The sequence below is a fragment of the Pseudorasbora parva genome, chromosome 19 (assembly GCF_024679245.1).
Source record: "Pseudorasbora parva isolate DD20220531a chromosome 19, ASM2467924v1, whole genome shotgun sequence".
NCBI lineage: Eukaryota > Metazoa > Chordata > Actinopteri > Cypriniformes > Gobionidae > Pseudorasbora > Pseudorasbora parva.
The window spans coordinates 16693523-16765611 of NC_090190.1; the positions used below are offsets into that span (position 1 = coordinate 16693523).

At 39.3% G+C, this 72089-nt stretch overlaps 3 protein-coding genes across 6 annotated transcripts; all 3 read left to right on the forward strand.

Annotated features, from left to right (window-relative positions):
- The first annotated feature begins 2737 nt into the window (after nt 1-2737).
- Nucleotides 2738-4642, forward strand: LOC137048544 (zona pellucida sperm-binding protein 4-like). Its single transcript, XM_067426789.1, has 8 exons — nt 2738-3141; nt 3221-3408; nt 3480-3577; nt 3646-3803; nt 3891-4083; nt 4152-4299; nt 4379-4451; nt 4537-4642. The coding sequence occupies exons 1-8, from the start codon at nt 2766-2768 to the stop codon at nt 4611-4613; spliced, it is 1311 nt and encodes a 436-aa protein (XP_067282890.1). The 5' UTR covers nt 2738-2765; the 3' UTR covers nt 4614-4642.
- A 5523-nt stretch (nt 4643-10165) lies between these two features.
- Nucleotides 10166-25343, forward strand: LOC137048542 (zona pellucida sperm-binding protein 4-like). 4 transcript variants are annotated; one of them, XM_067426787.1, is made up of 9 exons: nt 10166-10373; nt 23685-23844; nt 23924-24111; nt 24183-24280; nt 24354-24511; nt 24599-24791; nt 24860-25007; nt 25087-25159; nt 25237-25343. In XM_067426787.1, the coding sequence occupies exons 1-9, from the start codon at nt 10194-10196 to the stop codon at nt 25311-25313; spliced, it is 1275 nt and encodes a 424-aa protein (XP_067282888.1). In that variant the 5' UTR covers nt 10166-10193; the 3' UTR covers nt 25314-25343. The 4 variants fall into 4 exon arrangements, with proteins under 4 accessions (XP_067282888.1, XP_067282889.1, XP_067282886.1 ...); XM_067426788.1 differs by lacking the exons at nt 23685-23844; nt 23924-24111; nt 24183-24280; ... (3 more) ...; nt 25087-25159; nt 25237-25343 and adding exons at nt 10410-10569; nt 10647-10834; nt 10906-11003; ... (3 more) ...; nt 11820-11892; nt 11971-12078; XM_067426786.1 differs by lacking the exon at nt 10166-10373 and adding an exon at nt 23457-23648.
- An 8038-nt stretch (nt 25344-33381) lies between these two features.
- On the forward strand, nt 33382-35279 carry LOC137048545 (zona pellucida sperm-binding protein 4-like). Its single transcript, XM_067426791.1, has 8 exons — nt 33382-33756; nt 33836-34023; nt 34095-34192; nt 34277-34434; nt 34522-34714; nt 34783-34930; nt 35018-35090; nt 35172-35279. The coding sequence occupies exons 1-8, from the start codon at nt 33417-33419 to the stop codon at nt 35246-35248; spliced, it is 1275 nt and encodes a 424-aa protein (XP_067282892.1). The 5' UTR covers nt 33382-33416; the 3' UTR covers nt 35249-35279.
- The last annotated feature ends 36810 nt before the right edge of the window (nt 35280-72089 follow it).

A 72089-nucleotide genomic window follows, 5' to 3' on the forward strand; every position in this document is an offset into this window, starting at 1 on the left:
GGAGAGTTCAAATGACTTTATGAAATTGGATTGTCCTTAAACCAATCAGACCACAAGAGAGCTGATCAAGGGGCATAGTTCAAATGACTCTGTACACAATTAGATAGTCCTTCAACCAATCAGACCAACGATTCATCGCTTCTTTATCTGTCATTGGGTTAAACCCACCCATAGCACGGCAGGTGGATAAGCCGGTTTGTGATTGGTCCCCGCAAATTTGTAACAGAAGCAAGTTAAAAGTATGTACAGGTTTCCAGCCTGAGCTGTCCATGATTTGTCACATCATTAAAGGATTAGTTCATCCAAAAAATAAAAATTAGCCTCTGATTTACTCACCCTCAAGTTATCCTAGGTGTATATGACATTCTTCTTTCAGACGAATAAAATCACAGTTATTTAAAAAAAAATGTCCTGGCTCTTCCAAGCTTTATAATGGCATTGACTGTCCATAAAAGTGCATCTATATCCATCATAAAATGTATACACACGGCTCTGGGGGGTTAATAAAGGCCTTCTGAAGCTAATCGATGCGTTTGTGTAAGAAAAATATCCATATTTAAAATGTTATAAAGTAAATTATCTAGCTTTCGGCCAATCGCCTTTCATATTCATTTTCATTACAACAAAATGATTTATAACATTTCTTTAAAATAATAAAAAATGACCAAAGCCCTTGTAACCTTTCTTTAATGCACCTTTAATGTCTTTAATACACCTTCAGTTTTGTAACTACAAACACAAAGTAGATACAGTGGAGTGTTCTTGCTACTTCCCAGTTTTTCAGCTGGTAATGCTTAACCTAATCCCGTCCGAATAGGGCTTTACTCTGTGAACCTAACCTGGGGCCTGTACCATGAAGCTGGTTAAGCTAGCTAGCCAGATATGTTTAGGCTTAGTTTGTGCCAATCCTGGGTTTTAGGTACCATTAAAGTGGTTTGGCTTTTAGCTGTGTTCATTGCCACGGTAACTTAAGCTCCACGGCTAACCTGCTCCAGGGCAGGTTATGTTCTGGATTAGAGATCTCAAACTGAAATTGGGCCAATCAGCTGTGAGTAAAGTTACACACCTCTGATGCAATAAAGTCACTCCCCCTGTTTCTGCTCCAAATTAAAGGTCACTACATAGCAAATGGTTTTTAAAGACTAAAGCGTCTGACTTTTAACAATGCTTATTTATAAAAAATAATAATTTTGAATGATTTAGATATAATTAATGTAATTATTATACCCTTCATCAATTACGTATTTATCATTTTAGTTAATCAATCATTAATAGGCACTTTGTTAAAATTAATATAAATAGCCTACATAAAGTCATATAAATAAGCTTTAAAATCAATAAATAAAACTATTTAAAAAAGAAGCTTACTGAGCTTAAATGAAATATAATCAAATCAAATAAACTAACTTCATAACTTTTACTTGCATTGACGTATACTATTTTTTTCTTTAAGTTGTCCTCTTTCATAGACAGCTTTTCTTCTTGCTGTGATTTAAAAAAAAAAATATATATATTTTAACTCTTAATATTTTTCAATCACGTAATATTCTGCAGAAGAGAGAAATTAATAGGCTTGTTTGAGATGAGCAAAATCTGCGCAGAACCGATCACCGGTGATCAGCGCAAGATGCATGCCGGTTAGAAATGTGTCCGAGGGCGGTCCGCCTTGCTCTGATGTCATGCTGACGTATGTCAAAAATCTCTTGCGATGGCCAGGCGGATGTGTCGGATTCTGCAGTCGAGCGCAGTTGCTCTCCATCGACTGCGCTGAGCAAAAGCATGATGGGAAACGACTTGCTGACGACACAGCTTAATGCTTATTGGTTTAAACAACCATGATGTATGGTTCTTTTTTTAAAATATTTGATTTTAAAACTCTGATATCATGTTTTTATGTGTATAAATTATGTGTGAATATTCTCAAACTCTCAGACAGTGCGATCTCTCTGTTGGTTGTGATTGTTGTCATATTAATTAAAATATATAAAAACATTTATGTAATTAAAGTAAAAATGCTTGATAAACAGGTCTTTCAAATGGAAATAAATAACAAAAACTTTGGGTGTCTTGTTCATAATATTTATTTTCATATAAAAGCAACAGAACTTAAATGACATCCAGTTTATCAGCAACAGAGCGCACGAGTGTGAATCCCGCGATATCCGCAACTGATCTCACAGGTGTCTGATCCACTACGAGAGGAGAGAACTGTCCGGCTTGCCTGCACTTTTTTCACTCCTCCCCTCACTGCAGCCGCCTAGTCTCACCTTTATTTCAGGCGAGGCAAGGCGCATCTCAAACAAGCCTAATCTCACTGCTTGTCTCACGAGAAGTGAATCTCTGTTCCACAACGTGTGGTTGGCTGTTCACTGCTGATGTCACAGCTAAACTCCTGAACTCAGGATCAAAGCCTGAGTTGACAGAGAAAGCTGATGATCAGCATCATGGGACCAACAAAGCCTTAATACAATGGTTTGGTTTTGTCAACTCAAAACTAATCCTGTAACCCTGAGTTTGTTAAACTACCTTCATGGTACAGGCCCCAGGCCCCTGGACTAAAGGACATAATTGGAATTAAAAAAACATCACATGTTTAATTTAGAGAACCAATAAGAATCTTCTGGTAGCATGAGCTCCCGTTTGGGCAAGTCTGGAGAATCATGATTGTTAATGAAGAGGGAGGGATCATCGTAAATTAGCCAAAATCTGTAGAATACAAAAAGACCAAAGCGCAGCATCTAAACAGTGTGACTAGCTGTTGAACAATGGCAGGAAGTTGGTGTGCTGGTCAATTGCTGACACTTTGTGTGTGGGTTTTTACGTTCTGTCATGCAGTTCCACAGTGGAGTAATCTGCCACAGAATCCTCAAACTCTGATGTTACAGAAAACTGACCGGGGGCTTCAACAGCCAGTTCAACAAGCTAGTCAACAGTTTCCTCAGCAGGTTCAACAGCAAGCTAGTCAAAAGTTTCCTCAGCAGTTTCAGCCTAAGCAGCCAGTGGTGCAGGCAGAGCCCCTCGACAAATGTGCTGTAGCTGATTATGAGCAGATCCAGTGTGGCCCACCTGGTATCAGTGGTGCTGAGTGTCAAGCTATCAACTGCTGTTTTAACGGACAACAGTGTTTCTATGGGAAGGCAGGTAAGAGTGTTCAGTCAATGTAAAGGTGTTCATGTTAAACTGCTGCTCTGCAATAGCCTGCTCTTGTACCTTGTTCCAGTGACTGTTCAGTGTATAAGAGATGGTCAGTTTGTGGTAGTGGTGGCTAGAGATGTTACCCTACCTCGCTTGAGCCTGGATTCAGTCCATCTCCTGGGTGGAAGTGACCCAGCTTGCAGTCCTGTGGGATCCACACCTTCCTTTGCTATATACCAGTTCCCTGTCACTGCATGTGGTACGAGCATGATTGTAAGTAGCTGCTTGTGGTTCTGTTCTGCATGGCTTCGAATGGACTGGATGCCAACATTTACTATTTGCAGGAGGACAGTGGATATGTGGTGTATGAGAACAGAATGACGTCCTCGTATGAAGTGGGTGTTGGACCAACTGGTTCCATCACAAGGGACAGCCATTTTGAGTAGGTTTTTTCTTTTGCATAAATTGTTAATCCTCAATTAATGCTAAGCTCGCTGTTTTTTTGTCCAGGCTTCTCTTCCAGTGTAGGTACTCCGCTACTTCTGTGGAAGCTCTGGTTGTGGAGGTCAACACTGTTCCTGCACCGCCACCAGTAGCTGCTCCTGGACCCCTCAGGGTGGAGCTTAGACTGGCAAATGGCCAATGTGTCACCAAAGGCTGTGCAGAAGGTAAGTGTCTGTCCCAAGTATGCAGAAATATTTTCTAAAACTCCTGGTTGCAGCAGTTTCTGCTTAACAGCTGGTTTTCTTCCTCAGGGGATGAGGCATACACATCCTACTACGGTGACGCTGATTATCCGGTCACAAAAGTCCTACGGGAGCCTGTGTTTGTTGAGGTGCACATTTTGGAGAGGACCGACCCCAACATTGTCCTAATGCTGGGACGCTGCTGGGCGACATCAACCCCCAGTCCACTCAGTCTACCCCAGTGGGACCTTCTGGTTGATGGGTGAGTAAGGCCATCTTTATCAATCTAGTGTGCCACAAAGCACTTCTGACTGCCTCTTTGCCGTTCAGATGCCCTTACCAGGATGACCGTTACCTGACCACACTGGTTCCTGTGCCTGGATCTTCTGGTCTTCAGTTCCCAACTCACTACAAGCGCTTTGCTGTAAAGATGTTCACATTTGTGGATCCAGCATCACTGGCTCCTCTGCAAGAAACCGTATGATCCTCAGCCTTGCCTTAACCCCTTAACTTTAGTTTTTTTATTTCTGTGGCTTAACCCTTTCTCACCCTGTTAGATCTTTATCCACTGTAGTACAGCAGTGTGCCATCCCTCTTCTGGCTCCTGTGATCAAAGCTGCACTAGGAAAAGTGAGTGCTTTCGATAAACCTTCAGGAACCATGATAATTTTAATTTTTTAAAATGCCCCTCATGATTCTACCACTGCTTTTCCAGGGAGAGATGCTAACATCAAGACCGTCTCTAGTGGGCAAACTGTGGTGTCTAGTGGAGAAGTTAACCTGGTCGTGTGACTCTAGTGGTTTAATAAACTTCTTAACTCCGTGTCTTTTTTCAGAGTCTGCTCTTTTGTGACTGTTTCAGGTTTAATTTTAGGCCAGACTACTAAACCATATATCTTTCTCCCAAAGCGGAGCTTGTCTTGAATTAAACTAGTTTCTGCCCAAGCCTGAACTTTGCCAAGCTCCGGTTGCTAACCTGGGGCCTGTACCATGATTGTAGCTTTTCCAACTCGGGCTTACGGGATTGGTTTCAAGTTGAGACGAGCCAAACAATTCAGGTGTTGTTGGTCTCGTGATGCTGCTCATCTGCTTTCTGTTAACTCAGGTTTGGCTTTGACATCAGTAGTGAACAGCCAATCACATGTTGGGGGACCAGTGACCCTAACATTCACTTGAGAAAATAAGCTCACTGCTTTCACTTCTGCAGAACATGACTAGGCAAGTTTATTTATATAGCACATTTCGTACACAATGGCAATTCAAAGTGCTTTACATAGAAAGGAATTAAAATAGGGATAAATGCAGAAGATAAAACATACAATGTAAAGAGAATTAAAAATAGTGATGCTAATCAAAGAAAGGAACAAAGGTAAACTAAGTTATATAAAGAATTTTAAAAATGCATAGATAAGGTGCACTCAGTTGGCCGTACAGTGCTCATTCAGTAAATGCACAGCTAAACAGATGTGTTGTGTCTGGATTTGAATGTGGCTACTGTTGGAGCACATCTGATCTGTTCAGGAAGCTGGTTCCAACTAATATTAGGAATTTAAACAAATTTACACAGCGAGAAAAGAGCTGTCTAAGGACAACTTGGAAACATTTTACTATGTTAGTGCAAGGCAAATTTGTTTTTTTTAGATGCTCCTTTGTATGTTTTTTTTTATTTATTTTTTATATAGTCTATCTTAAGTGCCTTTTAACTATATGTAATTGCTTAAGGGTATAATTAGTGATATCCAATTTATTCTAAATACAATTTATTTAAAGCCAGACACTTAAAGGGATACTTCACTGCCTTTTCATATTAAACTGTTATTCCCTTAACTTAAACGAGTTGATACATACCTCTCTTGTCTCAGTGCGTGCACTTAATCTCTGACACGCAGTGACGATCTGATAGCATTTAGCTTAGCTCCTTAAGCCCAGTTCATTCACTATGGATCCAAACAGAGATCAAGTTAGAAGTACCAAACACCTCCACATTTCCCCTATTTAAATAGTTACACGAGTAGTTGAACGATCAAGTATGGTGACAAAATAAAACGTGGCGCGTTTCTAATCAGATTAAAAAGGAGAACTATAATGTATGGCGGAATAGCACTTCTGAGAGTACTTCGGCTCGGCGCAGTAAAAAGTCCCGGCCGAAACATCTTCCCTCACATCTCCCTATTGACAGAAATGAGAGAGTGAGGGGGAGGTGTGAGGAAAGATGTTTCGGCTGGGACTTTTTACTGCGGCGAGCTGAAGTACTCTCAGAAGTGTTAATCCGTCATACATTATAGTTCTCCTTTTTAATCCGATTAGAGAAGTACATCGTTTTATTTTGTCACCATACTTGATCGTTCAACTACTCGTGTAACTATTTAAATAGGGGAAACGTGGAGGTGTTTGGTACTTCTAACTTGATCTCTGTTTGGTACCTTAGTGAATGAACTGGGTTTAGTGGGCTAAGCTAAATGCTATCAGATCCTCACCGCGCGTCAGAGAGATTAAGTGCACGCACTGAGATGAGAGAGGTATGTATCAACTCGTTTTAGTTAAGGGAATAACATAGTTTAATATGAATAAGTGGTGAAGTAACCCTTTAACATCTTTAAAAACCATTTGCCACGTGCTGACCTTTTAATTTGTACTAGAAACCTGGGGCTTAAATTTATTCCAACAGAGGTGTGACTTTCTCATGGCTGATTGGTCCAATTTCAATTTGAGGTCTCTTCTCCAGAATAACCTGCTCCAGAGTGCATTAGCTGTGGAGCATAAGTTGGTATGAAGATGAACACTGCTAAAAGCCAAACCACTTTAATGGCACTTAACCCAGGCTTAAACAACTGGCTAGCGAAACTGGCTTTGTGGTATAGGCTCCTGGTCCACTGATCTTAATATCAAATTAGATGTTAAACATGTCCGTTTTGGTCTTTGTGCCTTTATGGCTGGGCTAACAAAACTGTCTGTACTGATACTTAAGCATACCAAATACCTCTGGTCACTTTTGGCCATTTTTACTATGCTATTTGAAAGCTAAATGTTAAATATTGGTATATTAGGTTTGTGAAATAAACACTTCAAATGGGGTCTTCTATTTGTCAGGCTATCACCAGACCAAGCTCAATCTTTTAAGCCTGAACATTGGTCTGGGGAGTCTGATCTGTATTTTTACTGTCCAAAGGTGTGATCAACAGGAGAGTTCAAATGACTGTATGAAATTGCATTGTCCTTCAAACAATCAGACCAACGATTCATTGCTTCTTTATCTGTCATTGGGTTAAACCCACCTATAGCACGGCAGGTGGATTAGCCGGTTTCTGATTGGTCCCTGCAAATTTGTGACAGAAGCAAGTTAAAAGTATGTACAGGTTTCAGATCAGGCTGGGTTTATCCATTCTAGTCTTCTATGATATTTGTCGATAGCCTGGATGCCAGCCGAACTTAGCCCCGCCCACACATTTTTTAGGTCGGGCAATTCGGTCTGGCCTTGCTCCATAGAGGAGTAATTATCCCCGAACAGAAACTGTTCGGACCAATGAAATCATCAAGGGCGGGCTTTAGACGATGACGGACAGATGATAAACAGTAACGTAATCATGCACGTCATCAAAGGGGCTTGGATTATATTTGTTTGAATCCTAAACGGAGAGCTTGTTTGTATATGCATTCACCTTCACAATTTCTCTCAGAAATGATGATCATGTTGGGTAAGTACTCTGTGTATCATTAAATTATTTTACAACACTGGCAAAGATCGTGTTTTCCAGCCTGATTTCAGGCAACTACTAGGGGGGTTCTCCGGGGAAAAAAATGGCATTTGGGGGTTAAAAGGTGTCTTATTTTGGCAAGGTTGCCTGCTAAAATTCGCACTCATGGGTCTATATATCACATAATAGTCGCTTCAACCCGCGGACATAGAAAAGAACCCGTGGAAAAAGCGCGGACTTGGCAACACAGTGCAGTTGAACTCTGTTGACATTTGACAATGCGTCGCTTCGTTGCTCTGATTGGTTGTTGGTCTATCCAATTGATGTCTTTCCTGGTTCGGTTGAAACACGCCTCATAATCACACCCCAATGGAGCAGTTTCAGACTCATATTCTGACTAGAATTGAGTATGACAGTAGGCGTTTCTCAATGTCAAGGAAGGATCCTCGGAAGCCAGAATTCTAAGGATGCTACGTCATCGACATCCGACGAAGGACTGTTCCAATGCCGAGGATCCTCGGAATTCAACCAAGGACTGAGTCCTTCGTTCGAAAAATATGTCATATACAGGAAAGGATGCATATGAGTAGCCTTCGCGCACTTCGCGTTCTCAAATCACCCACAATCTTATGCACGCAGCTTTGCTATCAGACGTTCCCGGAGTCGGACTCGGAGCGTGAACGGGGCAAATATGCTTGTATCGGGGTTTGTAGATGGGAAGGAAGGAGGCGGGAACCGGCAAACATTCAACAACATTATAATAGCCCCCTCACGGGCGACTGCCCGCACACACATAATAAAACATAAACAAACCATAACATAAAGTCCAGGCCTAGTCCTCTCTCATCTTCCATGCTCCTCCAATTATACTCCCGTCACTGCCGTGAGCCGAGACCGGTGTGTGATCAGCTGCTGCTCATTATCACTTCACCGGCCCGCTCTCACGGACCCTCTCGCTGATTGCCACAATGCTTTTATTTACGTTTAAGTAAAGTTTAACGTTTAAATACCGGTACAAATTACTACTGTATTGATATTAAAAAAATACAAATAACGTTACACTTAACGTTATTGATGGCCAACGGACCTTTTCACTGACGAAATGACGCAATGACGTGCACTTGCTAGCCTGGTCCATTTACGTGTTCTCCGAATGCTAAAGAGGAGCCTCGCCTAGCCTCTGAAGGAAGTGACTTTGAAGGATCCGTCCTTCCAAGGAAGCATCCTTGACATTGAGAAACGCCTCATGTCAGGCTAATTTGTCCATGATTTGTCCCATCATTAAAGGATTAGTTCACTCCAAAAAATGAAAATTAGCCCGTGATTTACTCACCCTCAAGTTATCCTAGGTGTATATGACATTCTTCTTTCAGACTAATAATCAGAGTTATTTAAAAAATGTCCTGGCTCTTCCAAGCTTTATAATGGCATTGACTGTCCATAAAAGTGCATCTATAGCCATCATAAAACGTATACACACGGCTCTGGGGGGTTAATAAAAACCCAGTAAACCCAGAGTTTCTTTCGCTCTCCTCCCCCTCTTTAAAGCACCAGTGGTGTTTAAATATTTTGTTCATTAATGCTGCACAAATGCGTTTCTTACTGAGTATTTTTTCTTACGCTATTGCCAAATAATTTGCAAAATAAGAAAAATGCACTTAAATTATTATTATTATTATTATTATTATTATTATTATTATTATTATTATTATTATTATTATTATTATTATTATTATTATTATTATTATTATTTTCTTTCAGGAAACAAGTTTAAATACTTGTTGTTTTTCTTATGTAGTCCTAGAACATGCCCACTGATTTAAGAATCTTTAGACATTTTGACTGGAAATTACAAGACAAAAGAAAAGCATTTATTTTTTAATTTATTTTGCAATACAGGTTAAAAACAGGATTTTTTGCTTGCTATTTCCACATTATTTTTTTAATGATAGTCTTCTATATAATATCAGGGATGCAGAGCATATTAGCAAGGCCGCTGTATGCAGACAGGTAAGGAAAGTTTGTCATACACCACTGGTGTTAAATAAACACAAATTATTCACAATTTATTTGGTCATCTTGATTTGCTAAATACAAAAGCAACAGTTCTTTTTTCCTGTCTGTTTTAATATTCATTGTTAATATTCTCCCTCCATCTCCTCTTCTTCTGTCAGTGGTGATGAAGGCCCTCCCATCAATTTGTGGCCTCTTCCTCCTTGCTGTTGGCCTGAAGTTAAATGTTCATTTCATTATCCAAACTCGCAAATGTAACTGGTTGGATTAGAGAACATTATGTGAAAAGAGCATTAGACTGAGGAAAAAGCTACTGCACATTGAAATAGACACTGAATGGTATTTATTTGATATGTCAAAGTGATGAGTCCTACACCTATGAACCTGCTTAAAGCTTTACCTGATTAAATAATATTTTTATACTTGAACCTCCTTATTGAAACAGGCCCCTGGACTAAAGGACATAATTGGAATTAAAAAAACATCACATGTTTAATTTAGAGAACCAATGAGAATCTTCTGGTAGCATGAGCTGCCATTTGGGCAAGTCTGGAGAATCATGACTGTTAATGAAGAGGGAGGGATCATCGTAAATTAGCCAAAATCTGTAGAATACAAAAAGACCAAAGTGCAGCATCTAAACAGTGTGACTAGCTGTTGAACAATGGCAGGAAGTTGGTGTGCTGGTCAATTGCTGACACTTTGTGTGTGGGTTTTCACTTTCTGTCATGCAGTTCCACAGTGGAGTAATCTGCCCCAGAATCCTCAAACTCTGATGTTACAGAAAACTGACCGGTGGGTTCAACAGCCAGTTCAACAAGCTAGTCAACAGTTTCCTCAGCAGGTTCAACAGCAAGCTAGTCAAAAGTTTCCTCAGCAGTTTCAGCCTAAGCAGCCAGTGGCGCAGGCAGAGCCCCTTGACAAATGTACTGTAGCTGATTTTGAGCAGATCCAGTGTGGCCCACCTGGTATCAGTGGTGCTGAGTGTCAAGCTATCAACTGCTGTTTTAACGGACAGCAGTGTTTCTATGGGAATGCAGGTAAGTGTTCAGTCACTGTAAAGGTGTTCATGTTAAACTGCTGCTCTGCAATAGCCTGCTCTTGTACCTTGTTCCAGTGACTGTTCAGTGTATAAGAGATGGTCAGTTTGTGGTAGTGGTGGCTAGAGATGTTACCCTACCTCGCTTGAGCCTGAATTCAGTCCATCTCCTGGGTGGAAGTGACCCAGCTTGCAGTCCTGTGGGATCCACACCTTCCTTTGCTATATACCAGTTCCCTGTCACTGCATGTGGTACGAGCATGATTGTGAGTAGCTGCATGTGGTTCTGTTCTGCATGGCTTCAACTGGACTGGATGCCAACATTTACTATTTGCAGGAGGACAGTGGATATGTGGTGTATGAGAACAGAATGACGTCCTCGTATGAAGTGGGTGTTGGACCACTTGGTTCCGTCACAAGGGACAGCCATTTTGAGTAGGTTTCCTCTCTTTTTTTTTTTTTTTTTTGCATATTGTTAATCCTCATTAAATGCTTAGCTCACTCTCTCTTGTCCAGGCTTCTCTTCCAGTGTAGGTACTCCGCTACTTCCGTGGAAGCTCTGGTTGTGGAGGTCAACACTGTTCCTGCACCGCCACCAGTAGCTGCTCCTGGACCCCTCAGGGTGGAGCTTAGACTGGCAAATGGTCAATGTGTCACCAAAGGCTGTGCAGAAGGTAAGTGTCTGTCCCAAGTATGCAGAAGTGTTTTTTTAAAACTCCTGGTTGCTGCAGTTTCTGGTTAACTGCTGGTTTTTTTTCCTCAGGGGATGAGGCATACACATCCTACTACGGTGACGCTGATTATCCGGTCACAAAAGTCCTACGGGAGCCTGTGTTTGTTGAGGTGCACATTTTGGAGAGGACCGACCCCAACATTGTCCTAATGCTGGGCCGCTGCTGGGCGACATCAACCCCCAGTCCACTCAGTCTACCCCAGTGGGACCTTCTGGTCGACGGGTGAGTGAGGCTATATTTATCAATCGCGTGTGCTGCAAGGCACTTCTGACTGCCTCTTTGCCATTCAGATGCCCTTACCAGGATGACCGTTACCTGACCACACTGGTTCCTGTGCCTGGATCTTCTGATCTTCAGTTCCCAACCCACTACAAGCGCTTTGCTGTAAAGATGTTCACATTTGTGGATCCAGCATCAATGGCTCCTCTGCAAGAAACCGTATGATCCTCAGCCTTGCCTTAACCCCTTAACTGTTGTTTTTATTTCTGTGGCTTAACCCTTTCTCTCCCTATGTTAGATCTTCATCCACTGTAGTACAGCAGTGTGCCATCCCTCTTCTGGCTCCTGTGATCAAACCTGCACTAGGAAAAGTGAGTGCTTTCTATAAATGTTCAGGAACCATGAGACTTTATTTTAAGTGCCTCATGATTCTACCACTGCTTTTTCAGGGAGAGATGCTAACATCAAGACCGTCTCTAGTGGGCAAACTGTGGTGTCTAGTGGAGAAGTTAACCTGGTCATGTGACTCTAGTGGTTTAATAAACTTCTTGAAACTGCCTGTTTTCAGAGTCTGCTCTTTTGTGACTGTTCTAAGTTTGAAATTGGGCCAGACTACGAAACCATTTATCCTTCTCCCAAAGTTGTGCTTGTCTTGAACTAAACCAGTTTCTGCCCAAGCCTGAACTTTGCCAAGCTCCCGTTGCTAACCCTGGGGCCTGTACCATGATGGTAGCTTTGCAAACTTGGGGTTACGGGATTCGTTTCAAGTTGAGACGAGCCAATCAATTCAGGTGTTGTTGGGCCCCTGCTGCTGCTCATCTGCTTTCTGTCAACTTGGGCTTTGAACCTGAGTTTGGCTGTGACATCAGTAGTAAACAGCCAATCACATGTTGTGGAACAGTGACCCTAACATTCACTTGGGAAAGCAGTGAGTCTCTTCTGCAGGACACATGACTTATATAAAGAATTTAAACAAATTTACACCGCAAGAAAAGAGCTGTCTAAGGACAACTTGGATACATTTTACTATGTTAGTGCAAGTAAAATTTATGACTTTAGGTAATACTTAGTCTTGACCACTTAAGCTCACCTAAGGTCATTTTTAGTTTTTTTTTTTTTTTTGAAAGCTCATTTGTATGACTTAGTCTATTTTAACAGTTTGTTTCATTACAGATTTGCAACAAACTTTTGCGTTTTTTTTTTTTTTTTTAAATGTCAATTTTTAAAAACTATTGCGACAACAGTGTTTCCATAGCTGCAGTTATGCGACAAACCTATTTTCCTCTTGCAATGTCACTCCAAACTGATGGCACCTATGTTGGTAGGTTTGTATAAGGAGATGTTATCCATGCATTAATGGCAAGGAAAGACCCTTGTTACTTAAGCAGCATGGTGGTGTGTTTGTCAGATCTGCTTTAAGGGGTGGGTTAAAGAAACCAGCCTAACTAAACTAAATAGGCTACATTCAGGCCTAAACATTGGCTGGTAATATTTTAATTTATATGTTGATTATGAAAAGTGAGCAGCATGAGTAAGATACATAAGATTTGCAATATGTTTGAGATGGGAAGTCACATGATTTTGACCACTTTGAGTTTTATTTTCTACAAAAGTCTTAAATGATTTAGTTTTGTAAAAATTGTATTTTTATTTTAATCTAATCTATTTCATCAATTAATTGCCTTTATATGAAATAAGAAACAAATCAAGATCGTCTGGAATGTGTGTAGCTGGCCTGTTTACTCTGCCTTTCAGTAAGGTTGACGCTATAGCTCTTTCTGTTTAAGTACATTTCTTGAATATATGTCTTAATATATGGACAATGGACGACACAACCATTGTAGGCCTGATCTCAGACATTGATGAAACACAATACCGCATGGTGGTGGACCAAGCTGTAAATTGGTGTTCGAACAATGACCTCCAGCTCAACACAGCCAAAACCCAGGAATTCATTGTTGACTTTAGACGTAGGCCATTTCCTAAAACACCAATACAGATAAATGGCAATTCAATCACCATCACTGACTCCTTTAAATTCCTAGGAACACACATTAGCAATAACCTGAAGTGGAAAACTAATACTAATCAAATCATTGCAAAGGCTCAACAAAGACTTTACTTCCTCAGACAGCTTAAAAAATACCGGATCAGACATCAGCTCCTTGTTCTGTTCTATTCCGCTATCATCGAGTCCATCATTACATCATCAATAACAGTATGGTATGGTAGCACAGATAGCCAAACAAAGAAAAAACTACAGCAGACTGTCAACAAAGCATCCAAGATCATAGGGAAACTACTGCCTTCAGTCGATTCACTCTACACATTTCGGACTGTAAAGCGGGCAAAGGAAATCATCTCTGACACCTCACATCCAGCGAACCACCTTTTTCAGCTCCTTCCTTCAGGGAGGCGCTACAGGTCACTATCTACCAAGACCAAACGCTTCACAAACAGCTTTTTCCCCATAGCCATCAGGACTCTGAACTCCTCTCTTTAGTTTAGTTTTTTTCCACTCATACACTACGCATGGTCATGTACCCACTGTATTATTACATGTTGTGAAGTGTATTGTCTATTTTTGTCTGTAATGTATGATGATGTAGAGCTTAAACATACTGTACCGAAAAAAAAATTCCACCGGCATTGTCGTGTGGCTAAAATAAACAATCTAATAATCTAATCTAATTACAGTAGGCCTATATATTATTTGTGGTTGCACCGGGTTCCATCATTACTAGGTTAATGTTACGCCACTGACCTTATTAAGAGAAAATGTATGTCCTTTTAACTACATTATGGCTGTGTCTCAATTCAGGGGCTGCATCCTCCTAAGGCCGCATTTGAAGGGCGATTGCGTCACCGCAGAGCGACAAGGCTGTCTCAATTCGAAGGAGCCTTTAAATGTGGCCTGCCGTCAGTGTTGCCAAGTCCGCGGTTTTCAAGCCGAATTGGGTTACTTTTAAGTTGTTGCCGTGGGTAAAAAATATTTCCACGGGTTGATTTTTCACCCCTGTAAGTACGATTTCGGCGCTCCACCATCCCCAAACGCACAAATCCAGGGGAGAATTTGGCCGCTCGATGGAGAAAATTGCATTGGGAGTTTTGGGTTAGTTTTGTTGCAGAGACCTGGCAACCCGGAACGCGAAGGATAGAACGGATTCTTCGCAGCCTAGCCCATCACACGGCAGAGGAATACAATAAATGTAAGTATTGTGTTTTAATTTACTCAAATAACCAACGAAACGTGTTAACCTGGGGTCTTTATTTCTTAACGTGAATTTGACACCTGCGTTACCACTGCGGCTTTATCCTTAGGTGATCTGATGTAATATTTTGTTTTGTTTTATGGAGCAGTTAGCAGACAGCTTTATTAAAATAAGGGCAGCAAATTAGTGTTTATTTACCCGGTCGAAAAACTGGGCCAGTGTGGATTGACACTGATCACTCTGTCGGGGTTTATTCTGCGATAACAACAGGCTGGGTGTACATTATCCCTTACTTAGTTATAGCCCCCCTTATCCAGTTGATAATGCAATAGTCTAAAATCAAAGCTGTGTCTACAAATGTTTTAACCAAATTTGAGTATCTAGAAATATGATTTCTGGAGTAATTTGTATACATGTATAATACATGTACATACAAAATGTATAGCTGCATCATATATTTAAATTCCACCCCTGCCTTGCAGGTATACAAAAAAAATTGGGGAAAAAAAAAAAAAAAATACATGTATGCAAGTTACTAGACACATCTTTGCTGACATGTATTGCTGTTGTGTTTCTTGTTTTTAACAGGAATGTTTATTTTCTCTGCATTAGGATTGCAAGTGTCCTGGGGCAGGTGAGGGAGTGGAAAACTTGGCCATGGTTTGTCAATCAATCAATCAATCAACTTTATTTATATAGCGCTTTTACAATCACGATTGTGTCAAAGCAGCTTCACAGTGTCAAACAGGATAATATTGCGACAAAATTAGATTTGGCTGTACAGTCGTACTGGAGAAAACAGTGATGTTATCAGCTTATTTTAATTTATCATATAGCGACAATGTTGGCAGATCAGTATTATAGTTTATAGAATTAAATAAGACCTAATTCATATATTTTATTTGTATAATAAGTTGAATAACTTTAATCATATTTTAGTGTCCCCAACTGAGCAAGCCAAGCCAAAGGCGACAGTGGCAAGGAACCAAAACTCCATCGGGGCATGATGGAGAAAAATAAACCTTGGGAGAAACCAGACTCAGTCGGGGTGCCAGTTCTCCTCTGGCCTATTAACACACCGTGTAAGATTATTATTCTGGCAACCTTACAGGTCGGAAATCATATTAGATCGGATTATTCAAAATTTTCAGGGTATCACGGAAGAGACAGATTTATTTAGGATGGGGCGTCAATTACACAAGAGTATGAATACATGAAAGATCGGAATTATTGCGCCGAAGACGGGTTTTGAGCATGTCGTGCCAGTGAGGCAAATTCGGAGGAGACACCATTTGACACGGCTCAACAGACACTCCAGGATGCGTTGGTCATGTCCAGGCAGGTCCACCATCCGATCCGGACAGGGCCCAGATCCGGGATAAACCTCGGGATAAACAGAGAGACTAACATTAGCGTAGATGTCACTCTTTTTATGATGTAACGAGTACATCAGGTGTTATGGGAAGTGTTCCCGGTTCCGGCTGACCTAGTTAATGCAGCCTAACAATCAGTCAATTGAATTGAATAATGAAAGTTAAAAATGTTCTATGTGTATGCCATAGTAAAGAGATGTGTTTTTAGTCTAGATTTAAACTGACAGAGTGTGTCTGCTTCCCGAACAATGCTAGGAAGACTATTCCACAATTTAGGAGCTAAATAGGAAAATGATCGACCGCCTGCAGTTGATTTAGATATTCTAGGTATTATCAACTGGCCAGAGTTTTGAGACCGCAATCGACGTGATGGGGTATAATGCGTTAAGAGCTCGCTTAAGTACCGGGGAGCTAAACTATTTAGTGCTTTGTAAGTAATAAGCAAGATTTTAAAATGTATGCGATGTTTAATAGGGAGCCAGTGCAGTGTTGACAGAACTGGACTAATATGATCATACTTCCTGGTTCTAGTAAGAACTCTAGCTGCTGCATTTTGGACTAGCTGGAGTTTGTTTATTAAGCGAGCAGGGCAACCACCCAGTAGAGCATTACAATAATCTAGCCTTGAGCTCATGAACGCATGTACTAACTGTTCAGCATTTTGCATTGAAAGCATGTGCCGTAATTTAGATATATTTTTAAGATGATAGAATGCAGTTTTACAGATGCTAGAGACGTGGCTTTCAAATGAAAGATTGGTATCAAAGAGCACACCCAGGTTCCTAAGTGACGACGAGGGCTTGACAGAGCAGTCATCAAGTGTTAGACAGTATTCTCGGTTACTACTTGTGGAGCTTTTCTGTCCAATAATTAAAAATTCAGTTTTATCTGAATTAAGTTGCAGAAAATTACTATTCATCCAATTTTTTATATCAGCTATGCATTCTGTTAATCTTGTGAATTGGTAGGTTTCATCAGGGCGTGAGGAAATATAGAGCTGAGTATCGTCAGCATAACAATGAAAACTAACGCCATGCTTCTTAATGATATCTCCCAGTGGTAGCATATACAGGGTGAAAAGCAACGGTCCTAACACTGAGCCTTGCGGTACCCCATACCGAACTTGTGATCGTGACACGGGTTTGTCCTCATGAATGAGGTGTTGGGACAGGCATTCTAACCCCCCTGTCCTCATGGCATCCACTCCTGAGGACCATGGGTGTCGTTCGGCCCATTTCAGGGGAATTCAGCTTTTATTTTTAAATAAAGTTATTTCTCTGCATTGTTTATTTTTGTAATGCAAATTAAACTTTTAAAATGAAACCAAGAGATTTTTTACATATTTGTCAGGCAAGTTTTGTAAATGAAATCAATTATTCTGTCGGCTACATTTATTTTTGTCATGTCAATTAATTTGTAAATGAAACAATAAATTGTTCTAAACATTTTTATTTACAGTACGTGTTTACAAGATAAGTTACGTTTAAGATGGGAAAAACTAAATAAAATGTTAAAGGTCCCATTCTCTGCGTGTTTTTTAAGCTTTGATTATGTTTACAGTGTGCAATATAACATGAATTCATTTTTCGCGTGTAAAAAAACAGTATTTTTCACACAATTTACTTATCTGTATACCTCTGTTTTCTCTGTCCTAAAAACGGCCTGATGATTTCCTTGTTCTATGAAGTCCCTCCTTCAGAAACATGTAACGAGTTCTAATTAGGCCAGCACTTCCCGCGCTGTGATTGGACAGCAGCTTAGTGCACTTTGCCCGGAAAGGTCCCGCCTCTTACCATAACGGGGAGATACGCGCGCTCAATGTTATTGCAAAAATGTCTATATTGCCTTCTCAATTTGAGTCGGAATCAGACCCGGAGAATATAGAAGAGGATCGATTACAACCTGCTCAGGAAAGACTTTTGCTGGATGTTTCAGAATGGTAAGCTGTCTATTCAGTAGTTTAAACTGATCATAACAAACACCAACAATCGATGGTGTCTGAATGAATTACTACACTTTTATATGCTAAGTTTTTCGGATTAGTTTCAATTACCATCTAACGTTAGTTAACAAAGCTAAACAGCGTTGCACTTTGTGTCATGAGTTACATAAACTGTTAAACGGACCAACTTAAATAATAAAATACACTTACCGGTTGTGGTCCATAAACAACGCCTTCTCCAGACAAAGAGGGAACTGCGTCATCTTTTAAGAATAATCTTTCTGCGAATCCGGCATTAAACTGATTGAGATTGAGGAAGCAGTCCTCAGCAAAATGTGCTGCACATAGTTTTAAATTGTGATTATAATTTTCCGGAACCGAGTTAACAATAAACTGTAGCCATTGATCTCTACGTACATCGTCCGTGGGAAGGCCAAACAAAGGTGATTTGACTCCGGGATGAAAATAACAGCGTTTCAATGGCAGGACGACAAACACAATCTACAAAAACAACGCTTCCTATTCTCGACCTGCGAAAGCAAAAGGACAACGCCCCCGAATTTGCATGTTCTTGCGGGCGGAGGGTTCGTCAACAGACGGTTTTAGTTGTGTCATTAAAGCAGGAAGTGCAGAGGTGTAGTCCAAACCGGCCGTTCACTGTAGGCTTTGAAAGAGAACCTCTGTTAAATAAAATGTCTCGCTTGGCATTGAACTTTGAGCTTTATAATTTTACAGGTATTATTTATGCTCTAACAGCAACATTACACACTAACTAAAGTTTGAAAGATGGAATCGCAAAGAATGGGACCTTTAAATGAACTGTACATAAAAAAATAATGGAAGGAAGGGTTTTATGTAGACTTTTATTGAGCTGGGCAGGGAGACCCTGGATGGGCTGCACAATAGAGACCCTGGTAAAGCCTCTGTCAGCGGGACATCATCTGGGATCAGTGCATATTTCCACCTGTCCAACAGGTTTGCAGTGCTGACTCAGTCGACGGCTGCCATGTCGCTAAGATGTTTTCAGAAAGAGTGATGAATAAATTAAATTAACTTACATCCTCAAAATCAAACCATAACATATTTTAACATGCATAACTGTTCTATGAGCTGAACTCTGCAGGACAGTGGCCCTCCAGGACCAATGGTGCCTATCCCGGATCTTGAGACATATTTTAGTGCATTTTATTTTTGGATTCTACAATGGTCATATTTTTTAAACAATATCAAAATATCCATGTATAAAAAGTCAGTTTTTCATTAAACTACAATATTTGCCTCTGAGATGAAGTTTAAACTCAAATACAGAGTAAATCTATTTTGTTGCAGCATTTGTAATGTTTAGCAACTGTGACAGCTGCCGTTGAAGAGTAGCAGTAACAAACTGAACTGCCTAACACCAAACAAAACAACTAAAGATGTTCACTTCCGTCCATTTATGTACATAAAGAGTATAAACTATATAAACTCGCATATTTGGTTACATATTAGTCAACATTTGAACATTTATTGCATTTTTTAGAATGTATTTATCATTAGATACATTAGATTAGGCTACTGGAGTAAATTGAATCCCAATGCTTACGTTACATTTATGTGTAATCTAGCTTTCTTTAAAAAAAGTCTGACGTCGCGGCACGCAATGAATTTTGGGGTTGGCAAGGCTGCGAAGCATCCATCCCAGTATCCTTCGTTTCACGGGAAAAGAAGGACGCATTTGCAGGCGTTATTTTGAAGGAGCCTTCGAAGGACCTTTGAATTGGGACAGCCTTCGTCACGCCGCGGTGACGCAATCCACTATACCTTCCACTGTAAAGTCTCGTTGCATCCTTTTAAGACCATGTAGGCCACGCACTTCGAAGCCCTTGAACTGGGACACAGCTTATATCTTGTTAAGTTGTTATTACGACACAATTGAGTGGCAAATATAATAGGCTATATAGGCTCTATGTTGCAGCAATGCGTCACCGCACCTGTAAATTTGCAAAAACGCAGTTTTGCGAAAATGTCCTTTTTCGAATTGCCTGAAAAACCACCTCATGAGAGCGTAAAAACGTTTTTGCGATATATGGGAGTTTTTGCGAAATTGCCGGGTTTCCATTTGGGTGTATTTTCAATTCGCAATTTCAATTTGCGCATTTTGCAGGGTAATGGAAACGCGGTTACTGACTATTAACTAAAATTATATGTAATTGATTAAGGGTATAATTATTGATATCTAAATATTTTTAAAAGCCAGACTCTTTAGTCTTTAAAAACCATTTGCCATGTAGTGACCATTAATTTGTAGAAAGCTGGGGCTTAAATTTATTGCAACAGAGGTGTGACTCTCACGGCTGATTGGTTCAATTTGAGGTCTTATCCAGAATAACCTGCTCTGGAGCACTTAAGCACGCAAAGTACCTCTGGTCACTTTTGGCCATTTTTACAATGCTATTTGAAAGCAAAATATGTTCAATGTTGGTATATTATGTTTGTGAAATAAGCACTACAAATGGGGTCTTCTATTTGTCTTGTCAGGCTATCACCAGACCGACCTCAATCTTTTAAGACTGAACATTGGTCTGGGTAGTCTGCTCTGTATTTTTACTGCCCAAAGGTGTGATCAACAGGAGAGTTCAAATGACTTTATGAAATTGGATTGCCCTTAAACCAATCAGACCACAAGAGATCTGATCAAGGGGCATAGATTAAATGACTCTGTACACAATTAGATAGTCCTTCAACCAATCAGACCAACGATTCATCGCTTCTTTATCTGTCATTGGGTTAAACCCACCTATAGCACGGCAGGTGGATAAGCCGGTTTGTGATTGGTCCTCAAAAATCTGTAACAGAAGCAAGTTAAAAGTATGTACAGGTTTCCAGCCTGAGCTGCTGGGTGAAATCAAATTGCGGGCAGATCAGGCTGGGTTTATCCATTCTAGTCTTCTATGATATTTGTCCATGATTTGTCACATCATTAAAGGGTTAGTTCACCCAAAAAATGAAAATTAGCCTGTGATTTACTCACCCTCAAGTTTGCCTAGGTGTATATGACATTCTTCTTTCAGACTAATAAAATCAGAGTTATTTAAAAAATGTCCTGGCTCTTCCAAGCTTTATAATGGCATTGACTGTCCATAAAAGTGCATCTATAGCCATCATAAAATGTATACACACGGCTCTGGGGGGTTAATAAAGGCCTTCTGAAGCTAATCGATGCGTTTGTGTAAGAAAAATATCCATATTTAAAATGTTATAAAGTAAATTATCTAGCTTTCGGCCAATCGCCTTTCATATTCAATTTTGGGAAAAGTGTAGCACCCGCGCTTCTCACAGTTCAAAAAGCTTAAGCTATGCCTGACAATCGTAACTGGTGTGCAGTGCCGTCAGTCCCTCACGATGGCCGACAGCATAGACATTTGCACAATTTCAAAAGTTGGAACACGAAAAATCACATTCAACACAACCACGTAACCCTAAATAGTGTGAATTATTGGGTTTACATTACACGTTTTACATGTTTCAGTAAATTTGCTCGTTTAAAAATCAGCGCTAATGACCTCGGCCTATAGCTAATGAGAGAAAGGCCATAACACAAAAATAGCTCACCCAACACACAGAGATTAAATCTAAAATACATTGTAGAATTATAGTTTATCAATAAATTGTATAGTTGTATAGTTGTACTTAAACATAGTTAGAGACCACATATGTTTGACACATTTGTCTGCAATTCAGAGTTGGACAGTAACTAACTTTGTGAGTATCTGTACTTTACTTAAGTATAATTTTTTCTGGTAACTTATGACTTTAACTTCACTACATTTGAAAGACAAATGTTGTACTTTTTACTCCACTACATTTCTATCAAGGTCGGAAGTCATTTCTGTCACAGCTTTGAAAGTCAGTGGATGATTTTTTTCACATGACGACAACAAGGTTACAGTGGTGCATAAAGGAAAGTTTGCTTCTCTCTCACATGAGCTCTTTCTGAATATGTTTGTGTTGTTTACTGGGCACAAACCCATGCGAGCCTTGAAGAGGAGTTTCACCAACACGATAGGCTTGTTTGAGATGCGTCTTGCTTCGCCTGAAATAAAGGCGAGACTAGGCGGCTGCAGTGAGGGGAGGAGTGAAAAAAGTGCAGGCAAGCCGGACAGTTCTCTCCTCTCGTAGTGGATCAGACACCTGTGAGATCAGTTGCGGATATCGCGGGATTCACACTCGTGCGCTCTGTTGCTGATAAACTGGATGTCATTTAAGTTCTGTTGCTTTTATAGCTATGAAAATTAATATTATGAACAAGACACCTAAAGTTTTTGTTATTTATTTCCATTTGAAAGACCTGTTTATCAAGCATTTTTACTTTAATTACATACATGTTTTTATATATTTTTATAAATATGACAACAATTACATAACCCACAGAGAGATCGCACTGTCCGAGAGTTTGAGAATATTCACACATAATTTATACACATTAAAACATGATATCAGAGTTTTAAAATCAAACATTTTAAAAAAGAAAAATACATCACGGTTGTTTAAACCAATAAGGATTAAGCTGTGTCGTCAGCAAGTCGTTTCTCATCGTGCTTTTGCTCCCCGCAGTCGGTGGAGAGCAACTGCACTCGACTGCAGAATCCGACACATCCGCCTCGCCATTGCGAGATTTTTGACATACGTCAGCATGACATCAGAGCAAGGCGATGCGCAGACCGATCGGCGGCTGACTTGAAGCAGTGCATGCCGGTTAGAAATGTTGTCCGACTTGAGACAGCGCCGACAGCACGTGACTGTGACGTATGTCAACAAAGTACCGCGAGAGCGATTCGAGAGCAGCCGGCTGATGCAGCCGCTGCAGATTCTCAAGGGGGACTGCAGGTGAATGCAAGAGCTCTGATGACGACACAGCTGATCCACGATTGGCCGATTCGCCGTATGACAGTGATCACGTGCGTTTTGTGTTTATTCTAAAACCTTACGTTATGCTAATGCTCACAAATCATTTATTTATAACAGTAAAACCTCTTTTCCTGTAGTCGCGATGTTATATCATCATGTTTATCAAACTAAAACTGATAAAAACCGCTGACAACACTTCATTGATAGTGTTTGTTTATATGTTGAACATTAATCTTGTCCAAATAGACGCTTTATTGTACATAAAGTATTGAATGAAAATGTCATTTGAAACATCTGTGTATTTGAGAAATATTGCATTTATTTAACTTCAGCTGTGATAAAGTTTGCAAACGCAGTGCAAGCATCACCATGGGAAGCAGAAAGTGTCCGACTTCACGTCTCTGTTTGGGCAAGTCTGGAGAATCATGACTGTTAATGAAGAGGGAGGGATTAACGTAAATTAGCCTAAATCTGTAGAATACAAAAAGACCAAAGCACAGCATCTAAACAGTGTGACTAGCTGTTGAACAATGGCAGGAAGTTGGTGTGCTGGTCAATTGCTGACACTTTGTGTGTGGGTTTTTACTTTCTGTCAAGCAGTTCCACAGTGGAGTAATCTGCCCCAGAATCCTCAAACTCTGATGTTACAGAAAACTGACCGGTGGCTTCAACAGCCAGTTCAACAAGCTAGTCAACAGTTTCCTCAGCAGGTTCAACAGCAAGCTAGTAAAAAGTTTCCTCAGCAGGTTCAGCCTAAGCAGCCAGTGGCGCAGGCAGAGCCCCTTGACAAATGTGCTGTAGCTGATTATGAGCAGATCCAGTGTGGCCCACCTGGTATCAGTGGTGCTGAGTGTCAAGCTATCAACTGCTGTTTTAACGGACAGCAGTGTTTCTATGGGAAGGCAGGTAAGAGTGTTCAGTCAATGTAAAGGTGTTCATGTTAAACTGCTGCTCTGCAATAGCCTGCTCTTGTACCTTGTTCCAGTGACTGTTCAGTGTATAAGAGATGGTCAGTTTGTGGTAGTGGTGGCTAGAGATGTTACCCTACCTCGCTTGAGCCTGGATTCAGTCCATCTCCTGGGTGGAAGTGACCCAGCTTGCAGTCCTGTGGGATCCACACCTTCCTTTGCTATATACCAGTTCCCCATCACTGCATGTGGTACGAGCATGATTGTGAGTAGCTGCTTGTGGTTCTGTTCTGCATGGCTTCGACTGGACTGGATGCCAACATTTACTATTTGCAGGAGGACAGTGGATATGTGGTGTATGAGAACAGAATGACTTCCTCGTATGAAGTGGGTGTTGGACCACTTGGTTCCATCACAAGGGACAGCCATTTTGAGTAGGTTTTTATTTTATTTTTTTTGCATAAATTGTTAATCCTCGATTAATGCTAAGCGCACTTTGTTGTCCAGGCTTCTCTTCCAGTGTAGGTACTCCGCTACTTCTGTGGAAGCTCTGGTTGTGGAGGTCAACACTGTTCCTGCACCGCCACCAGTAGCTGCTCCTGGACCCCTCAGGGTGGAGCTTAGACTGGCAAATGGTCAATGTGTCACCAAAGGCTGTGCAGAAGGTGAGTGTCTGTCCCAAGTATGCAGAAGTATTTTCTAAAACTCCTGGTTGCAGCAGTTTCTGGTTAACTACTGGTTTTCTTCCTCAGGGGATGAGGCATACACATCCTACTACGGTGATGCTGATTATCCGGTCACAAAAGTCCTACGGGAGCCTGTGTTTGTTGAAGTGCACATTTTGGAGAGGACCGACCCCAACATTGTCCTAATGCTGGGACTCTGCTGGGCGACATCAACCCCCAGTCCACTCAGTCTACCCCAGTGGGACCTTCTGGTTGATGGGTGAGTAAGGCCGTCTTTCTCCATCTAGTGTGCTGCAAGGCACTTCTGACTGCCTCTTTGCCGTTCAGATGCCCTTACCAGGATGACCGTTACCTGACCACACTGGTTCCTGTGCCTGAATCTTCTGGTCTTCAGTTCCCAACCCACTACAAGCGCTTTGCTGTAAAGATGTTCACATTTGTGGATCCAGCATCAATGGCTCCTCTGCAAGAAACCGTATGATCCTCAGCCTTGCCTTAACCCCTTAACTTGAGTTTTTATTTCTGTGGCTTAACCCTTTCTCACCCTATGTTAGATCTTCATCCACTGTAGTACAGCAGTGTGCCATCCCTCTTCTGGCTCCTGTGAGCAAAGCTGCACTAGGAAAAGTGAGTGCTTTCTATAAACTTTCATGAGAATTTCATTATTTTAAGTGTCCCTCATGATTCTACCACTGCTTTTCCAGGGAGAGATGCTAACATCAAGATCGTCTCTAGTGGGCAGACTGTGGTGTCTAGTGGAGAAGTTAACCTGGTCATGTGACTCTAGTGGTTTAATAAACTTCTTGAAACTGTCTGTTTTCAGAGTCTTTTTTTTTTTTTTTTGTGTGTGACTGTTCTAAGTTTGATTTTTGGGCCAGACTACAAAAGCATTTATCCTTCTCCCAAAGTTGTGCTTGTCTTGAACTAAACCAGTTTCTGCCCAAGCTTGAACTTTGCCAAGCTCCAGTTGCTAACCTGGGGCCTGTACCATGATGGTAGCTTTGCAAACTCTGGGTTACGGGCTTCGTTTCAAGTTGAGATGAGCCAAACAATTCAGGTGTTGTTGGTCCTGCTTTCTGTTAACTCAGGCTTTGAACCTGAGTTTGGCTGTGACATCAGTAGTGAACAGCCAATCACATGTTGTGGAACAGTGACCCTAAAATTCACTTGGAAAAGCAGTGAGCTTATTTTCTCTTCTGCAGAACACATGACTAGTATAAAGAATTTAAACAAATTTACACAGCAAGAAAAGAGCTGGCTAAGGACAACTTGGATACATTTTACTATGTAAGTGCAAGTAAAATTTCTGACTTTAGTTAATACTTAGTCTTGACCACTTATGGGTCCTTTATTTTTTTTCCTTAAATCCTTTGTGACTGTCCCTGTCAGACTGTACGAACATGATCCCTGATGTAAGTCATGTCACACTGTAAGATCTCAGTTGGCATTAATGTCAGACTGCGCGATAGTTAAGGCGTGCTAAAAACGGACGCGCGCAAGAGAACTCACCCGGAGCTTTATATCATCAATGACTGAGTTGGGTGACAGTGAGCTGCATTACACGCGGGACTGAAATGCTGGTTACAAAGAATTTCTAGCTCTCGTTTTGGTCATAGTTTGTCTTGAAAAACTGAGATATTTGACTGTCGTCATAGAAGTCACACCGCAGGATTCTGTGCCAAATCTTCTGACACTGTCAGAATTTCATCTCAGGTAAAATTTGATTGCAGTGCTCATTAATGAACTGCCGGTGAAAATGTCAAACTAACGACCAAAGACGTCAGATTTTAGCCTAGGATCTGAGGAATATTTTAGGATTTGCTAAATTTGTCTCAGATGACCAAATTGTGGGCAAAATCGCAGTGTGCACCCGGCTTTAGGCTCACTTATGGACATTTTTATAGCTTTTTTTTTTTTTTTTTGAAAGCTCATTTGTATGAATTTCTTAGTCTATTTTAACAGTTGTTTCTATTACAGATTTGCAACAAACTTTTGCGACTCTCTTAAATGGTAATTTAAAAAAACTTGCAAAATGACCGCGTTTCCATAGCTGCAGTTATGCGACTAAAACAAATTTTCCTCTCGCGATTGTCCATCCAAAATGATGGCACCTATGTTGGTAGGTTTGTCCATCCCATCCACCCCACTAGCCATTATTTTTTTATTGGAAGGAGATGTTATCCAAGCATTAATGGCAAGGAAAGTCCCTTGTTACTTAAGCGGCATGGTGTGTCAGATCTGCTTCAAGGTCTTCATCATAATGTGGCATTTCTGTGTTTAGAATCCAGTATTCCTGTAATTCTCTTGTCTTTTATGAGTTTAATAAAGAACTCTCTCGTCTTCTCTCCAAACAAACTGTCATCTGTAAAGAATGATTGACTATTACGTGCGCCAGGTTGATGCATATAGAGAAGAGCGAAATGTTTGACTTTGCATGGTAACTCAAAGGCTTTCGTTATTTTGGCTAGACTTTTTGTTTGTTGGACATATTAACTGATTTTAGAAATGCTTTGGAAAATAAATTGGCATTTAATAAACTTTTTTTTTTTTTAAATGAAGACTGTTTGGAGTGAGTGCATGCAAAATAATTAGTTCCCTGAGTCCACAAATAAAAGTAGACAGTTTATAGTTTATAATTGTCTTGAACTTATCTCTATAGCTAAAAATCACAGAGTATTGTGAGTTGTTTCTGCTGTCTTAAAGTAAGCAGGAACAAATGAGACAACGTCTGCGCTTTTATCGGCCGTGGGTTAAAGAAAACAGCCTAACTACAAAACTAAATAGGCTACATTCAGGCCTATACATTAGCTTGTAATATTTTAATTTATATGTTGATTATGAAAAGTGAGCAGCATGAGTAAGATATAAGATTCGCAATATGTTTGAGATGGGAAGTCACATGATTTTGACCACTTTGAGTTTTATTTTCTACAAAAGTCTTTCTTAAAAAAAGGATTTAGTTTTGTATAAATTGTATCGATATTTCATCAGTTAATTGCCTGTATATTAAATAAGAAACAAATCAAGATCGTCTGGAATGTGCGTAGCTGGCCTGTTTCCTCGGCCTTTCAGTAAGGCTGACGCTATAGCTCTTTCTGTTTAAATACATTTCTTGAATATATGTCTGTTACAGTAGGCCTATATATTATTTGTGGTTGCACCGGGTTAGCCTAGAAATCTAGACGCACCCTAGCGGCATCTTGATGTGGGTCTGGCTTGTCAGGCTACCGGTTTCCATCATTACTAGGTTAAAGTTACGCCACTGTCCTTATTAAGAGAAAATATTTGTCCTTTTAACTACATTATATCTTGTTAAGTTGTTATTACGACAATTGAGTGGCAAATATAATAGGCTATATTAGCTCTATGTTGCAGCAATGCGTCACCGTACCTGTAAATGCGAAAAAAACGTTCCCATTGCAGTTTTGCGAAAATGTCCTTTTTCGAATTGCCTGAAAAACCACCTCTTGAGAGCGTAAAAACGTTTTTGCGATATATGGGAGTTTTTGCGAAATTGCCGGGTTTCCATTGGGCGTATTTTCAATTCGCAATTTCAATTTGCGCATTTTGCAGGGTAATGGAAACGCGGCTACTGACTATTAACTAAAATTATATGTAATTGATTAAGAGTATAATTATTGATATCTAAATATTTTTAAAAGCCAGACTCTTTAGTCTTTAAAAACCATTTGCCATGTAGTGACCATTAATTTGTAGAAAGCTGGGGCTTAAATTTATTGCAACAGAGGTGTGACTCTCACGGCTGATTGGTTCAATTTGAGGTCTTATCCAGAATAACCTGCTCTGGAGCACTTAAGCATGCAAAGTACCTCTGGTCACTTTTGGCCATTTTTACAATGCTATTTGAAAGCAAAATATGTTCAATATTGGTATATTAGGTTTGTGAAACAAACACTACAAATGGGGTGTTCTATTTGTCAGGTTATCACCAGACCAAGCCTGAGCTGCTGGGTGAAATTAAATTGCGGGCATCAGGCTGGGTTTAACCATTCTAGTCTTCTATGATATTTGTCCATGATTTGTCCCATCATTAAAGGGTTAGTTCACCCAAAAAATGAAAATTAGCCCATGATTTACTCATCCTCAAGTTATTCTACACTGTAAAAAATTAATTAGAAAAAAAGTTACCTGGTTGCCTTAACATTTTGAGTTCATTGAAATTAAAATTTTGAGTTAATACAATTAACATTTTTTGAGATTCGACAACTTTTATTAAAATAGCATTAAAAGATTTTGTAAGCATATTGGGTAATTGTGTGAGTTTTATTTCTGATGACGCAGTGTAACATACGAAATAGTGCTATTTTCATGATTTATCACATTTTTTTATGTGGTTTAGATAAAATAATATTATGAGTTTCTATTTATTAAACAAATTTCCTTCATTGTATCAACTCAAATTTTTAATTTCAATAAACTCACAATTTTAAGGCAAACAGGTTACTTACTTTTTTACCGACATTCTTCTTTCAGACTAATAAAATCAGAGTTATTTAAAAAATGTCTTGGCTCTTCCAAGCTTTAAAAGGGCATTTATTCTCCATAAAAGTGCATCTATATCCATCATAAAACGTATCCACACGGCTCTGGGGGGTTAATAAAGACCTTCTGAAGCTAACTGATGCGTTTGTGTAAAAATAATCTCCATATTTAAAATGTTATAAAGTAAATTATCTAGCTTTCGGCCAATCGCCTTCCATATTCAATTTTTGGAAAAAGTGTAGCGCCCGCACTTCTCGCCGTTCAAAAAGCTTAAGCTATGCCTGACAAGCGTAACTGGTGTGCAGTGTCGTCAGATGTAGCGTAAGCATTTTGAACTGTGAGAGGTGCTGGTGCCACACTTTTTCCGCTGACAGGTTTTGGGATTCAAAACCTGCTGAGTGAAATGTGTTCTGACTGAAAATGACCTACAGCCAAAGAGGGAGGCAGCAGGTTCAGGAAGGAGTTATAGACCCAGATATCGGTATTTTAATAGATATATTTACAATTATATCAAACAGAAACAAAGCACACATATATATATATATATATATATATATATATATATATATATATATATATATATATATATATATATATATATATATATATATATATATATATATATATATATATATATATATACACACATATATTCATCTACATATATTTGACCCCGCCTGTGAAACCCCGGCTAAAGTCGCAAAATTTAATTATGAGATTTTGATCGTCAAAGTGTCATAGCCATAAAAATGGCGCAAATAGGTAATTTGTGTTTATTGCTGTAAATGATAAATTATACCAAGGGGTTGGAGATACAATACTCAATTTTTTATTCATAACATTATAAATACTGAAATGAGTGATTTAATTGACACTACACTTTATACTTTTGCATAAAAAAAAATATCGGATGCGGGCTCTCTAAACGTCGATTTTAATCATCTCAGGGGGTTTTCATCACAACAAGACCAGCTGATTCATACGGTAGATTGGTTCAGGAACTTATTTTTTTTTTTACTATCCCTCTCTTTATTTTTACTCCAGTACTGTACTTAATGTAGCCCAGTAAAATAATTCAAGTTAGAGATTTTCTACTGAAATGTAATAATTAATTTATATATTAATGACTTTTTCCATGGATATTTAATTTTATTAATAAAGTTACACAAATAATTTCAATTAATTGACTTGGTAATTGTTGCTACAATTAAGCTCTTGTACCCCCAATTTGTTTGAATGTTTTTGTGCTTTTTGGACATACGCATCTTAATAAATAGGCCTGTTTTACAAACCTTTAATAATTTTCCCATAAATGTGTCATATATCATAAATCATTTAAAATGGGAGAATGTCAGCTTTAATGTGGTATATGGCTCATATGCAGGATAATCATGCATCAAATGTTTTGCAGTTTTAAAAATAAACTTGTGTTAACATTGGAATTTCTCTAAAATATGATTTTCTGAGCCCGAAATTCAGCAAATCTGTAACATAGCCATACTCAGTTAATATAAGAGATATCAAGGTTATATTTTAACAGAATGTCCTTTACAGTATGTAGGATGGTTTTATGTAAAAAAAAAAAAAAAAAAAAACTGTGAATCACTAAAAAATGACTTTAGGAGTGTTTTCACAGACAGGGTCACATACATAGGAGACAGAGTTCAAACTGGCGCTCATGTTGTGTCTTTGCTCATGTGATAACAGCGACATTTCTCAAATAAAGATTCAAATGGCCATGAATCAGTGAATCGATCAATTCAAGTTATACAAATAATTTCAATTAATTGACTTGGTAATTGTTGCTACAATTAAGCTCTTGTACCCCCAATTTGTTTGAATGTTTTTGTGCTTTTTGGACATACGCATCTTAATAAATAGGCCTGTTTTACAAACCTTTAATAATTTTCCCATAAATGTGTCATATATCATAAATCATATAAAATGGGAGAATGTGAGCTTTAATGTGGTATATGGCTCATATGCAGGATAATCATGCATCAAATGTTTTGCAGTTTTAAAAATAAACTTGTGTTAACATTGGAATTTCTCTAAAATATGATTTTCTGAGCCCAAAATTCAGCAAATCTGTAACATAGCCATACTCAGTTAATATAAGAGATATCAAGGTTATATTTTAACAGAATGTCCTTTACAGTATGTAGGATGATTTTATGTAAAAAAAAAAAAAAAACTGTGAATCACAAAAAAATGACTTTAGGAGTGTTTTCACAGACAGGGTCACATACATAGGAGACAGAGTTCAAACTGGCGCTCATGTTGTGTCTTTGCTCATGTGATAACAGCGACATTTCTCAAATAAAGATTCAAATGGCCATGAATCAGTGAATCGATCAATGATTCGGATCGCCAATGTCACTGAATATCACGTGACATTGGCATTTCTATCCGAATCTTTAATCGATTCACTGATTCATGTTGTGTGTTTGCTCATGTGATAACAGCAACATCATATGCACATGACGACAAGGAGGTTACAGTGGTGCGTAAAGCGAGTTACTCCTCCCACTTCTGCTAGTCTTGCTGAGATGTCTTATCCCGTGTGAATTTCCCATTAATATTACAGATGTCCTGAGGTAAAATTACTTTACCCCCATGTCCCCATGTTAATCTAATCCCGTCCGAATAGGGCTTTACTCTTTGAACCTAACCTGTGCTGTGTTCCAATTCGTTTTTAACATGCCCTTCACTCGCAAACTTCCCTCCGTCTCGTTCACTCGGATGTGCGTCATTGCTTACGTTGCATGAGTGCCCAATACTGGTGGAAACTTTGCAATGGACTGAACTGGAACGCCCTAAGCCCTTGATCACTTGGAATCCACTTTGGAGTTGATTTATTATTTATTTTTTTCCTTTACGAAATTGTTTAATGCAGCATTCTATATGTATATGGATGTGTTTGGGTTGTTTTAAATGTTTTTAAACATATCATAGAGTTGTTTGTGGTGGGGTAAATTAAAAGCGATATGTGGTGACGTCACAATCGCGTTGCATTGTGGTATATGAAGCTACCTTAAAGGGTTACTTCAGCAATTAGCATATGGCTTTGTATCAGTAGAAACCCTGGAGAATATTCAAATGATTGTGCTTTCCCCCCTCATATCTCCCTGAGACGAGAGATTTATGCATTTTATTTCTGGAAAAATTCCTCCTATGATGCAAAATGACGATTTTTGCATCATAGGAGGAATGTTTGCCCAGAGGCTAAAGACTACAGCCAGCAGAGGGAGCCATTTCCGCATGTTTTGAATCCGGCATTGGGGGATGGGAGATTACACTCAGCTGGCAGGGAGAGCTCAGCTTGCAGACAGGATCATTTAAACGGAGCTATGGTGAGCAATGCAAGTCTTTTAACTTCTCAAATTCATTTCTATGAAAGTTAAGCTTGCAAAGGCATGAACTGAAACGCGTGCCAGACTGAACTCGCGTTGTGAATGTATGCCGCGAATGTAGTCGCGATTACCTCAGCTCTCATCACTCGTGCAGTTAGTGCTCAGTGCTGTGACACTCGCGCGGTGACTCAATCATTATATTGAACAGACACGTTCAGTTTTTAATTGTAGTGTCTTCTCTAACTCAGTCACAGTAATGAAGTTGGTGGTGTTGGGAATGGCCTCACAGGGCAGCGAAGCATTCTGGGAATTGTAGTCTTTCACCCCCATGGGACAAAAATACATTTTCTGTCTTTTCTCAGTCTAGAAGACACCAAATTCAAAAATAATTTCACATTTCTACTGCATTGATGACCCAGTTTAAATACAGATTCATCTTCCCAGCGCTGAAGTACCCCTTTAAGTGTGCATATGAAGTAGACTCGCTCACTCAGTCAAAATCGAGGGAGCAAGGGTCTGTCCATATAAACTTCCCTTGTCCACTTCACGAAGTGGAACGCACTTCAAAATGGCGGTGGGGATTCCCCCAAGGGGAAGTGCTTAGGGAAGTTTGCAAGTGCGTGTCTTAAAGTGGAGTGGACAACCATTGGTCTGAAGCAGGTTTTCTTCGTAAACCCAGAGTTTATTTTGCTCTCTTCCCCCTTTTTAAAGCACCAGTGGTGTTTAAATACTTCGTTCATTCATGCTGCACAAATGCTTTCCTTACTGAGTATTTGTTCTTCCCCTATTGGCAAATAATTTGCAAAATAATTGGATAACAGGCCATAATTAGAATTTTAAAAAAAACATCACGTGTTTAATTTAGAGACCCAATGAGAATCTTCTGGTAGCCTGAGCTCCCATTTGGTCAAGTCTGGAGAATCATGACTGTTAATGAAGAGGGAGGGATCATCGTAAATTAGCCAAAATCTGTAGAATACAAAAAGACCAAAGTGCAGCATCTAAACAGTGTGACTAGCTGTTGAACAATGGCAGGAAGTTGGTGTGCTGGTCAATTGCTGACACTTTGTGTGTGGGTTTTCGCTTTCTGTCATGCAGTTCCACAGTGGCGTAATCTGCCCCAGAATCCTCAAACTCTGATGTTACAGAAAACTGACCGGTGGGTTCAACAGCCAGTTCAACAAGCTAGTCAACAGTTTCCTCAGCAGGTTCAGCCTAAGCAGCCAGTGGCGCAGGCAGAGCCCCTTGACAAATGTGCTGTAGCTGATTTTGAGCAGATCCAGTGTGGCCCACCTGGTATCAGTGGTGCTGAGTGTCAAGCTATCAACTGCTGTTTTAATGGACAGCAGTGTTTCTATGGGAAGGCAGGTAAGAGTGTTCAGTCAATGTAAAGGTGTTCATGTTAAACTGCTGCTCTGCAATAGCCTGCTCTTGTACCTTGTTCCAGTGACTGTTCAGTGTATAAGAGATGGTCAGTTTGTGGTAGTGGTGGCTAGAGATGTTACCCTACCTCGCTTGAGCCTGGATTCAGTCCATCTCCTGGGTGGAAGTGACCCAGCTTGCAGTCCTGTGGGATCAACACCTTCCTTTGCTATATACCAGTTCCCTGTCACTGCATGTGGTACGAGCATGATTGTGAGTAGCTGCTTGTGGTTCTGTTCTGCATGGCTTCGACTGGACTGGATGCCAACACTTACTATTTGCAGGAGGACAGTGGATATGTGGTGTATGAGAACAGAATGACGTCCTCGTATGAAGTGGGTGTTGGACCACTTGGATCCATCACAAGGGACAGCCATTTTGAGTAAGGCTTTTTTTTTTTTTTTTTTTTTTTTTTTCATAAATTGTTAATCCTCAATAAATGCTAAACTCACTCTTTGTTGTCCAGGCTTCTCTTCCAGTGTAGGTACTCCGCTACTTCTGTGGAAGCTCTGGTTGTGGAGGTCAACACTGTTCCTGCACCGCCACCAGTAGCTGCTCCTGGACCCCTCAGGGTGGAGCTTAGACTGGCAAATGGTCAATGTGTCACCAAAGGCTGTGCAGAAGGTAATTGTCTGTCCCAAGTATGCAGAAGTATTTTCTAAAACTCCTAGTTGCAGTGGTTTCTGGTTAACAGCTGGTTTTCTTCCTCAGGGGATGAGGCATACACATCCTACTACGGTGATGCTGATTATCCAGTCACAAAAGTCCTACGGGAGCCTGTGTTTGTTGAGGTGCATATTTTGGAGAGGACTGACCCCAACCTTGTCCTAATGCTGGGACGCTGTTGGGCAACCTCAACCCCCAGTCCACTCAGTCTACCCCAGTGGGACCTTCTGGTTGATGGGTGAGTAAGGCTGTCTTTATCCATCTATTGTGCCGCAAGGCGTTTCTGACTCCATCTTTGCTGTTCAGATGCCCTTACCAGGATGACCGTTACCTGACCACACCGGTTCCTGTGCCTGGATCTTCTGGTCTTCAGTTCCCAACCCACTACAAGCGCTTTGCTGTAAAGATGTTCACATTTGTGGATCCAGCATCACTGGCTCCTCTGCAAGAAACCGTATGATCCTCAGCCTTGACTTAACCCCTTAACTTTAGTTTTTTAACTTGGTTTTATTTTTTATTTAACCCTTTCTCACCCTGTTAGATGTTCATCCACTGTAGTACAGCAGTGTGCCATCCCTCTTCTGGCTCCTGTCAGCAAAGCTGCACTAGGAAAAGTGAGTGCTTGCTATAAGCTTTAAAGTTCAGTAATCATAAGAATAAGTGCATTTAAACTGATTCAATTATTACTTTTCCAGGGAGAGATGCTAACATCAAGACCGTCTCTAGTGGGCAAACTGTGGTGTCTAGTGGAGAAGTTAACCTGGTCATGTGACTTTGATTGTTTTAATAAATGTATTGAAACAACTGTCTTGATGAGTTTTCTTTTTCTAACAACTGCTTGTGTTCATACTGAAGTATGCCTGTTGCATAAACTGCTTGGATAGCTTTATTTATCTAATTTCTTAGTGACTTTTCATAAACCAACTCTCTTAACTGCTAGCCGGTTAAACTTTAGTCTTGACCTAGATGCTAAGCTTGTGCAACTGATCACCCCTGTGACATAATCAGCTGAGGGCAAGTGGACAAATAAAAGAATGGTTTCAATCCACTCTCATCCCCTTCCCCCAGTGACTGCTGCCTTATTTTGCACTACTGGTGCAACCCTTGCAATAGTTTGACTTGGGAAGTCCTAAGTATCGGTGTTGGGGAAGTTACAGATTACAAGTTACCCTACTGAAAATGTAATTAGTGTAACAATGTCAAGATCACTTCTAATTTCCAACTCTGGAAACCACATTTGACTTGCCATGGTGGCTTCTCTCAGACAGAATGTAGACTTTGCTTTCAGTGGCAATGTGGATTGCTGTAATGGCAGACATGGAGCACTGCAAAGTCAAACAAGACAACCAATCAAAAACATCATAGCATCGGTTCACTAAACGGCCTTCATTTTTTTTTTTTTTTTACAATCACTAGGACCCATTTCTTAATAGTATGTATCTAATGGGTAACTTAACTTCACACAGATCACAGCATCAGTCTATGCAAGCGACCTTGTGGATCATTTATTGCTTTGGTGCAAAATGCATTCAATGATATCTTACAAATTACACTCACAGACCACCAAATCTTGTACAGGGCAATTTGTTCATTTACATAAACTTTTCAAAGTTCAAAAGATGGACATTTGCACACAAAGTAAGGTTGTTTTTTCTGACTCAAATCAAATACTATCAAATAATCTAGATGCTACTGATCACACAACTGAACACCTACATTGGTGGAGAAAATGTAATGTAAACATTGACTATGTAAAATAACTGCAGTGAATTATAAACAGAGTGTCATTCTGGTTTTATGAAGACATTTTACAAAAGAAAATGGTATAATGTAACCTGACATTGTCTGTGTTTTATGATTGAAACTGTGTCTATTGGTTGAAATCCTTTGCTACTGTTATGGAAGAAGGATTTCATTTGGGAAAAGAATGAAGTGTTTTAGTGCACTTTGAATCAGCAATTATTTGCTGGGCCGAGCTTTCATGACGTAATGCTGCTTTGACCGCCGGGTAAGTCCTCTGTGTAGCTCGCAAACTAGCAGGCTCAGCTGAATTGTGCATCGGGGTGCTCACGAGCACCCTTCTTTAAGCTTAAATGACGAATGGGACACCCTAGGGTCTTGTGGACTTAACGGACATGTGCACGCAATGGCCATTGTAAGTCCACAAGACCGAAAGTTCACATGAAGTGTGCCATTTGGGACAGGGCCTACGTCATAATGCAGACTCTGAGGAAGACTGTGAGGGTATAGATCAGAGGTGTCCAATCCTGTTAAAGGGCCAACGTCCTGCAAAGTTTAGCACCAACCAGCTCCAAAACACTTTCATGGAAGTTTCTAGAGAGTCTTAAGACATTGATCAGGTTCAGGTGTGTTTAATTAGGGTTGGAGCCAAACGCTGCAGCACGGTGGTTTCCTGTAGCTCTTTTGAAATTTTTGCCCCTTGTGTTCTGACTCATGCCACTACAAGAAACCTGTTGAATTTAAGTTGTAAAAACAGCCTTGTGTATTTTCTTTCAAATTCTTGCGTATTTTCAGTCCATTTTGGGCAAAGCTATTGGTCATGTCTGCATGGTGATCTATCTTTCAGGGTGCGAATTACGGGGGAGCTAGGGGGAGCTCGGCTCCCTTAAATAAGACATGGGCTCCCCTGAAAAGGTGATTTGTGAAATTTTGGGGGGTCTCAAAAAATATTGACACTGTGCTATTTTGAGGTGCAATTTCAGTTTTGTGTGCCATCGTGGATTATTATATGTAAAATTGCTCAAAAAATACAATTAATTCATGGATGATGGCGATTTAAATCTAATTCACGTCAATAAAATTAACTATATGCTATTCTAGTCCTGACCATCAAGGTGGGGTGGCGCTGTGGTGCAAATTCCACTCGTTTAGTACATTTAGTAACAGCAAAGGAAGCGTACCCCAGGCCTTTGTGGTCGATTAGTGTTAAGTTAAGGCATGTTTTTTCCAATTATGTGTTGTAGCCTATTTGAATGGAGGAATTATGGTATTCTTTTGTAGCCTGACGAGAAACTTTAACCGTTGTTCATGTGAACTCAAAGACAGCCGGATGCTTGGTTTATAGGCTATTTGAGGGTGGCTTTTTGACTTACGCCGCATTCACACGGGGCGTAGGCGTTAACGCTTGACGGAGGGCGTGGCTGAAGCTGGGTGCTGACGCGATCGTCATAGTGATAACAGCCAATCACATTAACTTGCCGCTTGGACCAAAACACAACACAAAAAAGCGCCTTTTTTGGTTGTATGTGCGAGTGCGATTGCCTGTGTAGTTGTTGTCAGCGCACTGCACAGGTGCACGAAGCTGTTAAGTACATTAAATCCCGAAAAAGCGCCGACAGCGGGAAGAATATCACGTAGTGGTCCAGGAGCTGCGTCTGGATTTTTAACGGTCTATGGTCTGGATGGTTCACGGAGCAGTAATGAACGCAATTGGCTAGCGCCTGCTGTAGGATATTTGCATACGGCGATCTGATTGGATGACGCCTGCGCTGGCGCTTGAAAAGTTGAGAATTCATGCTCGTCTGTGTGTGACGACTGTGTGCACGAACCAAAAGAGAACGCAAGCAAACCCAGCCTACTTTGATTTGATTGGCCATCTCAATAATTTTTACATTGACGAGCACCGTTAGATCTGAGGCAAACCAGACTAAAATGTAACTTTTAAACCTTTTTGGCATCCTAACATACAGATATCTGTGTACTAAAGTGAAGCAGAGCAGTGCAAGAATATCAAAAATATAGATCAATGACTATGGTGGTTACCCCCCCCCATACACAAGTGGGCTCCCCCAAAGGCCATGGTATAGTTCGAACACTGCTATCTTTAGACTGTTGATGTCAAATTTGACATTGTTGGTCCAAAAAACAATATTTAGAAATACTAGAAGAACATGAGGAATCTGAAAAGAAAATAAGAACATTAGTATTACACACCCTTGTTTATGTAATGATGAGGACTTTGATTTATATTGCTTTGTATGGAACTATTTTAATTATGCTTTATTTTTTAAGCCAACAATAACATAAGTTTTTCTTCATTTTTAAAAGTTCATGAAGTCATTATGTTGTTTATGAAGATATTGTTCTTATTTGGAAGTTGGCTTTAGGATATTTCAGGTTTTCAGGACCTTTGGAAGGCAAACACTTTCATTCTTTCATTATATAAAACACACAGTAAGATGAGGTTTTGGTGATTTTTTTGTCTGTCTATAATAGGTCCCATTTTATATTAAGTGGCTTTACCTATTATGTACTAACATTTAAATTAATCATTTGATACAATGCACATATTGTGCTCATACTGTACATACATTTACATTGTATCTCTATCTACAGCTATAATTACACTGTTGAACCTTCCCTTACCTCTTTACCCACCCTTAAACCTACTTACTGTATGATACAACCATTGATAGTAGTTCAATCTTAATATAACGTGGGACCCTAAGATAAATGAACGTCAACACGACAGTGACTATAAAGTTGTAGAAGTTCATTCTGACATCTTTTTGTGCTGCTGGTTTGCGTCTCTGTTTCTAGATGTCTCTTTTTCCTGATGTACTTGGTTGCAACTCAATATGAACCAAGCACTAAGGAGCATAAATAATCAGGGGCATGTCTTTGATTTCACCTAACTTATTGATAAAAGTGAAGAACTGTAACTATTTCCATTCATTCACTTTTAATGAGCTCTTTGATAGTTGATCCTGATTACATGAATATTGGCAGCGCTTCATCACATCTTCACTAACTTTAAAGGTAGGGTAGGCAATTTATTAGAAGCTAGCAATAGCAAGCTAGCTTTAAAAGTATACACTGTTAAAAAAATAAAAGTGCCAGGATGAACCAAAAATGGGTTGTCACAGTGATGCCATAGAAGAACCATTTTTGGCTCCACAAAGAACTGTTTTGCGAAAGGTTCTTTAAAGTCCCAGTGAACCGGAAGTAGCGAGTGAGTTTTCTTCAGTGCTGTGACGTATATCCAAGTGAAACGGAATATTAAACAGAGGGCAGGGTTTGACTTCTCAGGGTTTGACGCTTCTCCTCTCCATCTCTCGCTCAAAGCAGATGAACGGTTGGAGGGGAATGGTTACGCATTTTAAAACGCAAGCCGTCAACCGGTCGTTCCAGACCGAAAGTAAGTATTTTGATTAAAGATTACACTGGTAAACAATTTTTGTTCTGTGTATTACCTTGGATTAATACCCTAAGACCTGTAATATGTGCTAACAAAGTAAATAAGATCGAATTTGATTCATGAGGACTTTAAAGGTCCCGTTCTTTGCGTGTTTTCGAAGCTTTGATTATGTTTACAGTGTGCAATATAACATGAGTTAATGTTTCGCGTGTAAAAAAAACAGTATTTTTCACACAATTTACTTATCTGTACAGCGCTGTTTTCTCTGTCCTAAAAACGGCCTGATGATTTCCTTGTTCTATGAAATCCCTCCTTCAGAAACACGTTACGAGTTCTGATTGGGCCAGCGCTTCCCGTGTTGTAATTGGACAGCAGCTTAGCGCACTTTGCCCGGAAAGGTCCTGCCTCTTACCATAATGGGGAGATGCAAGCGCAGAATGTGCGCTCTTCTCCACGTAAGAGAGCAACAAGACCACGCTCCCCTATTTTGGTGTACTTGTGGCGTGGAGGGTTAGTCAACAAACTGTTCTAGTGATGTCCCTCAAGCAAGGAAGTGCAGGGGTGTAATCCAAACCAGCCGTTTGCTGTAGTCTTTGAAAGGGAACTTCTGTTAAATAAAATATCTCGCTTGGCATTGAACTTTGAGCTTTATAATTTTTCAGGTATTATTTTGCTCCAACAGCAACATTTCACACTAACTAAAGTTTGAAAAATGGAATTGCGAAGAACAGGACCTTTAAAGAACCATTTTTTTTCGAACCATTTTATGATCTAAATAACCCTTTTGCACTACAAAGAACCTTTTGTGCAATGGAAAGGTTATTTGGATATTAAAGGTTCTTCATGAAACCACACACCCTGCCATAGCACCATTTAAAGGAGTACTTCAGTGCTGGGAAGATGAATCTGTATTTAAATTGGGTAATTAATGTAGTAGAAATGTGAAATTATTTTTTAATTTGGTGCTTTTTATTTTTGTCTCATGGGGATGAAAGACAACAACTCCCAAAAGCCACCGCTACTAGATTACTGATCACTTTCACTTTCCCACCGCGACCGCGTTCATTTTCATAAAATCAGTTCAGTTAGAGAACAGACACTACAATTAAAAACTGAACGTGTCTGTTCAATATAATGTGATTTAGCTGCTGAGGGAGTCTCACAGCCCAAACTCTGCAGGAGTCAGATTACATTGACAGTCATGGATGAGCTCATGATGAGAGCTGAGGTAAATACGACCGCGCTCTCAGCATAGATTCACGGCGCATGTTCAGTCTGGCGCGTTTTCAGTTCATGCCTTTGGAGGCTTTACTTTCAAAGGAATTAATTTGATAATTTGAAACACTCACTTTGCTCCGCCGCAAAAATTACTCTGATGACCCAAATTGACGATATTTCTAGGTTTTTCCGGAAATACAATACATAAATCTCTTGTCTCATGGGGATATGAGATGGGGGAGCACAATCATTCGAATATACTCCAGGGTTTCTACTGATACAAAGCCATATGCTAATCGCTGAAGTAACCCTTCAAGAACCTTTATTTTTAAGAGTGTAAGATCTCACCCTCACTTCATAGCATCAAGAAACGTGCTGATGATGTGTGAAGTCTGTGCAAGAGTGCGTAATACAGGTATGACAATACATAGGCTGATGAACATTTTTTGGTCCTGAGACTTCCACAGAAAATATATGGTGTGCTGATTATTACGAATACTAGAATCAAAATTGACAAAACTTCACAATACCACCTTTGACCGTCATTTTCCACCCTATTGAAAGAGTGCATAAAACTCCTAGAGTACATGTGAAAGTGAAATGGACCTGTCTTGCTCCCCAGTTAACATGAATAAACCACAACAGATAGTGTCACAGAAAGAGAATGAAGCAGTTGGAGATTATAATTCTCATTTGGGTGTGTGAAAACAAAGAAGGGTTAAAAAAGTGATGGATGGTGTAATGGTAACTTGCATAAAAACAAGACAATGTCCTTCCAACAGGGGGCAAAGTGAGTGTAGCCTATAGTAATTATTTATAATAATTATGGTTACATTATTTAAATATTTTTTTGTTTAATCCATGCTTTGCATATTAACTACTGTCTAATGCTAAGGGTTAGAGGTTTGTTCAAATCCTAAGTATAGAGTGCTGAAGGAATAAGTCTTAAGTCTCTGAAACGAGTTAGCATTTTAGCACTACTGGTTCCATCGTCCTGAAGTCAATACGTTTTTTTGGGGTGGGGTGGGGGGTTGTTGTCAGCAGTCATAAGAACAAAAGTACAAAAACAACAATTTATCCCTTCTTATCTTTATAAAGACTATGCTTTCAGTTCATAGCTATATAGTTCATAACTATATATCTGGGTACACTGTTATTCCCAAAGGAAAGCTCTTCACCAATGACAAAGCCATTTTCTGAGCACCTTAAGTGCTGCTTCTAAGAGACTGAGTTAATACCAAGCTAGCCTGGCCAATGGCACGCTGGCACAGGCTGAATCGCTCTGTATCTCACTCAGCTGGGCATCATGCCCACTGTTTCTGCCAACAGTGCCCACACACACGTTTAAAACACTCATCCAAAGTAGCCCTTCATCTGTATTTAGTGCTCTTTCTCAGCTCATGCATAAAATAAATCATAAAATATTCCTAATCCCTGTGTGTGTTTGTCTGTGATTGCTGTCTTTTTCACACATAAAGAACAATGTCTCTTAGACATTCAGGCAAACATACAATTACTCCCACACATGGCTATACCAGCGTGAGGCCTCATGCTGAACGCAGGCTGGTGTGGGCGCCTCTGTGCCAGCGCTTCTGCTGTGGCGGCCCCACAGGAAGAGCCCAGGCCGCTGGTGTATCCTCCTGTCTCACTGCTCGAGCAGATGTTCTTCAGACATGGAGATCTGTGTGATGCACCTCTCCAGAAAAGGTTTATTTATAGCTCACCAGCAGCAACACCTCACTGTTAATTGTTGTCATATGCATTCCACATTTTGTATACTTTTAAAAAGAGTATGAATGAATGACGCATTTATATAGCGCTTTCATATGTACTAATATACACCCAAAGCGCTTTACACTCATGACAGGGGTCTCTCCTCAACCACCACCGGTGTGCAGCATCCACTTGGATGATGCGACGGCAGCCAAAGTACAATGCCGCCTGTGCACTCACCACACACCAGCAATACGGGGAGAGGAGAGAGGGTGATAGAGCCAATTCAGTGGATGAGGATTATTAGGAGGCCATGATTGGTGGTAAGGGCCAACCGAGGGAATTTGGCCAGGACACCAGGGTTACACCCCTACTCTTTTACGAGAAGTGCCATAGGATTTTTAACGACCACAGAGAGTCAGAACCTCGGTTTAATGTCTCTTCCGAAGGACGGTGGTTTTTGACAGTACAGTGTCCCCATCACTATACTGGGGCATTAGGACCCACACAGACCACAGGGTGAGCACCCCCTGCTGGACTCACTAACACCTCTACCAACAGCAACCGTTTTTCAAAGTGGGTCTCCCATCCAGGTACTGACCAGGCTCAGCCCTGCTTAGCTTCAGTGGGAAACCAGTCTTGGGCTACAGGGTGATATGGCTGGTGGCTATGAGTAGCCTACTCATTACGAAAGTAAAATATATACTTATACTATATAATATATACTATATACTTAACTGAAAGTAATTAGTCGACCTTTCGCAAAACACCCTCCTCTTTTAGTTACTGCTATGTCCGACAAGCTCTCATGTTCTCACGCAGTGAAAAATACATCACGGAGCAAAGACAGACCGGTGCACTTTAAAGGGTTAGTTCTCTCAAAAATGAAATAATGTTGCTCCACACCTGTAAGACCTCCGTTCATCTTCGGAACACAGTTTAAGATATTTTATATTTAGTCCGAGAGCGTATCTAAGTGTATGCACACTATACTGTCCACACTATCCGATAGTCTTGTGTACTATCGAGTGTAGTGATCGCTTTAACTCTAATCTGGTCATAATTGTAATATGTACATTAGTTGGACTGTTGGCTAGTATACTATCGAGTTGTTCATTAGAACGGTTCGTGTTTTTGTGATAGAAGGGGTGATTTTTTCATTGAATATTCGACCTGGATTAGTAACACACAGATTCTGCCATAGTTGTTGCCTGGGTCACGTATGTGTGGGGCGTAGCTATCAAAATAGGGGTGAGAGCCTTTTGGGGGTAGGTGCGTGTTTGTTTTGGTGAATTTTTGAATGGGTTTTTGAAATAACAACAACGGTTACCAGAAAGCACTTACCCCACCTTTAAGAGACAAGGTACAATACTTTTGGAGTGTGTCCCTGGAACGTTTGTAGCTGCAGCTGTGGTAACTAGAGCAGATCTGGCAACCCAGATGCTGAAACACCACTGACTTCGTGATTGGTCGATAGGTGGAGGGCGGAGCTTCAGACCAAAACACAACATGTCAACATCAACATCAGTTGAGGGCTGCAACAACAACTTTTAAATGACAATATCCTGGCTGGACTACTGTTGTCAGTGATATAAGTATTTGAGATTAACATGATTTCTTAATGTCTAGTGACATATCAGGGCCATTTTATGATTAATTAAAATTAATTTCTTACATACAGCTCCTTTAAATACTACAAAGGGTACATGCATTTCAGTAGTAAAAATAATGTGAACAGATAAATCATTTATAAACACTGCAATAGTCTATAAAAAAGAACTGCCAATTTAGATTTCATGGTGACTTTAAAAATAGTGATCCACTCCAACAGAGCGATGCCCTAAGAGCATCATGAGATTTGCATTCTTTAAGTGTTCTTGTTTCTAGGTCAGTTCAACAGTTCAACAGACCAAACCAAGCTGAACAAAAACTCATGCTCATCTGCCTGGCTGAGCAGGTCATGTATTCTTAATCTGTATTCAAGATAATGATAACCAGACCACACAGTGGAAATAAAGGTTTGTGTGCTGTTCAAAGGCATCTCTTATTTAGTTCACCTCCTATCTTATTTATCAGAATTTAAAAATACAAGTTGGCGGAGAGTAAAGTGGAACTGATTCATGTGCCCTTTTCATAAGAGTGTGCATTCAGATTTTAACTGAGGAATAATCAATCTATGACCACACATAATGTAGATTGGGCCACGCTCAGGGAACAGAAACAGGCAAAGGTACAGGCAGATGGTATAATTTACGTTTTAATTAATTGTCTAATCAGAATCCTAATTAAAAAGCTGTCATTGGAAAAATTGCATAATTGAATTAGCTCTCCAAGTACATTATTCAGGAATTTTAGCAAGTAGATTAAATGTTATTTTAGCACAGAATGATTTTGAAGAACTCTCAGAAAAGCTCAAGTATTAGACACAGAACCCAATGTAAGGGGTAAAGGTACATTATGTTACAATTATGTACTTTCTAATAATGCATTGTACCTTAGTGCATACATAACCCCAATGTTTGTTTTTTAACGGCATGCCATTTTTTGTTGCTATGAATTCATGTTTTAAGAGTTTAGATGTGTAGGCCTGTTTTTGGTGATTATACATTGAAAAAATTACTTTGTGGTATGGTACCACTTGTTCAGTGCTGGCGGAGACAGTCGTTATGGGATGTTGCTTTTATGTGGCTGACTTATTCTCAATAAGTTTTGACTTTTAACTGAGCATGAGTTTTAATCACAATAACGGTAGCTAAAGCGCTGCCATTATCCACCTCTATAAATTTGAGTCTGGTGGTTAAGTTAGTCAAAAATAAAGGGCATGTAAATGTAGTTTAATTGTAGTTTGCCACACTCTTGTAGAAAAAGTCGCCTAGTCTGGTTAACTTCAAAATAACTTAAGCTGCATGGCCGTGATTAAGTGCTGACTGTCTGTGTGTGTGTGTCCTCTAGCTAATGTTAGCCTTATTTATATCCACTGAAAATTTTGCAGCAATTTATTTATCAAAGCTAGTCTGCACCAAAGAAGGACAGTTTTGATGGATGGATAACAAATAAACACTCACATGTAACGTTAGCAGCAAGTGCATATGATGTAAGCCATTTTATTTTAGTGAGCTAACGATATGAAAGTGTGTGTGTGTGTGTGTGTATATGTATATATATATATATATATATATATATATATATATATATATATATATATATATATATATATATATATATATATATATATATATATATATATACACACACACAAACAGCAAAATCCTCAGTGTTAAATGAACACTGCTGGTGTTCAAATGAGTCCACACTCAAGAGTGTTAAAGGGTAACATCAAATCAGTGTTGAAGTTAATGAGATAATTAAGTCATGATTGAGCATAAAGGATGCACACCTGCTGTGATGATAAAAAGCAGAATCACTAAGAGAAACACAAGAACTTAAACTGAATTCAGCCAGAGCCTTAGATGACATCAACTGAAGCCAAATGACTTCATTTATGTTATACATCCTCATAGCAGTTCTTTACTAGGGCAAGGAAAGCAAGACAGAATGCGATCAGATGCTGTTGGCTGCTTGATGATCAGAATATGTTCATTAATTTGTGTAGTGGCTTAATTCACCAATCGTATGATAGCAATATGAGCAATATACTATTATCTTTGTTTTATTCTAGAAAAGATCCAGCATGGTTTTAACCAGAAAAGTTGAATAAGTTTTATAACAGATTGCACACTAAGCACGTTGAACTCCTACAAGCTTTACTCACACACAGACATCAAGAATCAGCCTAAGTGAATCTCAACAATGGTGACATGCTTCATGCATGCCACAATGCATGGTAATTTTGTATTCTTAATTATTCTGGATGTATATATATCATATATATAATTTACAATATTTTTTATGAATATATACTACTTTAATTGGTAATAAATATAAGTTTTTTTATGCATCCTCATAATCACTTTCCACCCTGTTAGACACAGTATTAGTCTTTTGTGAAATTGTAAAACGTTTTGCACAAATATCAGTAAATGTAAGCATAGGATGGGATGAATTATGTGATGTATTGTGATAATAGCTGTTGATAAAATTACATAAATATGATAAAATTACATAAATATGATAACAATTTCAGAAGATGTCTGTCTGTCTAATTGTCTTTAGCTCTAATCTTTTTTTGTTTTATATATATATTTATATATATATAATTTATTTTTAAAAAATTTCTTGTTTTGTATTTCTATTTTGTAAATAATTAGGTTTAAATTTTGTACAATTAATGTTCCAGAGCTTGGTCAGAGCATATTTCTTAAAGGCCTGTAAAATATTTTTTTTTTTCTTTTACAAGGTTCAAAGTTCATTAGTAAATGATGACAGAATTGTCTTTTTTTTTTTTTTTTTTTTTTTTGGTGAACTATCACTTTAAGGAACCTAAAAGTGAGTCACCATAGTCCTCAGAGGCGCTTTTATTCTGAGTGTGTGCTGCCCTCATCAGGGCAGGCAAACTGCTTTCAGAATTGTTTCATTCAGTCCTCCACACAAAATCACAGATTGCGTTGTTTTTCTTGCATTAAAATATTTCCACGTATTCAATTGCAATTATAAAGAGCTCATAAGTTGTGCATTTCTTTAATATTAAGGATCAGAGCACATCGGCTACATCTGCTTTAGGCTACAAAAGAGCTATTACACAATCAGGTTTTATTTGGTTCTTATGGAACACCACTGATATAGAATGTAGGCTATCTTGAGGATACTGACGATCAGTCTTTATGAAATTCCATTCAATCTCAGAAAGTGTAAGATCCATTAAGATAAGTGAACCTACTGAAATGAGTGAGAAAGTGGCATAAATGGCAGAAGTCAGAATTTGAAAAGGGCTTTAGGGAGTAGAGATTCTATTTGATGTTCATCAAGACTGGAACACTTTTTTTCTTTTTTTCTTTTTGTTATCGAAGGCTGGCCTGTGTGCTTCTGATAGAAAGGTTTTAGAATACCCAATGCATCGCATTGTTGCGTATGGGCTGTCAGGGTGCCAATGCTGACGCCTGTCCACTGCTGAAAGTGCCAACAGTGGGGACGTGAGCATCAAAACTGGACCACGGAGCAGTAGAATAAGGTGGCCTGGTCTGATGAATCAGGTTTTCATTTACTTCACGTGGATGGCCAGGTGTGTGTGAGTCACTTACATGTGGAACACATGGCCCCAGGATGCACAATGGGAATAAGGCAAGCCAGCGGAGGCAGTGTGATGCTTTGGGCAATGTTCTGCTGGGAAACCTCGGGTCCTGCCATCCTTGTGGATGTTACTTTTACACGTACCATCTACCTAAGCATTGTTGTAGACCATGTACACCTTTTCATAGAAACGGTATTCCCTGGTGGCTGTGGCTCTTTCAGCAGGATAATGTGCCCTGGCACAAAGCAAAAATGGTTCAGGAATGGTTTGAGGAGCACAACAAAGAGTTTGATGAGTTGACTTGGCCTTCAAATTCCTTTAAATCTCAATCCAATTGAGCATCTGTGGGATGTGCTGAACAAGCAAGTCTGATCCATGGAGACAACAACTCGCAACTTACAGGACTTAAAGGATCTGCTTCTAACATCTACCACAGCACACCTTCTGGCGTCTAGTGGAGTCTATGCCTCAATTGGTCAGGCTGTTTTGGCAGCAAAAGGGGACCAATAGAGCATGTTATGCTTGATCAGTGTATATCAAAACTTACTAGAGTAATTCATATATTTAATATTTTTGAAAGAAGTATCTTATGACCAGCAAGACATGTATTGGGTCAGAAATAGTAAAATATTTAAAATTTTAACACAATTTAAAATAACAGTTTAGAGTTCTCTCTCTCTCTCTCTCTCTCTCTCTCTCTCTCTCTCTCTCTCTCTCTCTCTCTCTCTCTCTCTCTCTCTCTCTCTCTCTCTCTCTCTCTCTCTCTCTCTCTCTCTCTCTCTCTCTATATATATATATATATATATATATATATGATTAATATGTGTGATATAATTTTAATATGTGGATATCATAGCATAATCTTTTATCTTTAAATTTGAGATTGCATTTTACTCTAGTTCACCACTAGATGGCATAGAAGGCTGTGAGTTCTTTGACTGCCCTCATATAGTCTCTTTCTCTAGTCTAGTTGAGAATAATCTTCACAAAACTGCTTATAACATTCTGAAACAAACTGATTACTGATGCTGCTTTCACACACTGTTCTTGTTTTCTTATTAATGATCTTTGGTCATTTGCAGACAGTAACACTGACCCAAACAAATCCAGTCTGACTTTGAGATGTCTCATCCCAAAAAAAAAAAAAAAAAAAACAGGACAGCATTTTTAGAGTCTTTTTAATAATTGCCTAGCCTGGGATACCCCAGACAACGTCTGGCAAATATAGTTACTCCTGAGAATGGTCTGGTTTTAACTTGGCTAATAATTACCATGACCCAGGAATCAAACACACTACAAATGAGGACATGTTTGTGACTTTCATCCTAGACAAAAACAACAACAACAACAACAAAAACATTCATAATTACATCTGAAAGATGCTGAGGAAAGGTAGCTAACTCGTCCATCAAATTGCCAGACAGAGAGGCGTGATTCGTTACTCCAGAGTCTCCACTGCTCTAGAGTCAAGTGATTTACACCACTGCATCCGACGCTTTGGATTGCACTTGGTGATGTAAGACTTGGATGCAGCTGCTTGGCTATGTAAACCCCTTCAATGAAGCTCTCTATGCACTGTTCTAGAGCTAATCTGAAGCTATTGACTCAGCAAAAAGTTGGCAACTTCTGTGCACTGTGCACCTCAGCATGCACTGACCCCGCTCTGTGATTTTACGTGGCCTACCACTTCGTGGCTGAGATGCTGTTGTTCCCAGTTGCTTCCACTTTGTTATAATACCACTAACAGTTGACTGTGGACTATTTAGTAGTGAGGACATTTCATGAATGGACTTATTGCACAGGCACACAGGTGGTAACCTATACCACACTTGAATTCACTGAGCTCCTGAGAGTGACCCATTCTTTCACAAATGTTTGTAGAAGCAGTCAGCATGCCTGGCACTTGATTTATACACACATGGGCATAGGAGTATTTGGAACGTCCTGAATTGAATGATTTGGAGGGGTGTCCCAAATTTTTTGTCAATAGTATATAGTGCCATCACGCAATTTCAAACAATAATTTTATTTTAACATTTTAAACTTCCAGGTCAGGCTTTTCCATTCAAAATAAAAGTTTGTCTTGAAAAACTTTACTTTTACAAGTCATGCTTAGAAAAATTATAAAAAATAAATAAAAAAACACACTAAACCAGCTTTCCCATATAGCAGGTACAAACTGATGGAGTAAAATAATAGTAGTAATAATAATAATAATAAAAATAATAATAAGCAAGGACACCACATTACATTGATCAAAAGTGACAGTAAATACCTTTATAATGCTGTAAAACATTTTATTTCAAATAAATGCTGTTCTTTTTAACTTTTTATTCATCAAATTATCCTTAGATAATGTATCTCTTTTCCCACAAAAATATTGAGCAGCACAAAACTCTTTTTAGCATTGATAATAATCATAAATGTCTCTTGAGCAGCAAATCATCACATTAGAATGATTTCTGAAGGATCGTGTGACGCTGAAGACTGCAGTGATGATGCTGAAAATTCAGCTTTGACATCACAGGAATAAATTACATTTGAAATTACATTCAAATAGAAAACAGTAATTGTTGTGTTAATATTTCATAATATTACTATTAATTAATTGATTTGTTTGTTTGTTTATTTATTTAAAAATAATAATAAATACAGTCTTGGTGAGCCTAAGAAACTTCTTATATAGCATATACATGCCAGTGTATAAACAAATTCAGAGAAGAGATTTTATAGGTTTTTATAAAACTTTATTTACATGGAAGGATCAAAGAGTCCTTTTCCCTAAAATACTCCCCCAGAAAGATCTTCACATTCATTAAACTGAAACGTACAGTATTATGAAAGCGAAACATCTTTAATCCATCTAATAAATGCCAGGCAGGGGTTTCTACCGTCACAGATTATTGTCATATAGATTGGGTGATCAGGGCCATCGTCTCTGTGCTATTTAACTTCACAGAGCAATGCTATTAAAAACAATAAAATATTTATGGAAAAATACAGCTCTTTAGATGAAGTGCCAGTTTACTGCATGGTCTGTTGTTTCTAAGGTGTGGGTGGTGGATTGTGGTCCATGTAATGACAACCAAACAGGATAACAAAATGCTTCAGAAAGCAGCAAATTAGCTATTTGACACATAGAGCTCTGTTCAAATTGCTTACATCAGCATGTTTAGGTTACATTAGACTCCCTGGTGATGTGTGCTAATTATCTATTTTAATTTGCAGTATGCGATTACAACAAAACACACACCTGTAACGACTACCCATTTAATTATCATATTGAATAGATAGAATAGATACCAATGTTAAAATCCAGGGTTAAAAAAATAAAAATATGGCAACATCTAAATTAATGGGTTTTATTCAAGCCAAAATATTACAACATCACTGACTTAACCTACATTAAAATCAAATGTAATGGTTATATTGGGTATAAATGGCTTGCTAAGATAACAATTACCTAGTTGAGGCATGAAACTCTAAATGGCGCAGGTGTGAGAAGTCTTTAACTCATTTAGCAATCTCATCATTGATAACACAGCTGATTGGTGGCTGTTGCATCAGTGGCCAATGAGCTGCCGCCCAACATTCAAACAAATACAGCTAGTGTTGCTGTTAGCAGTCTGCAGTGCATTTTCAGAAGCCCTCCACCTTCCCCAGCTCCACCTGTATAGATCTGCTATGGGCATGCCTGTTGCAAAAGGAGTACGCGGCTCTGTACGAACTTAATGTGTAATTACTATAGTATAACTTAATTGCTATAGTAACGGGGGTCTACTATTTCTGTAGTGACAAACAGTTTCATTGTTGTGTTGTGGATATTTAAGAAGAAAAAAAAATTGTGTTCCTGGTCTGCAGTGGTCAGTATCTATCAAAAGTGGTCCAAGGAAGGAACAGTGGTGAACTGGCAACAGGGTCATGGGCGGCCAAGGCTCATTGCTGCACGTGGGGAGCAAAGACAGAAGAGCTACTGTAGCTCAAATTGCTCAAGAAGTTAATGCTGGTCCTGATAGAAAGGTGTCAGAATACATCAATTTTTTTTTGCATATGGGGCTGCATAGCCGGGAACCAGTCAGGGTGGCAATGCTGACCCCTGTGCACCGCTGAATGCTCCAACGGTGGGCATGTGAGCATCAGAACTGGACCAAGCAGCAATGGAAGAAGGTGGGGCGGGTGCGTGTGCGTTGCTTACCTGGGGAACACATGACCAGGAGGCACTATAATGTTGTTTTTTGGAGTTTTCAGATTTAAAAACTTTTAAAACATCTAGAGATTGAGTATGCTAAAGTCGTTCTGTGGTACCATTGCTCTCGCTGAGGGTCTGAAAGGTGCTTAATAGTTAGGCTATAGGCTTATTTAACTTTTTTAGTGTAAAAAAAAAAAAACTTTTTGAGTGAGGCCCTGGGGAGGCATGAGGCTCTGTGCGGTCGCATACTTGGCAAAGCCCTTGCGACGGCTTTGGCTATGGGGTTCATTCGTGTATGTTTCATGTGCAGGAGAAGCAGCATGTTCACAGCAATACTGGCAGTAGCAAGTCTCTGCACTTGCTCAGCAGCAGCAGCATAGCTGATCTATTCCGCCAAGACCAAATACATTAACATTGCCATATCCATTACCATGCCAATTATCTATTATCATAATTATCATACCGGTCTCCCAAGAGTCGTCATGACAGAATTACATTTCCCCCTCTTAATAGTGTACTGTAGATTTGAATATGCGTTTCTAAAACTAAAGTGTGACCAAATGGTCTACACTCCCATGCTTTAAGCTTGTTTTTTCCTAAAAAGCCTAAGTTTATACAAACCACATTGGATGAATTATTGCTAAATTGCCACCTCGTAAAACAGTTCTCATGAGATCAAGTTGGAATCTGTTTTCTAGTATATAAAGTATGTGTGCAGAGGAAGAGCTAATCTGCCTTTAATCCTCTAATTGAGTTAAGCCACCACTGCCTCAGATTGAGTCTAACACACACACACACACACACACACACACACACACACACACACACACACACACACACACACACACACACACACACACACACACACACACACACACACACACACACATACATACACACACACTCCTTTTAAAACTCAGCGTGCCGTGCAGTCAAGCGTATCTCTCATCTCCTGCTATAGACACTATTGCGCTCTCTCTCTCTCTCTCTCTCTCTCTCTCTCTCTCTCTCTCTCTCTCTCTCTCTCTCTCTCTCTCTCTCTCTCTCTCTCTCTCTCTCTCTCTCTCTCTCTCTCTCAAAAGTTTCAGTCCCTTAACTGTACTTCACTCCCTCTTTTTGCCTCCTTCAGTTTAACTCTCACTTGACCTGTCAAAATATTCCCTTCATCTGTATCCTACCCGAGTGTCATTTGCTCTTGCTTTTAAATGAACAGACAAACAAATCTAAAGCCACCAAATAAAAAGGAAACAATTTGCAATTATTATTTGCAGGAATTCATGCTGCTCTGATACATAGAAAATTAATGGCCACTGGTGCCTCCATGAAAAAAAGGGAATCACTATAAGAGATTGTTTACAAAATGTTCACTTTTAACAGCTCTGGGCAGACTCCTCATTGCCATGGAGATTCATCAAAGACCCCTTTAACTGATTTCTCAACCGTACGGTAGACCTTACTTTGAGTGTTAAAAAATGCAGTCAAAAGAAGGAGATGAGACAAAATTCTTCTACAGCTCTATTGCTATAGCAAGCAAGGATTTGAACGAGTTTGACAAGGGCCAAATTGTGTTGGATAGAGGACTGGGTCAGAGCATTTCCAAACCTGCAGCTATTGTGGGGTGTTCGCCCAATACCACTGGCAGGGGTCATGGTCTATCAAAAGTACTCCAAAGAAAGAACAGTGGTGAACCAGCGACAGGGTCATGGGCGGCCAAGGCTCATTGATGCACGTGGGGAGCGAAGGCTCCCTGTGTGGTCCATTCAAACAGACGAGCTACTAAAGCTCAAACTGCTCAAGAAGTTAATGCTGGTTCTGATAGAAAGGTGTCAGAATACACAGTGCATCTCAGTTTGTTGTGTATGGGGCTGCAGAGTCGCTGACCAGTCAGGGTGCCCATGCTGACCCCTGACCCTGCCGAAAGCACCGACAGTGGCACCTGAGCATCAGAACTAGACCACGGAGCAATGGAAGAAGGTGGCCTGGTCTGAGGAATCACATGTTCTTTTACATCACATGGATGGCCAGATGCGTGATCCCCGCTTACCTGGGGAACACATGGCCCCAGGATGCACTATGGGTAGAAAGCAAGCCGGTGGGGCAGTGTGATGCTTTGGGTAATGTTCTGCTGGGAATTTTTGGGTCCTCCATCCATGTGGATGTTACTTTGGCACGTACCACCTACCCAAGCATTGCTGCAGACCATGTTCACCCTTTCATGGAAACGGTATTCCCCGGTGGCTGTGGCTCTTTCAGCACGATAATGCTCCTGACACAAAGCACAAAGGGTTTAGGAATGATTTGAGGAGCACAACAACGAGTTTGAGGTATTGACTTGGCCTTCAAATTCCCCAGATCTCAATCCAATTGAGCATCTGTGGGATGTGCTGAACAAACAAGTCTGATCCATAGAGACAAAACAGTGCAACTTACAGGACTTAAATGATCTGCTGCTAACATCTTGGTGCCAGATACCACAGCACACCTTCTGGGGTCTAGTGGAGTCCGTGGCTCGACGGGTCAGGGCTTTTTTGGCAGGAAAATGGGGACAAACACAATATAGGAAGGTGGTCATAATTTTATGCCTGATTGGTATTTATTTATTTTTTTACAAAAAAACGCCACAAAGGTCATTTTTCATATGTTCAATAATAAGAATTTTAAGAAAAATATTTTTTTCATTGGCTCCTTCTAGGGGTGAGAGTTACAATTATTATTCAGTGATACTGCATTTCAAGGCTGTTTATGAGTATGTTGATTCAGGTTAGCCCCTTATGATGTGTGAAAGCCATGGTCTGAACCCTGCTTTAGCAATGTAATTACAGACTGAGATTTGATCATGGCCGGCCATCAAAGCACAGAACGTGTTGTGACTGCAGTGTCCTGCTGTCTGGCTGAAGATGAAGGATTTTGCTCCAGTGCTCCAATGGATCCATGTTCGCATTACCGCAAGCATCACACGTTCATGCTAAACTAATGCTTTTGTTAATGATGGCAGATGCAGTCACTGTTATCAAACCCACTGAGCAAAGTCATGTTGTGCAACAACAGAAGTTATCAACATGAAATCAAAATGGACAAATCTTGTTTTTTAAATGAAATATTGCAGTGTTTAAGTACCTCATAAGTCAATAATTTTATCCCTTAAAATTCATCTTTGATCACCAAAATTACTTATTTAAATGTTAGTTTTTTTCCTGTGAAAAAAAAAATATTCATGCCATAAAGGGTTAGGTCACCCAAAAATTTTAATTAGACCATTATTTACTCACCCTCAAGCAAACCTAGGTGTATTTGACATTCAGAGTTATATTAAAAATGTCCTGGCTCTTCCAATCTTTATAATGGCAGTGACTGTTGGGTCATTTTTGAAGTCCATAAAAGTGAATCTATCCATCATATAACTCCTACACAGAACTCCCGGGAGTTAATAAAGGCCTTCTGAAGAGAAGTGCTGTGTTTGTGTGGGAAAACTTTTATGGATTTAAAAAATTACCCAACAGTCACTGCCATTATAAAGCTTGGATGAGCTGGGCCATTTTTAATATAACTCAGATTGTATTCGTCTGAAAGAAGAATGTCATATGCTGACTTGAGGGTGAGTAAATCATGGGGAAACTTTTGGGGTAAAGTAACCTTTTAAATTATCCCAACCTCCATTCACTCATACCAGCTCAGAGATCTACTTACTCAAATTTACTCTAGTAAACCAGCATGGATACGCTAAAATGAGTTTTGGCGTGCGTATGGTACGCAGTTTTTCGTGTGCATATGATACGCAATTTATGGCGTGCATATGACACGCTCTTGGGTAGGTTTAGGGTGGTGGGGTGGGCATAAAGTGCGTATCATATGCACGCGAAAAACCGCGTACCATACGCACGCCAAAACTCATTTTGGCGTATACATTCCACGAGATTGCAAACTTGTACTATTTACACGCATTTTCGTGAGATCCGGCTCAGTAAACGTGACACAATGGCAAGTGGAAATACAAGTACTGGTTTAATTCAGTCATATATGTTTGAATCAGAAACTGGTTGAGAAGAAGAAGTGGAGGATACAGTCTACAAGTTGATGTATATAGTAATGCATTTTATGTAGCCTACCACTCTACACAATATTGGACACATAATGGTAATTAATATGATTAGCCTTTGGCTTGACTATTTCATCAAATAGTTTGCCTTCTGCAAGTCAGACAGCTGCCTTCTGAAAATCAACATCTTTATAAACGCTTTGAACAACTGGAGAAAGGCATATAGTTCATCATAACATCGTAATATACATCATATACATAATTCACCCCATAACAGAAAACATATATCAGGATAACCTGGTTTCCCTTGAGACGCTTTAGAGTGGTCATGGTTAATGATATGCCTATACATATAGCCTGCTCAATCTTTTGATCGAGATACGCCTAAGAGTATACTATTCAAAGTATACTTGGCTTGTAGTAGGCCTAGTTGTGTAATCTTTTCAACAATCAAACATTAAACAGCATGCAAATCTAATCAAAACTGCCTAATGCTACCAAATTAAATGTAAAACCCATGAAGAGGAAACTACTGTGAAGCTTTTGGGGTGTGAACTTCATCTATTCCATTTGTGTTTTGATTATCGTTCTGAATCCCACCCAGGTTTGAGAAAAATGCGATTTCCTCAACTTTTTGTTTGAAATGTTGCCTTACCCACATTCAAGCATTGATAAAAAAAAGGATGTATGAAGCTATAATACAATGTTTTTAAAATTAGTTAAAGTACAATTCAAGTTAGGCTATACTTCAAATATAATATAATTTATATATAATACACATGGCATTTATATATAATACACTCACCTGAAGGATTATTAGGAACACCCTACTAATGCTGTGTTTGACCCCCTTTTGCCTTCAGAACTGCCTTAATTCTACGTGGCATTGATTCAACAAGGTGCTGAAAGCATTCTTTAGAAATCTTGACCCATATTGATAGGATAGCATCTTGCAGTTGATGGAGATTTGTGGGATGTACATCCAGGGCACGAAGCTCCCGTTCCACCACATCCCAAATATGCTCTATTGGGTTGAGATCTGGTGACTGTGGGGGCCATTTTAGTACAGTGAACTCAATGTCATGTTCAAGAAACCAATTTGAAATGATTTGAGCTTTATGACATGGTGCATTATCCTGCTGGAAGTAGCCATCAGAGGATGGGTACATGGTCAGAAACAATGCTCAGGTAGTAAAGTGTGCCCCTTAAAAAACATCCCCCACAACATTACACCACCACCAGCAGCCTGAAAAGTGGTAAAAAGGCATGATGGATCCATGTTCTCATTCTGTTAACACCAAATTCTGACTCTACCACCTGAATGTCTCAACAGAAATCGAGACTCACTAGGCAACATTTTTCCAGTCTTCAACTGTCCAAATTTTGGTGAGCTTGTGCAAATTGTAGCCTCTTTTTCCTATTTGTAGTGGAGATGAGTGGTACATGGTGGGGTCTTCTGCTGTTGTAGCCTGTGTGCCTGTTGTGGCTACACAAATGCTTAGCTGCATACCATAGCTGCGTTGTAACGAGTATCAACTTGAATCAGTCTGCCCATTCTCCTCCGACCTCTAGCATCAACAAGGCATTTTCGCCCACAGGACTGCGACATACTTGATGTTTTTCCCTTTTCACACCATTCTTTATAAACCCTAGAAATGGTTGTGCGTGAAAATCCCAGTAACTAAGCAGATTGTGAAATACTCAAAATGGCCCGTCTGGCACCAACAACCATGCTACGCTCAAAATTGCTTAAATCACCTTTCTTTCCCATTCTGACATTCCGTTTGGAGTTCAGGAGATTGTCTTGACCCGGACCACACCCCTAAATTCATTGAAGCAACTGCCATGTGATTAGTTGATTAGATAATTGCATGATGAGAAATTGAACAGGTGTTCCTAATAATCCTTTAGGTGAGTGTGTATATATATATATATATATATATATATATATATATATATATATATATATATATATATATATATATATATATATATATATATATATATATATATATATATAGTGTGTGACAAGCGTCCTGAGCCTCCATCAGCATTGCCCTGGCAACGAAGCGGACACCTGCAACCGCTCATAACGGGCTGAGCGGTCACAGCTGCAGCCCATCAAGAGCCCGCTATAAGCGTAGCAGACGAGCAACGAGGTGAGAGATGTCTCCACAAGACCCGGCTAATCTTATCCTCTGCTATTTCCCTTACAGAGAGCAGCGTGTGACCGCCAGCCCACTTCACGAGCGCTATCCACGGCCCCACACTGCACCACACCAGAACACAGGAAGGAGAGAAACCGAGCACCCACCGACTGCACTTTTAACATAATGTTCACTAATAAAACCTACCCTTCGGGGAACTCACCTGTGCTTCTTCACCTCTTCACTTTATATATAAGTTTTTATATGAACGTAGTATACTTAAAAAGTGCAAAAATAATAAATTATACGCTTTAATGATACGTAATTTTATGTTCACTTAAAGAACTTGCAGTATAAACTAAATATAACCTTAAATTCATATAATAAATGCGCTACTTGTATTAAAATAATGAACAACTAGGCTAGTATACTTAAGTTCAGTTGTACAGATGCAATACGAAGATTGTGCACTTGAAGTTTACTACTGTTAAACTACTACACTTAAACGTATAGGCTACTTAGTCCCAAGCGTTTTTTAAAATAGCACACCTTCAAGTTTACTACTAGTTTACCTTAATAGCCTAGTACTTCATAAAGTATATTTAAAATATACTTAAACATTACTTAAGTATACTTCTTTTTCATAAGGGTATACTTAATGTTGGATGTATAAACCTGAAGAACATTTTAAATTAAAAATTATTTGTATAAGCAAATTTCACAAGAAACGTATGTACGCAGCTTACAAACTGCATTAAAGAATACTGCCTTACAACCCCGGTGAGCAAGATAAGTGAAAAAAACTCACTGGAAAGACTTTAATGATTTATCTGTGCATGTCATACTTTTTATGATGAAAACATTTAATGAAATGCATAAGAATGTCCTAATCACGGAAGCTGATATGATAGCAGATTTAGGTAAAGATCTAATCATACTTAACTCGATTGGAAAGTTTGAAAAACAATTTTATGTTGGCCTGTCGTAAAAAGTCTTGTTTTAAGTGCTAAATTGTTCCTGAGTAGTTGCTATGCATGCGGTTGCTGTGGTATTGTAATATGGTTTCTATAGGGGGTTCTGGGTGCCCTTCCATAACACAGATATGTACGTAGATACCTCATTAGAGAAAGGTTGTGAAAGGTTTCTTTGGGAAGTTAAATCGCGCTGGGCTTTACAGAGTTTCACAGAGACTGCGCAGATGCAGTGTTCTTTTTTCCGAGTGATGACTGACAGCATCTAAAGTGTTGACGTGTGTTGACCGTTCTAAAATGGCGGCTCGTCAACGTGCCTGGAGGTATGTACGTATACATATCTATGTTCCGTAATCTCAGAATCTCAGTGCTTCACTATTTTGACATTTCTTTCTAATGTTAGCAAACTAATTTTTTGTTTCTCCTAAACTTGGACAGAAACTTGTGATTTATAAATCTTGTAGTCTTATTTAGTAATGATAGATCTAATCTAATGAGCTCAGAGACATTTAAAATCTGTTGATTTATTTAATATGATGTGTCTTTACTTGGTGCCCTGGATATTGACATTTTGATATATATTTTTTAAACAGTAGATGATTATACTTTGTGGTGATGCACCCTTTTGGATATTAACATAAATATGTCATAAATCCACAAGATGCATGTGGGCTTGCTTTTGTGTTGCCTCTCTTTATAGTCCTCATGCCACCCTATAAACACATTTATAGAGCTTGTATTATATATTACAATAAAAGATGATACAAACAAATAATATAGTTCATTAGCATTGCTTTATAGTGGCCAAATTTGGCACACAGACACAAAGTGTGCATATATCAAACTCTTTACAACGGCTTCCAACATGGCTCAAGTCAATCTGTTTTACAAAGAAAACTCAGCACTTGTCAGGTCAGATCAGGTCTGATTTGATTTCCACAAGAATAAAGCAGGCCATGGACAGCATATGTTATGAATATTTTATCCCAAGCCTGGCACAAATTTTGCATATGCAGCTGTATATTGAGAAGCAGTTAGAATGGTGCCACATTGCATGTTTGATCACTCTTACACCTGCCATCAGCTTAATATAACAATCCTTGTGCTGAATGTAAATGAATCTGGAAAGGCAGCTTTGCTGTCGACATAATTTTAGCTCATTAGTACTAGTTAAAAGCTCTGAAACAGTTTGCAAAACTTATGTCAGTGCTGTTGTATTTGTGAGGTTTGTGATTTTAACTTATTCATGTAGTATGGAAATGATTGAGATCTTGAAATCTGAAACAGATATTTGACCTACAATCAAAACATACCAAACCTACCTATAGTATAGCTACAATGATACAAAGTGCTAAAAAAGACATGACACTGTTGTTACATTGGGTATGTTTTGATTGTAGGTCAAATATCTGTTTCAGATGTCAGGATCTCGCTCATTTCCATTCTACATGAATAATATTTTCACATGAAAAATCAGCCCTTATATTTCCCCTGTTCATTGGTTTTATTGGCCTCCCGTTGACCTTCTCTTCCTGAATATTATTAATATCCTCTTGTAGCTACTGTCAGGCAAACATAGTCTGTTCCTGTGGAGCGATATTGAAATTTGCAGGCGGCGCAATACACAGAGCTATTACAGTTCATGATTTGCAGAGAGTAAATGAATGAATCTAATAAAAGAGAAACTGACAATGTTAGAGAAACAAACAAGGGTGGTAAGATACCGTTCTGTTTATGAAATGTATTTCTGGGTAAAACTGAAGCGCATATTCGTCATGGCCAGTTGCGGGTAATGCTGATAGTGTTGTTTCCACTGGTGATGTTTTATTTATTTATTTATTTATTTATTTATTTATTTATTTATTTATTTATTTATTTATTTATTTATTTATTTATTTGTTTATTTGTTTGTTTTCTTTTATTCTGTTCTGTTTTATTTTATTTTAGGTTGTTTTGTTTTATTTTATTTCAGGTTGTTGTGTTTTATTTTATTTTAGGTTGCTTTTTTTGTGTTTTGTTTTGTATTTGGCTGTTTTTGTTTTAGTTTGTTTTTGGTCCTTTGTGTTTGTTTGTTTTGTTTTAAACCACCCAAAAAGCTTAGTAAGGTAGTGCTGTAATAAAGATTTATGTAAAGCTAGTGAGAAATGGTTGTGCTGTCATAGACAGAATGACTTTTCCAGCAGTATAATATTCTACACTTGTCATAACATAAGGACTTACTTCATGTTTTAAGCTTGGAACATACTTTGCAAGAAAAAAGAAATTTGTTTGTTTTCTCGAGGTGGCAAGAACAAGAACAAAGTTTGTTCTGGCAGTACATTCCATACTTCAAGAGAAAAGCAGGTGCCGATCATCAGCGTTTCTCCGCATTACCACGGCCACATTAAATGTCTCACCAATCACACAATAGTTCTCGGACACCCGCAAGAAAAAAGTTCTGCTTAGGCGATGTGTTGAGAACAAGCTGCGAGAACAAACTCCCAAAGAGGGGTTGCAAGAACAAAATGACGTAATTTTGTTCTCGCAGTCCTGGGAGCGAGAACTTTTTTCTCTGTTCTTGCGGAGTATTTTGCAGCCTTTAAGCTTGGAACATAGGCTACTCTGCAAGAACAAAGGATTTTCTCGAGTTGGCAAGAACAAGTCCATACGAACTCCCAAACCAGGGCTGCGAGAACAAAATGACAGAATTTTGTTCTCGCAGACCTGGTTTGGGAGTTCTCACAGCTTGTTCTCGACACATCACCTGAGCAGAACTTTTTTCTTGTCATGTAGGTTGTCTTCAAACCGGAAGGTTGGTGGTTCGATCCCCGGTTCCACCTGACCAAGTGTCGAGGTGTCCATGAGCTAGACACCTAACCCCAGCTGCTCCCAACGAGCTGGATGGCGCCCTACATGGCTGACATCGCCGTCGGTGTATGAATGGGTGAATGCGAGGCAAAAATGTAAAGCGCTTTGGATGGCCATAGGGTCTGTTGAAAGCGCTATGTAAATGCAGTCCATTTACCATACATTTAAAATGAGTGGGGTTAATGTGGAGAATCGCAGATGATCGGCATCTGCTTTTCTCGTGAAGTATGATACTGGCCAGAACGAACTTTGTTCTTATTCTTGCCACCTCGAGAAAACAGACAAATGTATTTGTTCTTGCAGAGTATGTTCCAAGCTTAATGTTTTCATTGGTTTTCTTGTCAGGTGATTCTCATTTTGTCTTGTCATTGGGTCATCTCCTCGATCTCTCATGTTTATCTGGTTAGTCACAGGCTGTGTTTGAAAGCGCCCCCTATACCCTCCTTAACTGTTCCCTATATCAGTCCACTAATAGTCTTGGAGGAGTGAATGAAAACAAATGAGTGATTATAGACACTGAGGCCATGTCCACAATAATAGGCTTTCATTTGAAAACAAATCCTTTTCTCTCCGTTTTGGCCTTCCGTTCACACTGAGACAGCTTTTTAAGTCAACAAAAACGTAACTTTTTGAAAACACTCTGCAAAGCGGATAAGAAAACGCTGTCTTTGCGTCATAGTGTGGACTGTGAAGACAAGAGGTATTTGAAAACGATGACGCATGTTTAGTCCTGTGACACATACTGTATTGTACTGATAGATATGTATGTTTATACCACTATTGTGCCAGTTGTGCTATTCACTTTCACACAGTTGCTAAATTATCCACTTCAAATGGCTGTTCCTTCATATAGTGTCCTATTTAAGGGTATAGGGCGATTTCGGACTCCTGAAATCTACCACTAGTTTCTGTGGTAAATGACAGCATGACAAGATGTTGTCAATATAGCTCAGCTAGTTTTGATTTTGTTAACATCTAATAAATCAAATAACACAGAAAGCATGGCTTAAAGGCCAAAAAAATTATTTCATTAATAACTCACCCCAATGTCGTTCCACACCCGTAAGACCTCTGTTCATCCTCGGAACACAGTTTAAGATATTTTAGATCCGAGGGCTTTCTGTCTTTTGAATGTAAGTGTATGCACACTTGCTGTCCACGTTCAGAAGGTTATGAAAACATCATCAAAGTTGTCCATATGGGACATCAGTTGGTTAGTTAGACTCTTTTGAAGCGTTGACAATACATTTTGGTCGAAAAATAACAAAAAATACGACTTTATTCAGCTCTTATAAAGAACCTCAGCGTTGTCCTCTCTTCCGTGTTCCTCAAATAAAGAATCAAACGCTCGTGATTTACATCGCCAATGTCACTTGATTTCATCAGTTTGCCAGTTTGAATTGCGATCCGAATCTTGAATCATGACCGTTTGATTCTTTATTTGAGGAACACGGAAGAGAAGACAATGCTGAATAGTCGTATTTGTTTGTTATTTTTGGACCAAAACGTTTTGTTGACGCTATAAAAGAGTCTAACTAACTAACTGATGCAACTTTACAGGGAAGAATCAAGGATTGGTGCCCAATCCTGTTCCTGATCTACCTTCCTGCCAAGTTCAGCTCCAACAATGATCAAACACATCTGAACCAGCTAATTAAGATCTCCAGGAGCACTTGATGATTACAGACAGGTGTGTTGGAGCAGGGTTAGATCTGAACTCTGCAGGTATGTAGATCTCCAGGAAAAGGATTGTGCACCCCTGGGGTAGAACAATTTGCTTATCAACTCATTTTGACCTAAAAGATTGAAGAACTCTGGGGAAAAAAACGCAGATGGCCTACTTCAGCTTTGAAAGGCAGAAATGCATGTCTCTTTAAGAGGACTGTAGAATGAACAGATGGCCTGCAAGAGATGCTGAAAAACTTTGTGTGTGTGTGTGTGTGTGTGTGTGTGTGTGTGTGTGTGTGTGTGTGTGTGTGTGTGTGTGTGTGTGTGTGTGTGTGTGTGTACTTCTCAACTCATGGCATCCAGGAACACCTGCTGAGCAGTGTTTGACACAGGTCTGAACTGACTCTGTGTCCTGCTGCTGTGGAAAAGTCCATGTTTTCTGCATTCATGCTCAACTACGGACATTTGACAGATTGGGTTGCAAACGATGCTGCCTGTGGAATAGAAAACACCTGCCAGAGTGACAGAACACCTGCCAGAACATGTCAAAGCACTACCTGCTTGCTTCCCACCTCTCTGGCTGTGTGTACAGTCATCTTCAATCAAACCCCCCGTCAAGCCTTATAGTTTTTCAGATTTTTCTGACACCAGTGCAATACTGTAAATGTATGTTCTTTCCTCTAGCGGTAACAGTAAAACCTTGCACTAACACTCGCATCGCCTCTGATTCCAAGGCGAAGCCAAAGGGAGCTATGATTCAAAATTTGAAAGTTGCCCCGAGCATAGTGTTGCTAAGCAACCGCCTACCTTCACAGTCATGTAGCTTGTAGCCGGTTTCAGAGTAGTTAAACTGCAGGCCTGGACACTGAAGTCTGTTGGGGCCATCATCCACACACGCCTCAGCACTTTCCTTTTCATTTACTTTTGTTTGTCTTTTGCAAAATGAGCTCTGATTGAGATTCTAAATTCAAATCAGTATCTCACAAAGGTATTATTTTCACAGATCCCTGTAAGAGACATCCGCAAGTGTCTGTTCAGGGCTCCAAATACTGCACAAAGTATTGTATTGTCCTACCACATATATACATACACGGAGGAAAAACTTACGAGTACACACACACACACGTTATTATCAGTTACACAAACAGAATTATTATAAACACACATATTATGAACAAAGAGCAAGCCACATCTAATATAAATATTTAATAAAAGCAAAATATTACACTAAGATCAAGCGTTATATGACTAAAGAAGTGTGCACTTTTGCATATTTACACATACTAAATAGAGCATGCATTTTACAACAAATATTAAAAGTATTATATAAAAATTTAAATATTAAAAAAAAGCATATTATTGAATCACTTCACACATACTAAATAGAGCACAGATATTACATCAAATGCATTCTTTATTAAGAAGCATGCGGTATTATTATGCAGTATTATTATTATTGCACAAAAACATTAATGCGTGAATACAATTATTTATTTATGCATAAACATATGGGCATACTTAATTGCACACATATTAAACTGAGACTATACTGTGCAATGATCAGGCATAACATTACAACCTAATGAACTAATATTGTTTTGGTCCTCCTTTGGCTGCCAGAACTACGGTGGCCCACTAGTGCACAACACATTGGAATTTAAAAAGCATATAAGTTCACAACACAACGAAATAAAGCCACATGCGATAAAGTTAGTTTGCCAATTCCACCATGCAGTTGAAACATATAATCTGTATTATTTAAAATTACTTTTAACATTTAAAAACAGACATGTTAATTTCACAGCTTGGTTGTATTGGTAAAACTGATTCAGTAATGCACAACATTGGAATTTGAACATAAAAAAGGTAATTTGAATTCATATACATTATACGTTTCAACCACTTGGTGGAATTGGCAAAGTCCGTTTTCTGGTCTGCAGCAATGCTTAGGTGGTATGTGTCAAAGTAACATCCACTTGGATGGCAGGACCCAAGGTTTCCCAGCAGAACATTACCCAAAGCATCACACTCCACCGGCTTGCCTTCTTCCCCTAGTGCATCCTGGTGCCATGTGTTCCCCAGGTAAATGACAATGTAAAAGAGCCACGTGATGTAAAAGATAACGTGATTCATTGGACCAGGCCACCTTCCATTGCTCCGTGGTCCAGTTTTGATGCTCACATGCCCACTGTTAATGCTTTCGGCGATTTGACAGGGGTAAGCATTGGCACCCTGACTGGTCTGCAGCTATGCAGCCCCATACGCAACGAACTGCGATGCACTGTGTATTCTGACACCTTTCTATTAGAGCCAGCATTAACTTATTGAGCAATTTGAGCTACAGTAGCTTGTCTGTTTCATCGAACCACACGGGCCAGACTTCGCTCCCCACGTGCATCAATGAGCTGCCCATGACCCTGTCGCTGGTTCACCTGTTCCTTCATTGGACCATTTTTGCTAGAAACTGACCCCTGCAGACCAGGAACACCCCACAAGAGCTGCAGTTTTGAAGATGCTCTGACCCAGTTGTTTAGCCATCATAATTTGGCCCTTGTCAAACTCGCTCAAATCCTTACGCTTGCCCATTTTTTCTGCTTCTAACACATCAACTTTGGCCATGTTCACAATAATACGTTTTCATTTGAAAACGTATATTTTTCTCTCCGTTTTGGCCTTCTGTCCACACTGAGACAGCGTTTTAAGTCAATGAAAACGTATCGTTTTGAAAACGCTCTCCAAAGCGGATAAATTTGAAAACGGCGTCTTCGCGTCGTAGTTTGGACTGTGAAAACGGAGGCTTTTTAATACGATGATGCATTTTTAGCCATGAGATGCAGTCATATGACCAATTCAGCCAAGATGGTGAACAGCATTGTACAGCAGTTGTTTTGTATGCTTTCTGTTTTGACAGCCTTGTTAAATATTAATGCCAGTTTGTACATACTGTTAAAAAACTCAGTGCCTTTTCTCGACATTGCCGCAAAATTTCAAAGAGTAAATAAATGAGTAGCGGAAATGACGCAAGTCGAAGCGTCTTGGATTTGCTCATGCGCAGTACGGGGATGCAAGCATTTTCAGACGTTTCAGTGTAGATGAACCTTTTTTTGGAAAACGATTGAAAATGATAGTGTGGACGTGGAGCGTTTTTTAGACGAAAACTCTGTTTTTAAATGTATCCGGATTAGTGTAGACGTAGCCTTTGAGAGCAAAATGTTCACTTGCTGCCTAATATATCCCACCCTTTAGGTGTCATCTCTTCACAGGTGTCATGATGAAGAGATAAATTCACTTCACCTGTCAGCAATTTTTGGAAACCGCTGTTAAAAGTAAATCACACTGAGCTCCACAACAAACTTGTAGCCAATCAGGAGTAAGGGCCATGTCCAATCATGATGAGAGATGAGAGTGAGCTGAGCAAGAGGGATTTTTGAAGAAAGACTTTAGAAAGAGAGATAGCTGGGATTTTATATTACAAAAGAGAAAAACTCAGAGGAATATCACTGGAAAAAGGAGGGTTATGAATATGATCAGATAACGGTTATGGTTAAGAGCTTTAGGATGTGCGTTTAATATTATAAAAGCTTTCCAGCACTGAAAAAGCATGAAAATGGAGACAGAGGGTTTTTGTTGCTTCATCCATATTGTGTTTTTATACACAGAGTAACATTGGTTTTGAGTTTGTGCTGCTGTCGTCTAAAAGTGAACGCTTCCTTATGTTCACTCATCATCTTTACTTAATTTTTCTTTATAAGATGATGGACAGATAATAAGCATTCACGACACCAAAGAGTGCTTGGGTTGAATTCGCTCTAATACTAAATAAAGAACTTGTTTGTGTATGCATTCACCTTTACTATTTCTCTCAAAAATGATGATCACGTTAGTAATTACTCTATATATCCTTAAATTCTTTTTACAAAACCAGTAAAGATTGTTCACACTCATCTTCTTCTGCTTCTTCCAGCGTGCGTGCTGTTGAGTTCTGTTGACAAATATGTCACTCCATTGCTCTGATTGGTTGTAGGTCTATCCAACTGAGGTATTTCCAGGTTCGGTTGAAACACGCCTCATAATTAGAGCCCAATGGAGCATCAGACTCATATTCTAACTAGAATTTAATATGACGAAGTCAGGCTAGAAAACCAATGCTGCATCGCAGTCTTTTTGCCACTCAGAGGGCGAAACAGCTGTCGCTACAGCCAGCAGTGACGTCATGTGCATATACCCCAAGTGGGTAATCTAGCACTCGGAAAGCCATCACCTGCTGTTAGCATTCCATTGACTCCCATTCATTTTTTAGTCACTTTGACAGTGAATAACTTTACATCTGAGGCGTTAAAAGACTCCATTTGTCCATTGTTTATTTCTAAAGAAACACGACAATGTATAAAAGGCTCCATTACCTTGTATCTTGCACTATCTTTCCATAGAAGCTGTTTTTGTACAAATAGGCTAACGATTGCCTCACAACCAATGCTACTCTTGCACAGTATTACCGTATAGACAGGAGGAGACGCTCGCAGGCAATCTTTTACTGTCTATGAGGCCGTCGGGGAGACGCTGAGACATAAAGTCCGGTAAAGTCAAGGGAGAAGAATGGGGAGAAGCCGAAAGTGAGCTAAAAGCAACGGGACAAAACATTTAAACAACGTGATTTATATTTCACTCTCCACAACTATTAGGAGACTTACGTTCAGACAGGTTGCTCACATCCCATCTACGTCGTCAAGCTCAGTCTGAGGCTGCGCAGTACGCTCAGCCATCAGAAAGTGAGTGTTTCTAATTGACTTCACTTTTCGCCGTTAAAGTCTATGGGGTCGCTGTGTCCATTTCTTTTACTATCTATGATGTACTCTCTATATTCAAGGTGAACCGGAAATGACAAGACAGGGACTGATGTGGCAGGATCAGTTCAAGTGACAGAGTTCAAAATTCAGGCAAGGACTCCCTTGATGGAAACTTTCAATTGCACAAAAGTTCTTTATAGTTGTTTTTTATTTTATTTTTTATGTTCTTTGCACAAAGAAATGTTCCATGAACGGTTCTTTAGGAATGCCTTAGGTGGTTTTTAGCTGTGAAAACTTTTATTTTATTTTTTAAGAGTGGAACTTATATGAAAAGCACATGAAGTAACTCACATGTATAACTGAAGTCTGCTATAATTTATAAATTAAGTTTTATGTTTTTATTAGTTCATGTTCTGTATTAACTGTGGTCCACTGAAGTCATTAGTGCTGTAATAGGAGATTCACATTTCCCCATAAACCCTGTATAAGCCTCATGCTTAAGCCTGTGTCAGATTTTAATGCTAATCTGTGTGCTGACCCATCACAACTAACACATTCTGACATCAAACATGCCCAGAGGTCTCTGGTGCTGACCCCGGCCCTTAAATTACACAGTCAAATGTCAAGTGCATGCAGCTTTTCTGTTTCTTAATCTCCCTACTGAGGGAATGAAGGCGAGGTGGAGAACAGGAGAGAGAGAGAGTGGGCTTCGGTTCATAAGCTTTAAAAGCTCTTAAAATGCACCATTGTTAAAATAATTCCCTTTGATGTACAGTCTCTGAATAAATTCAGATCACAGTCTGAATAAATGAATGAACTTCAAAAAATGCTTGCTCAAACAACTATCATAAGCACACATGGAGTTCATGTCAACACATGTGCATGTATCATGTCAATGGAGTGAGTGAATCGTGCAGTTGAAATATATATGATCAGCTGAGGGCATGGTAAAACGTTCAAAGAACAAACTGTTTTAAGCCTCATTACACACAGAATGTACACACTTGTCAAGTCTCATTTTAATAAGAAAAGGAAAAAGAATCCAGTAATCCAGTTTGCTGATCTGGCACACGTGTACGGCTGGAGTATGAGCTCACCGCAGTTACTGGGCAGAAGTGCACACAGTTGACTTTGAATAAGCACTGCGCTCAACAATAATATTTCATTTTTTTGCTGGGAGGCGATTTTATTCACTTTGCGTTTTTCACATTCACTCTGTTCGCTTCAGTTTTCTTGGGTTCAAATCAAAGGTGAACCACAGCTGCCCTACAGGCTCAGAGTGTTTTTGATGTAGCTTTTAAAGGGTTGCAGTGTGACTACAATCAATAAGGGAACAAGACCTGTGCATTAATCACATCTACTATTTATCTCTTTCTTGAGCACATACACACACATTTTGCGTTTCTGGATTTTATGGCATAATGATTTTAATACTATACAAACTTTACAGTCTATCCTCAACCCTTACCTTAAATCTAGCCCTTTCAAGAAACACTCTGTTTTATTACATTTTCTAAAACAAGTAATCAATCAATCATAATTTTTTATGATTTATAAGCTGTTGTCTCCTACAACATTAAACAATTTTAGGCTTTACCACACACACGCACACACGGACGCACGCACGCACACACGTCGTGTTTCCATGTTTTATGGGGACTTTCCATAGACGTAATGGATTTCATACTGTACAAACTGTACATCCTATCCCCATACACTGCCCCTGCCCCTAAACCTACACATCACAGGAAACATTCTGCATTTTTACTTTCTCAAAAAAACTCCTTCTGTGTGATTTATAAGATGTTTTCCTCATGGGGACCTAAAAATGTCCCCACAAGGACAAGGATTTCGGATATTGCCATCACGCATGCACACACACACCCACACACACAATTTCCCCTTCGTGTATAGGTCATGCTTTAGGTGGCAAATTTGTGTTAAACAATCTTAAAACTGCATGCAATAAAGTAAAACACTATGGTTTCTCTATCAAATGACAGTATTTAGTTAATCCCAGTCATTTTTATTTTAGTTATTTTTGTAACAGTTTTCTTCTTGAGTACACTTTCTCTTCAGGATTGGATTTGAATGGAATGAATGAATGAATTTATTTCAGATATTTCCTGTGATATTCAAATTTATTTATATATAAATTATATTAAATATTTAATTCAGCAAAAAATAATGTTTAATGATATTAAAATAATATGAATGTTCAAAATAATATTAATGTTCAAATTAATATTTGTAATAAAATAGATACATTTGTCCTTTTATTAGTCAATTATCTTACATTTTGCAACTATATTATTCATGAATAAAATATTTAGTTGCAGTATGTACATGGTGGGGTGGGTGGAGTGTAGGTGGACATTCTATTTGATCAAACGTGTTTGTCAATATCCAACCTGAGGCTGATGTCTTGGAACCAGCTAGACTGTGTCTTCCAGCTCTTTGATCTCCAGAGAAACAGTGAGGTTGACCATGTGTCTGTGCTGTCCAAAGAACTAACAGCTAAATAAAATCAACAAAATCAAGTTATTTTTGTTGCTTCAGACCTCTGGTGCAGAAACAGCTGCGCAAAGGATATGTGGCGGTAAATCAAAAGCATTCATAGTGCCTGACCGGATGACAACAGAGTTGTGCATTTCAGAACAACACTTGAAAGGGAAATGTTTTCTTTGGAAAACAAGTATTTCATAATTAGCTATTTGTCTCATACATTTGCTACATAGTCTAAATCAATTGGCATGCAATTCTAGCATGGCTGTATGATATTACTGTATGTCACCCAGAAAGCTTTGCTCATATGGTTTAATATATATATATATATATATCCTTCTAAGATCAGCAGTAGTTATAAGGCTATCAAATGCAAGCACTGCAGACTTTAATGTTGGCTGGACCTAAAGGCGAGTGAGAATCATAGCCGCTGAGGTCATTATTGACATTATAGTGATTGAGAGGTATTGCTTTTGCCTGGAGTGCAGCATTCCTGCATACATGGCTATTTTCCACAGCTGCTAGGATTAGGGTGAGTGAACCCCTTTTTATCCAATGTTCTTTGCACAAATAAAGCTTTCTTACTGTAGTCCTAAATGACCTCTAGGTGCTTTAGGGGCTTTTTACGAATGTATTTTTTTGTGTAAAGTTAACAGAAAAATAAAATTGATCTACTTTCTTAATATTTGTATTTAGGGTCTTATTGTGTAACATATATCAGAGCAAGTAAAGGTGCACTGTGTAAATTTTAGCGGCATATAGAGGTGAGGTTGCCAATTGCAAACGGCCACTGCTCACCCCTCTCTTTCGAAGCACATAGAGAGGCTATGGTGGCCGACACATGACAAAAATGTCTTCGTTGGAGACAGCAGAATAGCTAGCGCTCAGTTTGGCCATTTAGGGCTACTGCAGAAATATGACGACGCTAAATGGTGACTTCACTGTAAAGGGACTCGCAATGTATATAGATGCATAAATGCCATAGAATGGCACATTCTAAGGTAATAAAAACATAAAAGTTCATTATGTAAGGTCTTTATACACCACTGAAAACACAGTTATGTATATTATATTGTATTTCTGTTAATAGATTATATAACACATTATATAACTATATAACACATCACATTTTTCTTTTTAATGAAGTTTCAGCTCACATGGGTAAGACATTGTCCAATTGTTCGCT

Coding starts and splice junctions, on each gene's coding strand:
- LOC137048544 (XM_067426789.1), top strand. CDS start 2,766: ATGGCAGGAAGTTGGTGTGCTGGTCAATTGCTGACACTTTGTGTGTGG. Junction 3,409..3,479: donor CATGTGGTACGAGCATGATT/GTAAGTAGCTGC, acceptor TACTATTTGCAG/GAGGACAGTGGATATGTGGT. Junction 4,300..4,378: donor TGGCTCCTCTGCAAGAAACC/GTATGATCCTCA, acceptor TCACCCTGTTAG/ATCTTTATCCACTGTAGTAC.
- LOC137048542 (XM_067426785.1), top strand. CDS start 10,194: ATGGCAGGAAGTTGGTGTGCTGGTCAATTGCTGACACTTTGTGTGTGG. Junction 10,835..10,905: donor CATGTGGTACGAGCATGATT/GTGAGTAGCTGC, acceptor TACTATTTGCAG/GAGGACAGTGGATATGTGGT. Junction 11,741..11,819: donor TGGCTCCTCTGCAAGAAACC/GTATGATCCTCA, acceptor TCCCTATGTTAG/ATCTTCATCCACTGTAGTAC.
- LOC137048545 (XM_067426791.1), top strand. CDS start 33,417: ATGGCAGGAAGTTGGTGTGCTGGTCAATTGCTGACACTTTGTGTGTGG. Junction 33,757..33,835: donor GTGTTTCTATGGGAAGGCAG/GTAAGAGTGTTC, acceptor ACCTTGTTCCAG/TGACTGTTCAGTGTATAAGA. Junction 34,193..34,276: donor ACAAGGGACAGCCATTTTGA/GTAAGGCTTTTT, acceptor TTTGTTGTCCAG/GCTTCTCTTCCAGTGTAGGT.